Source organism: Erythrolamprus reginae, chromosome 1 (assembly GCF_031021105.1).
Source record: "Erythrolamprus reginae isolate rEryReg1 chromosome 1, rEryReg1.hap1, whole genome shotgun sequence".
Lineage (NCBI taxonomy): Eukaryota > Metazoa > Chordata > Lepidosauria > Squamata > Dipsadidae > Erythrolamprus > Erythrolamprus reginae.
In genome coordinates, this window is record NC_091950.1 from 6,538,681 (window position 1) to 6,610,769 (window position 72,089).

General features: G+C 41.1%; 2 protein-coding genes across 2 annotated transcripts; both read left to right on the plus strand.

Annotated features, from left to right (window-relative positions):
- Positions 1–11,012: 11,012 nt before the first annotated feature.
- Positions 11,013–35,354, plus strand: LOC139160855 (vomeronasal type-2 receptor 26-like). The gene is made up of 5 exons (XM_070739672.1): positions 11,013–11,140; positions 16,253–16,544; positions 18,717–18,877; positions 21,244–21,320; positions 34,450–35,354. The coding sequence occupies exons 1-5, from the start codon at positions 11,013–11,015 to the stop codon at positions 35,352–35,354; spliced, it is 1,563 nt and encodes a 520-aa protein (XP_070595773.1).
- A 20,637-nt stretch (positions 35,355–55,991) lies between these two features.
- Positions 55,992–56,951, plus strand: LOC139161442 (vomeronasal type-2 receptor 26-like). Its single transcript, XM_070741004.1, has one exon. It carries the CDS (start codon positions 55,992–55,994, stop codon positions 56,949–56,951), a length of 960 nt encoding a protein of 319 aa, XP_070597105.1.
- The last annotated feature ends 15,138 nt before the right edge of the window (positions 56,952–72,089 follow it).

A 72,089-nucleotide genomic window follows, 5' to 3' on the forward strand; every position in this document is an offset into this window, starting at 1 on the left:
CTCCGCCGAACTGTGGACGAGTGCCTCTGGAATAACCCCAAGCGCCGTCTGAAAGCCCTCTGGGTCCATCAGGCGCCTGGGGCGGAACATCTTCATTGGTTCCGCCTCCCTGCGGGGGAGGATTGGAGCCAGGAAGTCAAGCCGTAGTAGAAAATTGTCTAGAGGATCCACTTCCTTGCCTATCAAGAGACCCTGGGATACACTTTATTATGTCTTGCTCTTTTCCTCTCTATGATCACATTGGCAGTCCTGGTGATTTTCTTTAAACATAATGAAACACCGATTGTCAAGGCCAACAACCGAGATCTCACCTACATCCTCCTGGTCTCCCTCCTGCTCTGCTTTCTCTGTTCCTTCCTATTCATTGGAAAACCAAGAAGGTTCACCTGTCTCTTCCGACAATCTGCCTTTGCCGTTCTCTTTTCCTTTGTGGTTTCCTCTGTTTTAGCAAAAACTGTCATGGTGGTTCTTGCATTTATGGCCACCAAACCTGGGAACAAGACAAGGAAACTCTTAGGAAAACCACTGACCAACTCCATTGTGTTAGGCTGTCCCCTGATCCAAGCAGTCCTTTGCACCATCTGGCTGACAACCTCTCCCTCATTTCCCAATTTGGATTTCCATTCTTTGGTTGGAGAGGCCATCTTGGAATGTAATGAAGGCTCAGCTTTGATGTTTTATGCCGTCCTTGCCTACCTGGGTTTCCTAGCTCTTATCAGTTTCACAGTGGCCTTTTTGGCTAGGAAATTGCCAGATAGCTTTAACGAAGCCAAGTTCATTACTTTTAGCATGCTGGTCTTTTGTAGTGTTTGGATTACTTTCCTCCCCACCTATCTGAGTACCAAAGGAAAATCCATGGTGGCTGTGGAGATCTTCTCCATTTTGGCCTCTGGAGCTGCTCTCTTGGCTTGTATCTTTTCCCCCAAATGCTACATTATCTTACTTAGACCCAATCTGAATTGTGGGGAAAATATAATGAAGCATAAAAAACTTTAATTTATATGGGATTTGGGAGATTTTATTTTGATTTGGGTACATTTGGTCAATTGTCCCCAGAGAAGCCTCTGTGATATACATGGAAATCAACATTGAGATTAAATATATGCCTAAGAATTTTCAGCAGTACAATGTCTTCATTTATTTTTATCAAATCAGTTTTTAAAAAGGTTGGATTCACTACCAATGTTTTTAAACATGTTTCTTTCTGTAGATCTACAAGGCTTTGCTAAATGCCCTACTAACATTTTCATTCAATTGACTACTAGGGTTTTTTTAATTCTAGAATTTAAATGAGTCATTTTTACTTTATGAATAGATATGAATATTTCTTTAGACTGTTATTCTCACTAGTACGTGTATCACCTGGACTGTTTGTTGGGTTGTGCTATTTCTTAAAGTAAACTTTAACTCAACTTAGTCTGTGTGTGGCTGAATAATTATTCATAACTACTCTCATAAATGTTTCCATGTGCATATCAGTAGTTGGCTCCTACTGGAATGGTAAAGGTCACTGCACCGGTAGCAAAAGTTGAGCTGCACACGCAGCTTCAGGTATCTTGCATGCGTGCATGTGCGTCCCTGCGTGCTTTTTGCTTCTGCGCATGTACAGGAAGCAAAATCTCATGAGAGGTTGTGTACATGCATTAGATTTCAGCCATTATTTTGCTCCTGCACATGTGCTAAAGCAAAAAAAGAATACCAAAATCTCTCGTGCGAGGTTTTCTTTACTGTGCAGGAGCAGAAGTAGAAAGACGCTGGGACATGCGCATATGCATGCAAGGCACCAAAAGCTGCACACAAAGTGCACCAGTAGCGGCAGTAGAAGCAATCCGTCCCTGGTGCATATCTTTGTTATTCAAAGGTTACTTTGCACATACATTAACAGCCTTGATAAGCAATTAATATTTATTTAGCTGAATAAAGATGGGCCTCTCAAAGCAAGAGGGAGCCCTGAACACTGTAACACTCATTTATTTTATTTTGCTTTTGTTTGTTTGTTTGTGTGTTTTATTTATCTGTCTATCTATCTATCTATCTATCTATCTATCTATCTATCTATCTATCATCTATCTATCTATCTAATTTTCTATGCCACCTTTCTCCCAAGACTCAGGGTGGCTTACAGCAAAAATTAATGCAAACATTTTAGAAATTTAAGTTAAAATGCAATCTTACAACTTGGGTATGTTTTGGGTGATCCGTTTGATTCCACACTGCATCCATTCTTGTTACTTCATCCAGTTTATACTGAATGATGGTGTCAATAATAATAATAATTTAATATTAGATTTGTATGCTGCCCCTCTCCGAAGACTGTCCAAAGTCAAGCTTGTTTCATCCTTAGCATTTAAAAAAGAAAAACCATCAACTCCATTTTTTAAATTAAAGGTTTACTTTTACTAAGGTCAAGTGGTGATAGCATAAGCAAAGCTGGCTTTGAATATTGCTAGGGAAGGATTACATTTTCCCCTTTCCCTGGGTCCTTCTCCACTTGACAAGTCCATCACTTCCCAATGATTTCAAATCAGTTATTTGGGGATCAGCTCTGAGGGTTGGCAATACTTTGGTGGATTTATACATTCCAATCTCACAGCTCCATCCTCGATCAGCCGGTCTGTTCCAAATTGACGCCTCTGTTCCTTACATCCTACTATTCCCCCCCTTTATATTCCCCCGTTAACTTCCCCAATCTCCATCCCCCCTTTTTGCTTTATGGCAGGATGTCAGTGAAATGAAAAAAGCTGAGGATTACAGACCTGACATATGATATTTTTAGATAGATGTCTTCAGCTGACCACATGGAGTTTACAGTGAGGTGTTGGGGTTTTTTTCCCCTTCCCCTTGGGTTTTGCTTTCGAGATTCCTGTTCCTGTGCAAAAAGCATGTATCCTATTGCCTTTTGTAGGGATTATGTAGGAGTCATAGCTGGCTCTATGGGTTGTCAGAGCTACATTCGGTTGAAATTTGGAAGATGATGCAATGTTCCCAGGTGATTGTGCAATTTAGTGAGCACTGTGTCTTACTGGGTTAATCCTATTATGTCCTGAAGAATTATACCTTAACACCATCTCCTGGAGCTGAAGAGCTTTTGTTTTGTAGATGGGATGGCCTGGGCACAAAATTGCTCTGCTTGGAGCAAGGAGGTGGAATTCTGAGATTATTTATTTATTTAGTTTATGCTGCCCTTCTCCTTAGACTCAGGGCTAACAATATGTTAGCAATAGCACTTTTTAACAGAGCCAGCATATTGCCCCCACAATCCAGTTCCTCATTTTACCCACTTTGGAAGGATGGAAGGCTAAGTCAACCTTGAGCGGGTGATGAGATTTGAACCACAGACCTGCAGATCTACAGTCAGCTTCAGTGGCCTGCAGTATAGCACTCTACTTGCTGCACCACCCCGGCTCTTTCTTTCTGTCTCCCTTAAGATTTTATTTTTATTTTTAGGGGAAATATTTTATTCTGCCTTTTAAAATATTTCTCAAAATATTTCATTCTTCTAGGAGAGGGGTGACTTTCCCACAGATCATTGGAGAAGTTGGAAACTAACTTTTCATCCCTTGTCATGTGGTTACATAGAAACTACGATTCCAGTTTCCGGGTTGGCAAGGAGGGGCGAAGCAGCTGTGAGGAGGATCTCTCCTCCCCATGACTGCTATTTCCTTCGATTTCTGAGACCTTTCGGGGCACAGTTCGTTTGGAGGGCGATGTGGGTAATGAGGGATCATCCAGGCATCGATTGGTAAAGGCATTTCACAATCGGTGCGAAGGACACCCTCTCTATCGGAGATCAAAGGCGTCTGTCAAGCTGTCACCAGCATGGCGGACCTGAAGCCTCAATGAGCCACCGCAGAGGGAAGCAAGTGAGATAAACAGATTTTCAAATCTTCAGCTTATATTTGTACTGTTGTTGTTAACTTTAAGAAGAACAAGCCTGGCACAATTAAAATTAGACTTACTTTTATTTTGAAAAACACCCACCCCCAATCGGAGATCAGAAGGGGAAAAAAAAAAAACCTCACTTAAATTAGTAAAAGCGGCGAAGGCGAGAGGAGGGAAATGCCTGATATCTGACCAGATTTGGAACTAAAATATCTGAGGATCAGATCTCTGTAGGGGGAAGAGAATATTCCCAAGCATATCAACTTTGTGATTCTTTCATCTTTGCCTAAAAAAAAAAAAAACACTGACGCAGACATCTAATTGACATTCACTTTCGCTGGGATTTACGAACTGGAAATTGCCTGGGTGAGCCGGAGTTCAACGTGGGAACTTTCTCTGTTTGTTGTGGTGATCAAAACCTTGAAGACTTAAACTGCAGCAGATAATTATTATACAACGGGAGAGACGGTGATTTATAACTGAAGTGACGGTGAGGTTTGACAAGCAGCCGATAAGAAAAGTGAGTGGAGAAAGTGAGCGAGAAACCGGAACAGCACAGGGAGAAAAATCTGACAGAGAGAGTGACCCTGAACATAGCTAAACAGAAAGGAAAGATTTGTTTTGGTGAGACTCTTTTTTTAAATTTTTTTATTTATTTATTCTTTGTCCAATATACAATACATATGAGAGAGAATATACATTAGGAATATATATATAAAGATAGGAAGTAAAAAGAAGGGAAGTGGATAGGAAGAGAATATATATAGAGGAGAGAATATATAAGATAAAAGAGGTAAGAAAAGAGAATTGGACAGGGGACGATAGGCACATCAGTGCACTTATATACGCCCCTTACTGGCCTCTGAGGAATCGGGAGAGGTCAATCGTGGAGAGTTTAATGGAGAAGTGTAGGGGATTGGGGGTTGACACTATTGAGTCCGGTAATGAGTTCCACGCTTCGACAACTCGATTGTTAAAGTCGTATTTTTTGCAGTCAAGTTTGGAGTGATTGATATTAAGTTTGAATCTGTTGTGTGCTCTTGTGTTGTTGCTGTTGAAGCTGAAGTAGTCATTGACCGGAAGGACGTTGCAGCGTATGATCTTGTGGGCAATACTTAGATCGTGTTTTAGACGCCGTAGTTCTAGGCTTTCAAGGCCCAGGATGGTTAGTCTATTTTCGTAGGGTATTCTGTTTCGAGTGGAGGAGTGGAGGGCTCTTCTGGTGAAGTATCTTTGGACGTTTTCGAGAGTGTTGATGTCTGAGATGCGGTGTGGGTTCCAGGCAGATGAGCTGTATTCGAGAATGGGTCTGGCATAGGTTTTGTAGGCTCTTGTGAGTAGTGTGAGATTGCCGGAGCAGAAGCTGCGTAGGATCAGGTTAACAACTCTGGAGGCTTTTTTGGCGATATTGTTGCAGTGGGCTTTAGCACTTAGGTCATTTGAAATGAGTATTCCGAGGTCTTTTACTGAGTGTTGGTTGGTAGTGAGGATTTGTTTATTCAGTTCATATATGTGGTTTGGATTCTTTTTGCCGATGTGGAGGGTAGAGCATTTGTTGGTTGATATTTGAAGTTGCCAGGTGTTGGACCAATCTGAAATGAAGTCAAGGTCTTTTTGAAGAGTGAGTGTGTTGGACTCTGCTGTCGGGTTTTGGATTATTTGAACTAGTGAGACTTTACAAGATCTTATCTGGCGGCAGAAAGACTGTGACAGGAGTAAAAGACTTTAGAATAACGGCCAAATTGCAAGAGGCGAAGAGAACAGTAAATGAACTGACATCATATCCGGCTATTAAGTTGCAGTAGAAGATTTGGAACTTGCATATTAGGGGAGTAGGAAACGCTAAGCAGCAAAGAAAGTGTTTTCACAATTTAAAAAGTTAAAAACTTCCTTCTTTCCTTCCTTTTTCTTCCCTTTTTCTCTCCTTTTTTCTATATTCTATGTTACAACCTAGTAGTTCTCTTTTTATTTAAATTAATACATATATATTAAGTGTTTAGATAAATTATAAAATAGAAGTCTGTATTAATAGATTAATAGCATAGATAATACATAAGTATAGATTTAGACATAGCCTTATAGATACAGTGTTACTTTTTTAAATATATATATATCGCATATTCTTAGATATATTTACATAAATTGTTAATAGATTAATTGTTTATAACTACACTGATACTCAGATATACTTATATTTAGATATTTAGATATATTTAATATACTAAAATAGTTATTAAGCCATTAAGTGCTATAGAAATTTTAATTAACTAACTATTATAGAATTTTACATTCAATTAAGATTTGTATCCTTGTAAAAAACGTTAACATTTCTAAGAAAAATAATAGAACTTTTAAAGTGCATAAATATTTCCTATGGTCATATGGAATAGAATATATAATATTTTAGAAAAGCAAAACCAGATTATAAAAGAAATGGCCAATTACCAGCCCAGAAGTGGTAAAAAAACAACCCCAGCCACACCTGCAAATACACTATCTTCAGCTTCTTCAGCATCACAAAGACAAATAGATGATATGTTAAATCCAGAGAAAGAAAAAGAGAAAGAAAGTTCCTCACTAATGCAAAATATGAATAAAACATTGACAGTTATGCAAGAAGCAATGCTGAAACTACAAGAACTTATTACCAATAACCACCTAGAGTTAAAAACTGATATCCTTAGGTTAGAAAACAGACTGGAAAAAGCGCAACTTGCAACACAGAAAAATGAACAAAAAATTACACAGATGGAAGAGAAAATAGAACAGAGTGAGAAAAAAATTGAACAGGTAGATCAAAAACGTAAGGAATCCCATAAGGATCTCGAAAACTCCCTGATTCAGCTGGAGTTGGAACGATCTTCTTATTTTTTAAGATTTCAAAATGTGATAGAGACAGAGAATGAAAACTTAGGGGAGATTATGATAACCATAATTTCAGGAATATTACAAACTAGTCGGGAAGAGGTAATAAGTGAACTGGATGAAATTTACAGAATTAACACTAATTATGCCCGTAGAAACCGACTCCCGAGGGAGATCCACCTGAGATTTGCCAGAAGGATCATGAGAGACAGGGTATATGCAATTTCTAGAGGAAGGAAAATGACATATAAGGGTAAAGAATTAAATATATTAAAGCAAATTCCTAGAAAGGTAAGAGAGAGAAGGAGAGATTATAAGACACTAGCCTCTGTCCTAAACAAAAAAGAAATTACATTTAGATGGATTAATCCCGAAGGGATGATGATAAATATTGAGGGCAGAAGAGTTAAAGTGGACTCCCTTGAAAAAGCACAAGAAATATACGAACAATTGGTTAACACTGAGATAGAGTTAGAGAGCGGGGAGAAATTAGAATCTAGCAAAGAAGAAGAAATTGAAATTGACAAACAAACAGGTGGAAGGACGGGGGAGACGGGGGGAGAAAGAGAAAGGGAAGAAGGGGCTAAGACCAGATCCCAAACAGCAGCAGCAGCAGCAGACAAATAGAAACAAACAAACAAAAGGAACTAAAAACAACCAAGAAGGAAAAGCCCTCTTTCTTTTATTCTTGTTTATATATTCTCTTTCTACCCATTCAAAGCTAAATGCCATTGGGAACTAAACTAATTTCAATAAACATAAATGGTCTCAACAACAATCAGAAAAGAAAAAAGGTTTTCTCCAAACTCCTGAAACAGAAAGCACAGATAATATGTCTACAAGAAGTACATATCAAACTTGCACACAAAAAATATTTAGAATACACCAAATTGGGAGAGCTATACACTTCTCTAGATGAAAAAGAAAAGAAAAGAGGGGTAGCCACATATGTGAAAAAAGAATTAAACCCAAGAGAGATAAAAACTGACCCAAAAGGAAGATATATTATAGTAGAAGTAGAAATCAAAGGAGAGAAAATATTATTAGTAAATATATATGCACCAAATCATGAATTGAAACAATTTTATAAAAAAATACATGAAATATTATTACAATTTAACCAAACAAATATATGTATAATAGGAGACTATAACGGAATAGTGAACCAAAAACTGGACTACAAAATAGAAACCAAGAGTAAAATAAAAAGAGCCACACTACCAACCACATTTGAGAAAATGACGGATGAACTAGATCTGGTAGATATGTGGAGATTAATACATCCAAATGAAAAACAATTTACATTCTACTCTGCCCCACACAACTCTTTCTCTAGGATAGATATGGTATGGCTAAGTAAGAATATGCACAAAAAATTAAAATCTGTTGACATAGAACCAAATACGTGGGCTGACCATAACCCAATAACAATCACTTGGCAGGGGGAAAAGAAAGAATTTAGAAGATGGTCATTAAATACAAACCTACTTCGAGATGAAAAATATACAGAAATGCTAAACAAAGAAATAAAATTATTTCTAGAGGAAAATAAGAAACAACCCACCTCAACTCAAATACTATGGGACACACTGAAAGCATATACTAGGGGAGTTACTATATCATATACAGCTAAAAAACAAAAAGAAGAGAAGGCAGAATATAATCACTACGTAAATAAAATAGCCAACCTGGAAAAAACTCTTCAACAAAACCCAACTAACAAACAGACACAAATATCACTAAGGGAAGCTAAATCCAAAATAAATATATTAGAACAGCAAGAATTTATTAGAAATTTAAAACAAACGAAACAAAAATACTTTGAAACAGCTAACAAACCAGGTAGATGGCTTGCACTGAAAATCAAAAAAATGAGAAGCGAAAAATTAATTTATCAATTAGAGGATAAAGACGGGACAATACAACACATGGAACAACAGAAAAAGGAAATAATACAAGATTATTACAACAACCTATATAAAGAAGAACCAATCGAAATGGTAAAAATTACTAAATACATACAAGAAAATAATACCATACAAATTGAAGAACTTGATAAACAAATTTTAAATGAAAAAATTACTTTACAAGAAATTCAATTAGCATTAAAAAAACAAAAAAACAATAAAACCCCAGGGCCGGATGGGCTCCCGGGGGAATTCTATAAAGGAAATAAAGATCTATTTGAACCCATATTACTGGAGACATACAATGAAATATTAGAACAAGCCAAAATTCCAGAATCCTGGAGAGAATCATACATAACGATGATACCAAAGGAGGGGTTAGACCAGGGGTCCCCAAACTTTTTACATAGGGGGCCAGTTCACTGTCCCTCAAACTGTTGGAGGGCCGGACTATAAAAAAAATGTATGAACAAATCCCCATGCACACTGCACATACCTTATTTAAAGTAAAAAACAAAATGGGAAAAAATTCAATATTTAATATTTATTCTCCCCCCCTCTCTTTGTCCTTCTCTCTTTCTATTTCTCTCTTGCTTGCTTGCTTTCTCTTCTCTCTTTCTCTCACTCACTCTCTTTATATCTCTCCCTCTTTCTCTCTCCCTCTCTCTGTCTCTCCCTCCCTTTCTATCTCTCCTCTCCCTCTCTCCCTCTCTATCTCTCCCTCTTTCTCTCCCTCTCCCCCTTTCTCTCTTTCTTTCTCTTTTCTTTCTCTCTCTTCTCTTTCTCTCACTCACTTACTCTTTGTATCTCTCCCTATTTCTCTCTACCTTTCTTTCTCTTTCTCTCTCTCCCTTTCTCTCTGTCCCTCTCTTGCTTTCTCTCTGTCCCTCTCTTTCTTTCTCTTATCTCTCATTCTCTCACTCACTCTCTTTATATCTCTCTTTGTATCTCTCTATCTCTCCCTCTTTCTCTCTCCCTTTCTATCTCTCCTCTCCCTTTCTCTCTCTCTCTCTTGCTTTTTTCTCTCTTTCTCTCTCCCCTCTTTTTTCTCTCTCTCTCTTTCTCTCTCATACACCACGCCGGCAACAGAGAGAGAAAGAGAGAGGCAGAGGTCGGGCGCGTTACCGGGAGGTGGAGGCGGCGTGGGGACGCTGGGTGCCGGGGACACCGAGGAGGGGGTGGACATGGCCTCTCAGCTGCAGAGCCGAACAAGGGCGGAGGCAGCGGCAGAATCCGGCACTGGGGCCATGCGGAGCTGCTCATCCAGGGGGGCGTGGACCGGCAAGTCGCCCTCCGCTCTCTCTCTTTCTCTCCCTGTTGCCGGCATGGTATATGAGAGAGAAAGATAGAGGCAGAAGTCGAGCGCGTTACCGGGAGGTGGAGGTGGCGTGGGGACGCTGGGTGCCGGGGACACCAAGGAGGGGGTGGACGTGGCCTCTCAGCTGCAGAGCCGAGGCCATGCGGAGCCGCTCATCCAGGGCGGCGTGGACCGGCAAGGTGCCCTTCGCTCTCTCTCTTTCTCTCCCTGTTGCCGGCGTGGTATATGAGAGAGAAAGAGAGAGAACGGAGGGTGACTTGCCAGTCCACGCCCCCCTGGATGAGCAGCCCCGCATGGCCCCAGCGCCGGACTCCGCCGTTGCGTCCGCCCTTGTTCGGCTCTGCAGCTGAGAGGCCACGTCCACCCCCTCCTCGGTGTCCCCGGCACCCAGCGTCCCCACGCCACCTCCACCTCCCGGTAATGCACCCGACCTCTGCCTCTCTCTTTCTCTCTCATATACCACGCTGGCAACAGGGAGAGAAAGACAGAGAGCGGAGGGCGACTTGCCAGTCCACGCCCCCCTGGATGAGCGGCCCCGCATGGCCCCAGCGCCGGGCTCCGCTGTTGCCTCCGCCCCCATTCGGCTCTGCAGCTGAGAGGCAGTAGCTAAGTTCACTCCTTTGTCTTCCCCGACACCTAGTGTCCGGCCCCACGCCGCTTCCAGCTCCCGGTAACACGCCCGACCTCTACTTGCAGGAACGGGTGGTGGGGCGGCGCATAGGGGCAAATGTTTCTGTGCGAGGTGGTCACGCTAGCAGCTTAGAAGGAACAATGACGGCGCGGCTACCTCACCGCTGACACAGCCCTTCCCGGCAGAGCCCTCCCCAACAGCTCCCGCTGCCAGCGCACAGCTCTGCTCGCCCGAAGCCTGGTATTGAGGCTGGAGAGCGGGCTTCAGGCTCTCGGCTTCAGCGGCTGCCATTGGGCCGTTGTTTTCGTGGTGGCTGCCCTGCGCTTTTTAAATGCGCCGCTTTCCTGCGCTGCTTTCTCGGGCAGCTGGCTTTACTGGCCAGTGCAGGGTGGCTGCTATGACAACAACGATGCCATGGCGTCCGCTGATGCCAAGAGCTGTCAAAGAGGCCCTGAAGGGGGACAGGGTGGTCCCCGCCGCCCGTGTCAGCGGCGAGGTGTGCTTGCCTTGTGCCGTGTGGGGGGGGAGGCGATGGAGGTCAGGGATTTTCAAGCAGCCGCCTTCCCCCCCCACACACATTCAGTGGACAGTTTTTCAATTGCCATCGCCTTTTCCTGAATTTCGCGTCCACTCACCGCGGAGGAGGAGGTGGAGAGGCAAGGAGGCGGGGAGGAAAGCGGCCCTGCAATTGGCCAATTTATTTCTCGCCTTTAGGGAGAGGAACTGTTGCTGCTCTGCCATAGGGCAGCAACAGTTTCTCTCCCTAAAGGCGAGAAATAAATTGGCCAATTGCAGGCCCGCTTTCCTCCCCGCCCCCTTGCCTCTCCACCTTCTCCTCGCTCAGCAGCCGACCGCGGTGAGTAGACAGGAGATTCGGGAGCTTATTATATTGATCCAGTAAACTCTTGTGAGCTGCCGCGGGCTGGTTAAAAGACCTCATCGGGCCGCATCCGGCCCGCGGGCCGTAGTTTGGGGACCGCTGGGTTAGACAAACAGAGAATAAAAAACTACAGACCAATTTCTCTGCTCAACGCGGATTATAAGATCTTTATGGTAATCTTAGCAGACAGAATAAAAGAAATATTAAATAAAATCATCAACACAGACCAAAATGGTTTTCTACCCTCCAGACAAATTTTCAACTGCACAGGACAGTTTTAGACGTCTTAGAATATGGTGAAGCCCATCCAGGAAAACAAATAGCTCTTGTCTTCCTGGATGCCCAGAAGGCATTTGATAATGTTAATTGGCAATACTTAAATGAGTTAATTAGAGAATTAAAATTAGGTAACAGATTTGAAAACATTATCAAAAATATATACACCACCCAAAAGGCCAGAGCAATAATAAACGGAGACACTACAAAACCAATTTTGAAAGAAAAAGGAGTCCGCCAAGGCTGCCCAATGTCACCCCTATTATTTATACTGACACAGGAACTACTACTAAATAAAATAAGAAATAATAAAAATATACAAGGAATTAAAATTAAAAAAGAAGAATATAAATTACAGGCATATGCGGACGACATGGTGTTCTTTTTAGAAGAACCAACCAGCTCTGGCCCAGAGCTAATCAAAGAAATTGAAAATTTTGGGGAATTTGCAGGTCTAAAAATAAATAAACAGAAAACAATGTTAATGACAAAAAACATGAGTATACGACAAATTAGGAAATTAGAAGAAACTACTAAACTCCAAACTACAAAAAAATGAAGTACTTAGGATTAATATTAACAAACAAAACAATTACACTTAAAAAAGACAATTATGACAAATTATTGCAAGATACCAAAAATTTTTTAGAGAAATGGAAAGACCTACAAATATCAATGTTAGGCAGAATATCTGTAATAAAAATGGATATTCTTCCCAAATTTTTATATCTTTTTCAGACAGCTCCGATTAACTTGGAACCAAACTTTTTAAAAGAAATCAATAAAATCATCTCCAAATTCATCTGGCAAAACAAAAGGCCAAGAATAAAATATGTGTATCTCCAAGATAATAGAATTAGAGGAGGCCTGGGGCTCCCGGATCTAAAATTATACTACAAAGCGGCAAGCCTAATTTGGATAAAAGAGTGGATTAACTTAAAAAATAAGAGAATACTTGTATTAGAAGGCCATGACTTACAAATAGGCTGGCATGCGCATTTATGGAAAGATAAATTGCAAAAACAAACTATATTTGACAGGCACTTGATCTGTAAATCACTACTAAAAACCTGGTACGAAATTAAAAATAAACACTACGACAAAATTCCAAGATGGCTTTCCACTATGGAAGCCATCATCTACCCAAATTTGATCGACATAGCCAAAACCATCCAGTACAGAGACATATTACACCCAAACGGGGAACTCAAATCTAGACAAGAACTGGAAAGATTAAATCATAAAATGGATTGGTGGACATACGCCCAAATAGAATCCAGATTTAAAAAAGACAATCAAACACCCGGTATTCAAAAATCTATGAACCCATTAGATAAGATTCTGATAGGAAATGAAAACAAACAAATAAGCAGAATATACCAAATACTTTTAGAACAGGAAAGAATAAAAGATACGACCAAAACACCAATGATAGCGTGGGAAAAAAATCTGCAACAAGCCATCCATATTGCCGACTGGGAAAGAACATGGACCACAATATCCAAAATAACCCTTTCGGCAGCATATAAGGAAAACTATTACAAATTATTCTACAGATGGTACCTCCCACCGGCGAGATTAGCAAAGATCCACCCAACATTATCAGACTCGTGTTGGAAGTGTAAAAAGGAAAGAGGTACGTTTTTCCATATGTGGTGGTCCTGCCCCATGATACAAAAAATTTGGACAATAACTCATACTTGGCTCACAGAGATTACGAAAGAGGAAATAGAACTCACACCGGAAGCTATGCTTTTAGGAGTTTGGAGAAAACATTATTCAAAACAAACAATGCTCCTCACAACACATATAAACACCGCCACGAGAATTGCGATAGCACAACTCTGGAAAAGTGATCAGATACCAACGGAAGATTTAATTATAGATAAGATATATGCATGTGTAGAGATGGACGAATTCACGAATTCAATTAAGGGAAATAAATTAATAGAATCAAAAAGAACATGGCAAAAATGGCATGAATGGGTTCAAAAGAGAACATAAAAGCAACATAATATGAAACAACAGTACAATTGAAACGACCTACAGTTACCGTGTATAATTAATGAACGTAATAGATTTTAGAATTTAAAAATATGAAATACAATGTATATAATGAAATGAAACCGGTCAAAACTTACTGTCAGAATGTTAACTGAGAATATGTATAATCTGTAATTCAAAATAATATGTGATGGGAATGATATAAGAAAAATTAATAAAGAGATTTTTTAAAAAAAGAAACTACGATTCCATCCAAACATTTACAAAAGTGCAACTGTGTGTCATGTTCCCCCATGCCCCATTAGCATTCATACTAACTGAACAAACTATGGATCAGGACAAATTCTACCTTGTGAACAGGTGCTCATATTCATGTATTGATTCTCAAGTCCAGCTGCTCTATGGATTGGCAACAAGAGACATAAATGTGTTTTTCCCTTTCTGCACAAACAAAATGGAGTGCTAAGAGGTCGGGACTATTGCTTTCCCTTGCAATTATCAGGAGCACAATAGTTGTTAGTATAGTCCTAGTGGATTTCAAACCACAGCAATCTTCCAAGATAAAATCTACTTTTTAAAAAATGCTTAGAGTTCTCCAGATGGGGGCAGGCAATGCTACATCACCTTGACTTGCCAAGAGCTAATTCTTGGGTTTGAAGAGACTCAAATACCCTTAATTTTCTCTTTGGTCAAAGCCCAAACAAAGGTAAGAGGAAGCATGTTTGAAATATTTTCCCCAAATTCATCCAGGTAGCATGCCCTAGGTTTATCTATCAAAATTTAAAGTGATGCCTGCAATTCAACCTCTGCCTTCATTGATTTCTTGATTTCAAGATTTCGCTACAGAGCACTGCACACAAGACAACTAGAGAGAAGAACAGTTTCTTCCCAAATGCCATCACTCTACTAAACAAATATTTCCCTCAACACTGTCCAACTTTTACTAAGTGTGCACTTCTATTTCTACTAGTTTCTTCTCATCATTCCTATCATCCTTTTCCTCCCACTTAGGACTGTAGGACAGTAACTTGTTGCTTGTATCCTAAGATTTTTATTAATATTGATTGTTTCTTCATTGCTTATTTGACTCCTCTGACAATCTTTAAGTGTTGTACCTCATGATTCTTGACAAATGTATCTTTTTCTTTTATGTACATTGAGAGCATATGCACCAAGACAAATTCCTTGTGTGTCCAATCACACTTGGCCAATAAAGAATTCTATTCTATTCTATTCTGATCTAGGAGGGGAAGTGAAAAGCATGATTTGGCTGCCTCTCCTGCTGTTGCTGCTCTTCTGGCTCCTGCCTCCAATTATTGCCAAGAGGATGCAAACCCTTTGTGTGCTGCCACAACATTACAAGATTCCTGAACACTATTATAGGCCTGGTGATCTCATTATTGGTTGGAATCTGCATTTGGGGAACTATTGGGACCCTTACCTAAACTTTAACAAAGACCCATATCCGTTTTCTCTTCCCTATTTGTAAGTTTTTTCTGGAGCACAAGTATCTAGTGCTCTAGATGTTGTGTTTTCTTAGCAATTCTTTTGTGATATTTGGGCTTCCCAGTGCAGTTTGGAAGGTTTTTAACTTAGTGATGAGGTTGAGGTACAATGGTAATATGGACAGAATGTCATGATGAAAGACTCAAGGAAATGAGTAACACTTTTCTGGAATGGGGTGCTGCAAAGATATCAACAGACAGACAGACAGACAGGCAGAGAGATGCATATACATACGCAAAATTCAATTTTGCTTTAGAATGATGGTCCTCAGCAGACATTATCTGTGTTTCCCACTGGAATCTTGTGTTCAGCAATGGTTGCCAGATGTGAAGAGAACAAAATTAGTTTACTTTATCAAAGAAGAAATTGGATAGAATGGCAAACACTGAAGCAAAATGAAGAAATGGGTAATGATAGAGGGATATAAAATGGTCTATTCAGTGGTTCTCAACCTTTCTTATTCTGCAACTCCTTAATACAGTTCCTCATGTTGTGGTGACCCCCAAACATATGTCTAGTGCCAATTCTCTCAACACCGCTTTAAGTTGATTGGCAGGAAGGTCAGAGGGAAACCTCCACTGTAAACACCTGATTTGTCGGGTTGTAAAAATATATTGCAAGGCACCAGAATAGAAGCTTTAGTTTATTTATTTATTGGATTTGTATGCTGCCCCTCTCCGTAGACTCGGAGTTCCTAACACCATGAGAAATTTGTCTTTTCCCATGATCTTAGGTGACCCCTGTGAAGCAGTTGTTCAATCCCCAAAGGGGTCCCGACCTCCATATTGAGAACCATTGTATTATATGGATAGGCAGCCTTTTCTTCTTTCTCACAAAGTCATCCACATTTAATCATATATTTTTTTTAAAAAAAAACAACCATTAATATTTAGGATTTCCTGCTCCAAAGAAAACCCACAAAGAAAGAAGACATCTCACACAAGCTTAGGTATAAAGTTTCACAATGTTTGTCTTCACTATAGTATAACACCCAACAACTACCTGCAGTTCCTGGCCTTGGTGTTTGCAGTGATGGAGATCAACAAGGATCTGGTTCTCCTCCCCAACATCACTCTGGGATTCAACATGTACGACAATGCCGACTGGAATAAGAGAGTTTCTTTGATCAGCTTCTTTTTGCTCTCTACACGGGACCAAATGGTTCCAGGCTATAAATGTGACCAGCGGGACATTCTAGTTTCTGTGATTGGAGGTGATGACCCCAAATACTCAATGCCGATGGCCTCCATCCTCAGCATCTTCAAGGTCCCACAGGTAAAAGAGCTTCTTTAGATACAATTATGTAGTAGACAAAAATAGAAACATAGAAGACTGACGGCAGAAAAAGACCTCATAGTCCATCTAGTCTGCCCTTATACTATTTTGTGCATTTTATCTTAGGATGGATATATGTTTATCCCAGACATGTTTAAATTAAGTTACTGTGGATTTACCAATTATGTCTGCTGGAAGTTTGTTCCAAGGATCTACTACTCTTTCAGTAAAATAATATTTTCTCACGTTGCTTCTGATCTTTCACCCAACTAACCTCAGATTGTGTCCCCTTGTTCTTGTGTTCACTTTCCTATTAAAAACACTTCCCTCCTGGACCTTATTTAACCCTTTAACATATTTAAATGTTTAGATCATGCCCCCCCCTTTTCCTTCTGTCCTCCAGACTATACAGATTGAGTTAACTAAGTCTTTCCCAGTAAGTTTTATGCTTAAGACCTTCCACCATTTCTGGAGACCTCACCTACAAAAAGATATTGACAAAATTGAACGGGTCCAAAGATGGGCTACAAGAAAGGTGGAAGGTCTTAAGCATAAAACGTATCCCCTGCCTTTTATTCTTTCAGCCACCCCTTATTCAAAACGTTCCAGGATCCCCTGCCTTTTATTCTTTCAGCCACCCCTTATTCAAAACGTTCCACGATCCCCTGCCTTTTATTCTTTCAGTCACCCTTATTCAAAACGTTCCACGATCCCCTGCCTTTTATTCTTTCAGTCATCCTTATTCAAAACGTTCCAGGATCCCCTGCCTTTTATTCTTTCAGCCACCCCTTATTCAAAACGTTCCACGATCCCCTGCCTTTTATTCTTTCAGCCACCCCTTATTCAAAACATTCCACGATCCCTTGCCTTTTATTCTTTCAGACACCCTTATTCAAAACGTTCCACGATCCCCTGCCTTTTATTCTTTCAGTCACCCTTATTCAAAACGTTCCAGGATCCCCTGCCTTTTATTCTTTCAGCCACCCCTTATTCAAAACGTTCCACGATCCCTTGCCTTTTATTCTTTCAGCCACCCCTTATTCAAAACGTTCCACGATCCCTTGCCTTTTATTCTTTCAGCCACCCCTTATTCAAAACGTTCCAGGATCCCCTGCCTTTTATTCTTTCAGCCACCCCTTATTCAAAACGTTCCACGATCCCTTGCCTTTTATTCTTTCAGCCACCCCTTATTCAAAATGTTCCACGATCCCCTGCCTTTTATTCTTTCAGTCACCCCTTATTCAAAACGTTCCAGGATCCCCTGCCTTTTATTCTTTCAGCCACCCCTTATTCAAAACGTTCCAGGATCCCCTGCCTTTTATTCTTTCAGCCACCCCTTATTCAAAACGTTCCAGGATCCCCTGCCTTTTATTCTTTCAGCCACCCCTTATTCAAAACGTTCCAGGATCCCCTGCCTTTTATTCTTTCAGCCACCCCTTATTCAAAACGTTCCAGGATCCCCTGCCTTTTATTCTTTCAGCCACCCCTTATTCAAAACGTTCCACGATCCCCTGCCTTTTATTCTTTCAGCCACCCCTTATTCAAAACGTTCCAGGATCCCCTGCCTTTTTTGCGATGGGGGCAGGTTCGTAAGGCGAAAAAAGTTCGTAAGAAGAGGCAAAAATTTCCGAACCCCGGGTTCGTATCTCGAAAAGTTCGTATCACGAGGGGTTCGTATCATGAGGTACCACTGTAAAAGTATAAACATGATTGTGAATACATGAAATGTATAAACATGATTATGAAAACATGAGATGGTTACAAATAAAAGGGAACATTAGGACAGTGACAGTAGGCACATTGGTGCGCTTATGCACACTGCAGGCTATTTCACCACCAGCTCAAGGCTGACTCAGCCTTCCATCCTTCTGAGGTGGGTCAAATGAGGACCCAGATTGTTGGCGGCAATATGCTGATTCTGTAAACCATTTAGAGAGGCCTGTAGAAGCATTATGAAGCATTGTATAAGTCTAAATGCTATTGCTATTGCTATACAATGGTCACCATTCAATTTTTACTTTTGTCTTTTAAAGATATTCTCACTTTTTCCAGCTCACTGTTGGCTTTGAGTTCATTCAGGGAGGCAGAAGAATTTACCCTTCCTCCTTCCGGATTAATCCCAAGGAATTTCTTCAATTTGTGGGTTTAGTCTGGATGCTCCTGTATTTCCAGTGGAACTGGGTTGGGATTATTGCCTGTGTTCGTGACAATGGAGAACGATTCATTTCAACTCTGAGGCCAATGCTCATGGAGAAGGAGATCTGCCTGGCCTTCACTCATATGGTGAAACATTATGCTTCTCCTTGGGTTATCCTGAAATTATATTCCCAAATGTGGGCTAATGTTGAAGTTATTCTTTCCTTTGGAAACCCTGACATTGTTGGAAGATTTCGTTTGACTGTGAACAAAATAGATAAAAGTCCAAAAGTATGGATCTTCACTTCCTTTTGGAAGCCACAGATACACCATCTTCAAAGTGGTTGGAGTATTTTAAACCACATCCATGGGTCCCTGCATTTGAGGGAACACACTAGCGATATCTCAGAATTCCGCAATTTCCTCCTCTCTTTAAACCCTTTGAATCCACAAGGAGATACGATTCTTCCATTGTGGTGGCAACGGGTCTTTGGTTGTGAGGTGTACAAACCTGGTCACTATTTTAGTACATGGAAAAAATATTGTACAGGAAAAGAGAATTTACAGAATCTGCCCACCTACATGTTTCAAACAAGTATGTCAGGTGAAAGCTACAGCATCTACAATGCCGTTTATGCTCTGGCACATGCATTACATGCAATGGTTGGATCTGGATCAATACTAGCCAGGATGAGGCTTGGAAAGGAGATCTCCAATGTTCAGTCATGGCAGGTAATATCTGTCAGTTTGTATTCTGTTAATCTGTTAAATACTCTATCAATGTACCTCAGAACATATTAAAAGAGCAATTGTTGGGAAAAAATTAAAATAACTATAATCTTTAGGTGAAAGGGGACAGAAGGAAGGGAAGACAAGAAGTGTAAATCAGTTATCTGTAAGATCAATAGAGGAAATATATTCATGTACCCTCCTGAAAGGCCTTCAACGGTTGCCTGAGTTTCAGGAAGGTGGTGTCACCTGAGAACAAGATGCCATGCTGGATGAATTCGTGCAAGAGGGGCGTACATAAGCGCACTTGAGTGCCTTCTGTCCCCTGTCCTATAGTCTCTCCTATATCTTGTATTTCTTCTCTATAACCTTCCTTGTGTATTATTGTGTATTGGACAAAATAATAATTAAAAAAAGATGCTTTAACATGGCAATTGTGGACACATTTCCATAACCTCTTCAGTTGCTCTCACTATGTAGGCTGAATTCAACCTGTTCCGTGTTTAAAATTCATCAGACTTTTCTGAATCCAAACGTAACGTTGGACTTTTTTGGACAGTGATGTGACAACCCAAGGCAGGCTCTTCCACATAGCCCCAGTTAGATAATACAATAACATAGCTGAAAGGGAACGGGGTGGCGCAGCAGGTAGAGTGCTGTACTGCAGGCCACTGAAGCTGAATTGTAGATCTGAAGATCAGCTGTTCAAATCTCATCACCGGCTCAAGGTTGACTCAGCCTTCCATCCTTATGAGGACCCGGATTGTGGGGGCAATAGCCTAGCTCTGTTAAAAAAGTGCTATTGCTAACATGTTGTAAGCCGCCCTGAGTCTAAGGAGAAGGGCGGCATAAAAATTGAATGAATAAATAAATAAATAAATAAATAAATAAATAAATAAATAAATAAATAAATAAATAAATAAATAAATAAATAAATAAATCCCCTGCTTAGGCAGGAAAGTTGGAAACCCTATATCAATGATGGTAAATCTTTTTTCATTTGCGTGCCACAAAGGGCATGTGGTGGGGTACTAGGATGCGTTACATGCTCACACCTTTTCCCTCCCCCCATGCATGCACAGCCACCACCACCCACTGCCACTCGTGCATGCCTCGTAGGTGAAAAAAATCACGCAAAGGACAAACCAGAAGTTCAAAAAAAGCACTTCCTGTTTGCCGTTGTGCTGTTTATTGAACTCCGGAGTAGGCCACAGCACTTTCTACCTTCTCCCACCACCAAGAAGAGACAAAGGGAAAGAAAGAAGATTGGACTGCTACCCGAAGCTGGCAGCTCCGTGGCCAGTCATTTCATAGAATCATAGAATCATAGAGTTGGGAGGGACCTTCAGGGTCATTGGGTCCAACCCCCTGCTCCATGCAGGATTCATCAATTTTGCTTCTTTTCAATCTTCTTTCTTTCTTTCCTTCCTTCCCTCCATCCCTCCTTTCCTCTCTCTCTCTTCTTGGTGGCAGGAGAAGAAAGAAATTAAAGAGAAATTAAATAGAAGCTTTAATTCTGCTTCTCTTCACAGAGAGATGTTTCCCCTCCTTCCTCTCTTGCTCTGTTTTCCAACTGCAGTGGTTATAAAGCTAGCAATCAACCCACCCTCCTACAGGGATTTTTTCCCCACCCTTACAAAACTGCAAAGCAAATATTCCCCGCACCTGCCTTCTGCAACCTGCTCCAAAACGTGTGGCTTGGAACAGTGATTGCTAGGCTAAAGAAAAGGGCACTGTTCAAGGGAGAAGAAGAGGCATCCTTGTAGCACCAAGGATCTCAGAAACATTGTCCTTCTTGCCCAATGTTTCTGTTTCTCTTCCTGCCCTTCTTCAGCCGAAAGGAGGATGGGACGAGGAAGAGGCGATCCCCCAAAAGTTATTTCCAAAAGTTTTTGCAGTTTGAAAAAGCGAGTGGGTGAATGTGTGACTTTAAACACTGTTAAAAAACAGAGATTTGGGGTTTTTTGCCTTGTATTGTGTTTAAAGGAGCTGCCATCCTGCCACCAATCCCAAAGTCAGCACTGGCCATGGTGGGCTTTGGCAGTGGGTCTCCCCACCTCAGGAGGGAGCCTGAGTAGCGAACTCAGCTTTAAAGCTCCCTCCTACTGGGTGGCAGAGGTGCTGGTGGGGTGGGGGGAGAAAGGCAGTAGCAGCAGCACAGCTCTGGCTCTGTTTTCTGGGCTGCCAAGCACTACCTGTGCTTTCTCTCACATCCTGCTTCATCCTGTCACTATGCCCTTAGCCAGGGGTGGGAAAAGGAAGAAAAGGAGCTTGTCCACTTTTTACCCTTTTGAGCATTGGATGCTTTTTGGCCATTAATTAGCAAGCATAGGGGGGAAAACCATTCTGGAGCACCAAAGGAGGACCTGTGTGTATGTGTGTTTGTCTGCCATGGTGGGTTTTGTGCTGAAAATGGGACTCTTTCTTTCCCCTCCTCCCCATTTGTCCCTCTTTCTCTCTTTTGAAAATGGGACTCACTTCTCTACCTACCATCTTCCTCCTTTCTTTCTGTCTGTCCTCCTTCCTTCCTAAGAGCCCCCGCCATACCCCTCTCACTCCACCCCACCTGACCTGTTGCTCCCAAGCTAGTCTCTTTAGGGGGAAATGTTTGCAAAATACAGAGTTTTTAATTGCTCATCTTCACGAGAAGAGCTTCTGTATTTTGCAATCTTTTTTTCCTAAAGAGAACAGCCAACAAACACATGGAGTTGTTAAACTCCAGTAAGACACCCATCTCGTAATGGGATGCAGTTTGGGGGTGACAAGTCAGGTGGAGTAGAGCAGGGCAGGTGTTCTTAGGAAGGAAGGAAGACAGACAGACGGAAAGAAAGATGTTAGGAAGGAAAGGAAGACAGGCAGAAAAAGAAATTTCTAGATATTATGGCCATTAACTCACAAAGGTTGTTGCTCAAGCTTCGAGCATTCATGCACATTACACAAAGAACATTATTATCAATATTTGTTTAGCCCTTATCATCAACGGTTCTGTTTCTTAAATCCCTCTAGTTGTGTATTCCATGCATGGGTTTCATTCCACCAGGTTTATGTTATTGGATTTATCATTCAACTTGTCCCCAATATTTTGGGCATTGTTTTTGAATGTTTTTTTTTAACTGACCCTGTGTTTGTTTTGTACATAACCGGTTTCATGCCTGAGAGTACAAAAATGATAGAAGCTGGGATGCCTTATGTGTGGTTGACAGCCTATGATTCCAATTTCTGAAGGTCTCTTTTGTTTCAGCTTCTTCCTTACTTGATGAATGTCCAGTTCAATAATGGTATTGGAGAGGAAATTTCCTTCTCAGAAACAGGCCTGGGATCTGTTTGTTATGACCTTCTCAATTGGGTTTTCCTCCCCAATCGATCAATTGTCCTTCAGAAAATTGGGCAAATAAATCCCAACGCTCCCCCAGATCAGGTTGTCACCATGCACTCCAATGCAATTATTTGGCCTACAAAGGTGAGATAGAAGATTCTCTTCTAGGGTTGCAGAACTTCCTAACTAAATTATTGAACCAGGATACATGACATCATGACATTTGGTGAAAAACCTGCTTTTCTTTCCTTTATTTCAGAAAAAAAATTATTAAATGTATAAACATTAAAAGGACAGTAATATTATGACAGTCTCATAATAACATGATTCATCTTTATTCCTTAACACATGTGTTAACTTAACCAGTTCTGCACAATTATAATTTTTTAATCATAACTCTCTCTCCAGTTCTAAGCTATACAGATCCTGATTGCCATGATGATGTATTGAATAAGATTTTATTTTATTTATTTTATTTTATTTATTGTTAGAGTTGAAAGGGACCATGCAGGTCATCAAGTCCAACCCCCTGCCTGAGCAGAAATCCTAAAGCACCCCAGCCAAATGGCAGTCCAATCTCCTCTTGAAAGTGTCCAGAGTTGGGGAGTTCACAACCACCGCAGACAGGTTGTTCCACTGGTTGACCGCTCTGACCGTCAGGAAGTTCTTCCTTACTTCTAGGTTGAATCTCTCCTTGGTCAGCTTCCAGCCATTGTTCCTCGTCCGGCCCTCTGGTGCTCTGGAGAATAGAGTGGCCCCCTCCTCTCTGTGGCAACCCCTCATATTCCTATATACAACTATCATGTCCCCTCTGGCCCTCCTTTTCTCTAGGCTATCCATGCCCAGTTCCCGCAATCTCTCTATAATAATAGTATTATTTTTAGATCTATTTTGCCTAGCAGGAAGGTCTCAGGTTTTAATTTAAGTTTTTGTTTTGTAATTTCAAAAATCGATAAATTTATTTTATTCCATGTTTTCTGTATTTCGGGACACGCCCACCACATATGGTGGAATGTTCCATTTCTATTTCCACATCTCCAACAGTTTGTTTTTAATTTAGGATATATTTTTGCTAATCTAACTGGGGCTAGATGCCATCTGTAGAACATCTTTTGAATATTGTCTTTGTATGCTATTGATTTCATCATTTTGTAATTCTTGGTCCAGATTAATTCCCATTGCTCTAAGTAGATATTGTGCCCTATGTTTCTTGCCCAGCTAGGCCAAAGGTTAATATGTGGCCTGACACAGTAGTAAAAAACAACAACACAGGGGAGTGAGAGATTATGCCACGTAGCACACATTCCTTTACGGAGAATCCAAAGCAACTGAACACAGGAAGGAATTAGAAATCCCTGCATCGGATTTGTCCTGATGATTGCCCTTGTGGGTGTGAGAATGGGAGATGAGCTCTTGACCTGGATGTAATCTTAAGGGACCTTAAGTTGGAAAGAAGCATGCTGAATCCAAATTGGCTTTGTTAATAAATGTGACTCTACGCTAAAGAAATATGATGTGGAAGTTGATTTATTCTCTCAGATGCTTTTTGGTTCGCTTGACAGTTTCCCTTGACTATTTCAGTTTCCATTTTATAATCAATCAGAAAATGATATAGTCTAGTTATGAAGTTTTTCCCCTCACCCAATAGTCATTTGTCCAATATTGAGAATCTTTCTTGGATTCTCCAATTTTTTGTTATCTTTTTGCCATCTCACCTGAAGAGCCGGGGTGGGGCAGCAGGTACAGTGCTGTACTGCAGTTCACTGAAGCTGACTGTAGATCTGTAGGTCAGCGGTTCAAATCTCATCACCGGCTCAAGGTTGACTCAGTCTTCTATCCTTCCGAGGTGGGTAAAATGAGGACCCGGATTGTGGGAGCAATATGCTGGCCCTGTTAAAAAGTGCTATTGCTAACATGTTATAAGCCTCCTTGAGTCTAAAGAGAAGGGCAGCATAAAAATTGAATAAATGAATGAATGGATGAATGAATGAATGAATGAATGAATGAATAAATAAATAAATAAATAAATAAATAAATAAATAAATAAATAAATAAATAAATAAATAAATTTGGGCATATGGCCATCACTCAATAATGCCTTGTTCCAGCAAATGTTGCCTTGGTTTTAAATTTCCTTTTTCATCTAGTATTTTATCATTTTATTTAACTGTACTGTATTTGGGTGTGTCATTGCCTCCATACTGGAGAACCATCTTGGTATCTTTGTATAATGTTGCTTTTTAATTTTATTCCAGGTTTCCAATAATGCATCTCTTATTATTTATTTATTTATTGGATTTGTATGCTGCCCCTCTCCATGAACTCAGAGTGGCTCACAACAAACAAAGAATACATAATAAAACAATTTGACCCAATTAATAATAATTAAAAGACTTTAAAAATATCCTAAAAATTAAAACATTCAATTAATATTCACTCAATCAATAAATTATCCAAATACATTTGTTGGTCAGCAGGGGAAAGATCTAATGACTCCAGGGCTGGTGGCAAAGATGAGTCTTCAAACTTTTTTGGAAAGCAAGGAGGGTGGGAGCGGTGGAAATCTCTGGGAGGAGCTGGCTCCAGAGGGCCGGGGCCTCCACAGAGAAGGCTCTTTCCCTAGGCCCTGCCAGCCAACATTGTCTGGTTGACGGGACCCTGAGAAGGCCAACTCTGTGGGATGTCACCGGACGCTGGGATTCATGCAGCCTAAGACGGTCTCGGAGATAATCTGGTCCTATGCCCTGTAGGGCTTTATAGGTCATAACCAACACTTTGAATTGTGTCAGGAAACCAATCGGCAGCCAATGCAGTCTGCGGAATGATCTTGAGATATGAGCATGCCTTGGAAGGCCCAATACCACTCGCGCAGCTGCATTTTGGATGATTTGAAGTTTCGGAACACTTTTCGAAGGCAGCCCCATGTAGAGAGCATTGCAGTAGGTGAACCTCGAGGTGGTAAGGGCATGATTGACTGTGAGCAGAGACGCCCTGTCCAGATAGGGCCGCAACTGGTGCACCAGGCAAACCTGGGCAAATGCTCCCCTCGCATGATGATGCTCTAAGGTCAGCTGTGGATTGAGGAGGACGCCCAAGTTGTGGACTTTCTCTGAGGGGGGCAGTAATTCCCCCCAGGGTAATGGATGGACAGATGGAAATGTCCTTGGGAGGCAGTACCCACAGCCACTCCGTCTTGTCTGGATCTGTCAGGGTCTGGATCTGGTTGGCACCCATCCAGACCCTGACAGCCTCCAGACACTGGCACATCACTTCCACTGCTTCACTGAGTGGACACGAGGTGGAGATGTATAACTGAGTGTGGTCAGCATAATGATGATAACTGCCCTTGGATGATCTCACCCAGCGGTTTCTTTTTTTAAAAAAATATTTAAACTTTTATTGTTAAAAAGAAAATAATTCACATAATTGTTATTACAGATCCAATACAGTTTCATTTTGCATATTGAAGTTACAAATCATATCTCTGTATCTTGTTATGCCTGACCGGCCTCAAGCAATGATTAACGGTCCAGGAAAGAAGGTCAGACACATACGTGCAGAGTTAGTCAGCAAACTTGTATTAAACAGTAAAGAAAAAGTCTAAAGCAAACGGTCCTTACTTTCAGGAGTAACACACAGGAATAGTTGAAAATTCAGTCAGCTACAAAATTCGTGGAAAAGCAAACAAATACAAAAGTCACAGAGCATAAATGTCCCAAGAGGTCTCTGAATTTTCACAGCACGAAAGCAGCAGCTTGTCCCAGAGTTTTCAACTCCCAAAACGCTGAGTTGAAATCCAAGAGCAGAAACTTCAAAGCAGAAACAACAACGCCACACAAACCACCCAGATAAACAGCCACAGTTTGCCTTGGCCCCGTTCCCTTTTTATGCTGTTAGCCCTCATTAAGGGAACCACACCCAGCCCAGGTGTGCTTATCATGCCTCTTAAAGCGATCCCTTCTTTGTAAGGCCCTTTGGTTGCGTAAATTAATGTATTGTCCTGCAGACGAACTGAGAGAGGATAAACTGTCCGACGAATTGCCAGCCCCCTCCCCGAGCTGTCTGCCAATTCTTCCTGGCTCTCTGCCACATCTTCCTGACTGTCTGCTACATCTTCCTGGCTGTCAGCCACATCTTCCTGACTGCCTGCTACATCTTCCTGGCTGTCAGCCAGGCTTTCACAGTCACTGTGTGCCGCGTCTCCCCCATCTGTGGGGGCAACGGCTGGCCCAGGCCCAAACACAACATATCTTAAGCAAACTATATACATTTCAATAAATTAGTAAAACCTATAATATTAGTATATTTAAATTTTAAAATGTACACTTATACTCTATATTAATATATTTAATTTTTATTGCAGATCCATTCATGCCATTTTCTCCATATCTCTTTAGTTTATTTAATTATTACTCCTTTGATTGCATTTGTCATCTCATCCATTTCAGCGCATCTATATACTTTCTCAATAATTAAGTTTTCGGATGGGATTTGTTCCTTTTTCCACATCTGCGCTATTGAAATTCTAACTGTGGTAATTATATGTGTCATAATATAAAAAATTTGCTTGGGGTAATGTTGTTTCCAGATCCCTAAAAGCATACTTTCTGGTGAATATTCTATTTCGTCTTCCACAATTTCAGTAAGTCACTTATGTGTGGTTTTCCATACATTTTGAATTTTAGAACAGGACCACCACATATGAAAAAAGGTTCCCGGGTGTTTCTTACTCTTCCAACAGGTGTCTTTAAGTTTGGGATATATCCTAGCAAGTCTTTTGGGGGGGCAGATACCATCTATACAGGAGTTTATAGAAATTTTCTTTATAAGCTGCCGACAACGTGACTTTACAAATATTATTCCATGATTTCTCCCAATCTGTTAAATGTATATTGTGTTGAATGTTCTTGGCCCATGTGATCATGGGGTCTTTAACAGTCTCCTCTATCCTGTCTATTTCTAACATTGGTATATTTTAGTAATTAATTTATTAGCTTGTCCTGTAAGTATTTTGTCCAAAGCGTGGGTTGAGATATTAATTCTGGGGGTTTCATGGTCTTTATTATACCTTGATTTGATTTGTAAGTATATCCACCAGTCCAAATTATGATTTTGTTGCTCAAGTTCTTGTCTTGTTTTCAATTCACCATTTGGGTGTAAAATGGCTTTGTAGGTTAGGGTTTTCGTGGGGTATATTAAATTTGGATAAACTATTGCTTCCATGGTAGAAAGCCATTTGGGGATTTGTGTGTAATATTTTCTTTTAATTTCCAACCAAGTTTTTAATAGAGAATTCCTAATCAGGTGTTTACTAAAAGTATTTTGTGTTTTATTTCCTTCTTTCCAAAGGTATTCATGCCAGCCTTGTTGTAAATCGTGCCCCTCTAGTGTCAAAATACTTTTATTTGTGTGATTAATCCATTCTCTTATCTGGGTAAACTAGCTGCATTATAATATAGTTTTAGGTCTGGAAGTCCAAAACCTCCTCTTTTTTTACTGTCTTGGAGGTAAGAGTATTTGATTCTGGGTTTTTTTTTGTTCCAAATAAATTTTGAGATAATTTTGTTGATTTCTTTTTTAAAAAAATGATCTATATTGATAGGTGCCATTTGAAAAAGGTATAAAAATTTTGAAAGGATGTTCATTTTAATTACTGCTATTCTACCTAATAGTGACAGTTGTAACTCCCCCCATTTTTCTAATTTCATTTTGGTTTCCTGTAGCATCTTATCATAATTATGTTTCTTAATAGTTGAGGTCTTATTTATTTCAAGATAATTACTGTATATACTCGAGTATAAGTTGAGATTTTCAGTACAAAAATGTGCTGAAAAATCCAACCTCGACTTATACTAGAGTCACTGACTTTCACTGACCTGAAAACTGCCCCAAAGCTCCACAGTTCCGATGTGAAAGGCAGGGAGGAAGGAAACATCATGGCTCTGGCAACACAAGGTTTTTTTTCTTTCTGCTTTTGCTACAGTCCAGCAAGCAACACCCCTCAGCTGCCTGATTGGAAGCAGGCTGAACCAATCACAGTTCCTCCTCTACACCTCTCAAAAATAAAGAGAGGTTTTCCTCTCTTTATTTTTCTTTTTGGCTGTTCTAAAATCTTTTTTGATATCATGAACTGCATTAAAATCTCCAATGATACAAATGTTTTCCCCGCCTATTTGTCTTACATGTTCTTCTGATTTGTATTCGGGGCATATATAACTATCAGTACCATTTCTTTGTATCCTATCTTGATTTTTATACTCAGTATTCTACCTTCACTATCCACATAAAGTCTCTTTGGTTGTCATCTTCCCTGATATATACCGTGATTCCCCCCTTTTTTTTACTCTGATAGTGCAGTGAATAATTTACCCAATTTTTATTTTCTAATAATTTAATGTCTTATTTTCTAATATGGACCTCCTGTAGGCATAATATATCTGCATTTTGTTTCTGTAATTTGATCATTGTCTGTCTTTTTATAACCAAATTCAAACTGTTAATGTTAACTGCAAAGATTTTTAGTGATTTCATATTTTTTCTGTTTTTTTGTCGCTGCTCTCGTCACAATCCTTTCTTCTCTCTTTGTCCCTTTCCTTTCTCTTTTGTCCTCAGATTCTTTCTCCTCTATTTCTTCTTCCCGGCTTTGAAGGTCTACGACTGAGCTGCTTCCTCCTTCTTTTTCTAAGTATTGTGCAATAAAGTGGTCTGCCTTTTCAAATGAGTCGATTTTTATTTTTTTCCCTTTCCATGTTATTAAAAGTTCCTCAGGAATTAACCATCTAAATGGTATTTCCTATCTCATCAATTTAGCTGTTAAGTAATGAAAATCTCTTCTTCTTTCTCTGATTCTCTTAGGTATCTGTTTTAAAATAATTATTTATTTTCCCTTGTACATTATTTGTTCATTTCTCATGCTTTTGTAAATTTCATCTCTGACCGATTTCTTTGTAAATGGATTTCTCTTGGAAGTCTGTGCTTCTTCGTGTAATTGATCTGGATCCTATAAACTTCATCTATATGATTCTTCACTCCTTCTTCACCTATTTGGAGATTTTCTATTAACAATTCGACCATCTTGTTAAATAAGTCTTCCTCCATCATTTCTGACATGTTCTGGAAACATAAAAAGCCGATTTCCAAAATTGAAATTGTGCACTCCAATTCCTTGTTGGCTTCTCTAAGCCTCCCTTCTGTTTCTTCTATTTTATCTTCTGTCTTTCCCATATTGTCTTTGCACAGTGAAATTTAGAAAAACCTGCTTTTCATGTAAAACATTTGAGGTCTGATTTGTGTCAGGATTAGAAAGGACTTCTTCTAATTGAATTGGCCATTAGTCAACAGTGATTTCTAAGGATCATTCCCATTGTAGAATCACACTTCAAATCAATAAAAGAGGCTCACTGTAGTGAGGGGTGGCATGAAAATCTAATTATTTATTTATTTATTTATTTATTTATTCATTCATTCATTCATTCATTCAATTTTTATGCCACCCTTCTCCTTAGACTCAGGGCAGTTTACAACATGTTAGCAATAGCACTTTTTAACAGAGCCAGCATATTGCCCCCCAAATCTGGGTCCTCATTATTATTATTATTTAACATGTTAACAGATTTCAAAAGGATCTTGCAGGTCATCTAATCCAACTCCCTGCCCAAGCAGGAGACCCTACACTTGCCTCTACCAAAGATAGAACTCACAACCTCCTGATTGTGAGGCAAGAGCTCCAATTGTAGGATACATCAGCTGGGTGGTTATTTAATTATTTAATTATTTAATTATTTAATTATTTAATTATTTAATTATTTAATTATTTAATTATTTAATTATTTAATTATTTAATTATTTAATTATTTAATTATTTAATTATTTAATTATTTAATTATTTAATTATTTAATTATTTAATTATTTAATTATTTAATTATTTAATTATTTAATTATTTAATTATTTAATTATTTAATTATTTAATTATTTAATTATTTAATTATTTAATTATTTAATTATTTAATTATTTAATTATTTAATTATTTAATTATTTAATTATTTAATTATTTAATTATTTAATTATTTAATTATTTAATTATTTAATTATTTAATTATTTAATTATTTAATTATTTAATTATTTAATTATTTAATTATTTAATTATTTAATTATTTAATTATTTAATTATTTAATTATTTAATTATTTAATTGTTTAATCGTTTAATCGTTTAATCGTTTAATCGTTTAATCGTTTAATCGTTTAATCGTTCAATCGTTCAATCGTTCAATCATTCAATCATTCAATCATTTAATCATTTAATTATTTAATCATTTAATTATTTAATTATTTAATTATTTAATTATTTAATTATTTAATTATTTAATTATTTAATTATTTAATTATTTAATTATTTAATTATTTAATTATTTAATTATTTAATTATTTAATTATTTAATTATTTAATTATTTAATTATTTAATTATTTAATTATTTAATTATTTAATTATTTAATTATTTAATTATTTAATTATTTAATTATTTAATTATTCAATTATTCAATTATTCAATTATTCAATTATTCAATTATTCAATTATTCAATTATTCAATTATTCAATTATTCAATTATTCAATTATTCAATTATTCAATTATTCAATTATTCAATTATTCAATTATTTCATTTATTAGTAGGCATTGTTAGGAATATCTCAGAAATTTGTTCTATGTTTCTATTTTGCCAAAACATTCCAATTCTTCCTGCCCTGATTAACCCATGAGCCAAATTTATCAGTCATCCAGGTCATGGTTGTCCCAAAGGTGCTTTTTCAAAAGGCAACTGGACTTTTTGCTTTTTCTTTGAAGACATTTCACTTCTTATCTAAGAAGCTTCTTCAGATGAGAAGTAAAAGAAATGTCTTCAAAGAGAACCCAGAAAGTCCAGTTGCTTCTTGGAGAAGCACCTTTGAATCATGGAATCATAGAATCACAGAGTTGGAAGGGACCTCCAGGGTCATTGGGTCCAATCTCCTGCTTTGGATTTCCAAGAACTTGGTTTCTTCACACCATTCACTTGGATCCTTGTGTGTCATTTTTTCATAGCAATCCAGTGTCATTCGTTTTCACTTCCATGCCAATGTCCTAGTTTCAATCTCCAGCATCCACTGGTGGGTCAGGAATGCCACTGAACTGAATCTCCCAGGAACTGTTCTTAGATTCTGATAGACCATGGTGGACCATGTCTGGTCACCAAATGTGGAAATGGATAAAAGAATCATTTTCAATGTTTCATCTGTCTACAGTATTTCTCTTTTCTAATTTAGAAGACACCCTTTGGCAGGTGTGTCATGAAGAGATGCCATGGAGGAAAGATGAGGAGTGTCCCAGAGGGCAAGCAACTTTGCTGCTACCGATGCACCCCTTGTTCAGATGGGAGCATTTCTGATCAGACAGGTAGGGCATACTTCAAATATTGTTGAGAGAATGTGGAGTGAATGGAATGATTGTTTTCTATGGTTTCTGTGGTTTTTTTTTAGATTATTAATTAGTTAATTGGATTTAGAATATTGTGTACTGTATATTTTGTATGTTGTGAGCCACTCCGTGTCCCTGGAGAGGGGCAGCATAGAAATCCAATAAATGAATGAATGAATGAATGAATAAATAAATGAAGTCTGTGGAGGGGGGCGGCATACAAATCTAATTATTATTAATAATAATAATAATAATAATAATAATAATAATAATAATAATAATAATAATAATAATAATAATTTACTTTCCATGTAGATCCCTTTTTTCCCTTTTCAGAATACTTGGTGCATTATTTTATTTATTTATTCATTCATTTATTGGATTTGTATGCCACCCCTCTCCAAGGACTTGCGGCGGCTCACAATATATCAAAAAGTACATAACAGTATGTAACTCAAAAATCCAAGTAGTATGACTAAAAAATAAATTTAAAACTCCAATATAGTTTAAAAAAAACATAAATAATTGCTTAAAAAATAAATCACCTGCAATCAGTGACTACTAGTTTGCTGAAAAACAGGATTAAGAGCAGGAACACAGGTCTGGTATCAGAAAAGGACAAACCTGATCTTGTTGGATAATGAGCTGTGATGCATTAAAAGTTGCTACCACACTTTTGAGTACTTCATTGACAATGGAAGGAAGAACACGTTCTTCATAGTCTAGTCCAAGTTGCTGATGTAAGATGGGCAGTTCTGCAGCATTAGGTCTTGATAGAACACGGAAGGAGATATTCACCATCTGCAGATCTTTGGATCCTGTTGGTGAGGAACTTTTGCAGGGCAAGGCTCAAATATTATGGGATATTGGAACCAAGGAATTCTGAAATGAAGTTCCTCTGAAAGAGGAAGTATTCTGTGGAACTCCACCAATGTGGTTGAAGAATGTTGCTCTTTGACCTCCTTCCACTGTAAAGACTGACTCCTGGATTCCATTGGCTGCAGACCCAGCCCCCAACAGCAACTTTAAAGCTGTGATCATCCCACGCAGGCCAGTAGGCAAGTGGCCAGCAAAGTCCTTCAGGCAAATCTATTAATTAGATTTGTATACTACTCTTCTCTGAGGACTCGGGGTGGCTCACAGCATATAATATGACAATACAATACAATGGCAAATCTAATTAAATTTAAAATTTCAGTCTAAAAATTTCAATATTTAAAAACAGTCATACCAGTTAAATCATACAACATACATCTCATTTTGTTGGCCAGGCGGCTGAAACCTAATTGCCCCAAGCCTGGCAACATAGGTGAGTCTTAAGACTCTTGTGGAAGGCAGGGAGGGTGGGGGAGTGCAAATCTCTGGGGGGAGCTGATTCCAGAGGGCCGCCCCCCCCCAGAGAAAAGTGACATTGTCTGCCTGATGAGACCTGGAGAAGGCCGACTCTGTGGGACCTAATTGGTTGCTGGGACTCATATGGCAGAAGGCAGTCCTGGATAATTGTATATCCGTCTCCCTGTAACCAATTCTTTATAAATCACTTTGGATCATGGAAAGATCGTTTCTTTTTAAATATTTTTATTAATTTTCCACTTTAAAAAAAACAATGTCAGTACAGAAGAAAATAAAAGAAAATTAAATTAATAATAGTATATACAGATATTAGCATTATATTAATATTAAAGTCACTATATTTATATTATATTAATTCTACACTAGACTATAATATAAATTAGTACATGCTTTTTTCCCCATTAACAAAATAATTTCATATATACTTCAATGATGGTATTCCTTCTCATGACATTCAGTGCATCTTTTTATGCTTTCCTCTGTTGTATTTTGGACATTCTCAGGACACATTAAAAGATAATGTATGAATGCCTAAAAAGCAACTTTTCTGGCTGATAGATATAGCAGTCTTTTTGTAGTTCTAGTATAAAGTGGGGAAGACCATCACTCTGTCATTGAAAGCCACAGTAGCCATGGAAATTCCCAGTGAATGGAAAATACCTTTTTTCCATAGCAAACTGGCCAGGCCAGCTTGAGAGGAACAGATGCATGTTGTTGGTAAATGTATCACTGGATCATTAATAATGAAGAAGGGTTGGTCTCTTTTGATCCACCATGAAATGCACAGTGGTTCATTCCATTATTTCCATTGGAAGCTGGCCATAGGATAAAGGGTACAGTAAAGTCACCTCTGAAGGTGAAATAACATTCATGGTGGATCTCTTAAATACTTACATAAAAACTCTTTATTCCAGATGCAGCTGAATGTGATCCTTGCCCACAAGACCAATATCCCAACAAGGATAAGGTCCATTGCATTGCCAAGAAGCCCCACTTCCTTGCTTATGAAGGCCCCCTGGGATATGCTTTATCCTCTTTAGCTCTTTTCTGTTCTCTGATCACAGTAGCTGTCCTCATGATTTTCCAAAAACATCACAACACACCGATTGTCAAGGCCAACAACCAAGATCTCAGCTACATCCTCCTCGTCTCTCTCCTGCTCTGCTTCCTCTGCTCCTTCCTCTTCATTGGTCGACCCGGGAAGCTCACATGTCTCTTTCGACAAACTGCCTTTGCCATGGTCTTTTCCATTGCAGTTTCTTCTGTGTTGGCAAAAACTGTCATGGTGGTTCTGGCCTTCATGGCCACCAAGCCAGGGAACAAGACAAGGAACCTCTTAGGAAAACCACTGACCATCTCCATTGTCTTAGGCTGTCCTCTGATCCAAGCGGTTTTGTGTGCCACCTGGCTGGGAACTTCTCCCCCATTTCTCAACATGGATTTCCACTCCTTTGTCAGAGAGACCATCATAGAATGTAAGGAAGGTTCGATTTTAATGTTTTATGCTATCCTTGCCTACCTTGGTTTTCTGGCTCTTATGAGTTTCACAGTGGCTTTTATGACCAGGAAGTTGCCTGACAGCTTTAATGAAGCCAAGTTCATTACTTTTAGCATGCTGGTCTTCTGCAGTGTTTGGATCACCTTCCTCCCCACCTACCTGAGCACTAAAGGGAAGTCAATGGTGGCTGTGGAGATCTTCTCCATCTTGGCCTCTGGAACTGGTCTCTTGGTTTGCATCTTTTCCCCCAAATGCTTCATTATCCTATTGAGGCCCAATCTGAATCGGAAAGAGAATATAATGAGGCAGAAGAGTTGCTGATTTATTGTGCACTGCAATTTTGGGATATTTTTGAATTTGATCTGATCTCTAAAATAAATCATGACATGCAAGAGAATGTTGTCCATTAAATAATTGTAAATAATGTGATTTGGTTAATAACAAAATATCTGTTAATAAGCAACAATGGTACCTTGCTCAACAGTAGTAACTGTGATAGGGATCTTGGAGTCCTAGTGGACAACCACTTAAATATAAGCCAGCAGTGTTCAGCAGCTGCAAAAAACCCCAACACAATCACTGTTCACTTTAAGGTGTGCGGCCACGCAGCCGTGTACCCCAAAATAACCCCCGCGCACTGTTTTCCAATGCCGTGCAAGGAGTTGGAGGTGGGGAGCGACGAAAGTGCGGAGACGCCGTGTGCGCTCCCCATCCCCCTGCCAGCCCACATGGGGGGCGGGGGTGGGTAGGCGCTGGCAGTAGACATAGGTTGAAGGAACGGGAGCTGCGGCCACCCCTGCCACCCCATGGTGCCTCCGGCCCCTCGTGCCCCTGGCCTCTCGCTGCTGCCTCCTGCCCACCCAATCCGTCCCCTCTCCGGCTTTCTCCTCCTCCACTTCCTGCCTTGGGGCATGACTTCTCCTGCGATGGTGGCTGCAGTGGCAGTAGCCACTGCGGCTTCTCCTTCTCCTCATCTGCGCTCCCAGCCAGCACGCTTCGGGAATGCCTGCCCCGCCCTTCTCACAGCCCTTTTGCTGGGAGCACTTTCGTCCCAGGCTGCCAGCAAGGGGGCTGCAGTAGAGGCAGGGCAGGCATTCCTGAAGCACTCGGAGAAAGCGCTCTTGCAGCCCTCTCGCTGACAGAGAGAGAGAGAAAGAGAGAGCAACAGACAGAGTGAGATAGAAAGAAAGAGAGAGGAAGAGAGAAAGTAAGTGAGAAAAAGAGAGAGAGAGAAATAGGGGGGAGAGAAATAGAGATAGCAAGAGAGAGAGAACAAGAGAGAGAAAGAAAGCAAGAGAGAGAGAAAGAAAACAAGAGAGAGAGAGAGAAAGAAAGAGAGAGAAAGAGTGAGTGAGAGAGAAAGCAATAGAGAGAGAAAAAAACAAGAGAGAGAAAGAGTGAGTGAGAGAGAGAGAGAGAAAGAGAACGAGAGAGAGAGAACAAGAGAGAGAGAGAAAGAGAGAGAGCAACAGACAGAGCGAGATAGAGAGGGAGAGAGAAAGTGAGAAAAAGAAAGCAAGAGAGAGAGAGAAAGAGAGAGAGAAGGGGAAGGGAGAGAGAGAGGAAGAAAGCAAGAGAGAGGGAGAGAGAAGAGAGGAAGGAAGGAAGAGAGAGAGAAATGATAGAAAAAAGGGGAGAAAAAAGAGAAATGAGAAAGTGATTGAGGCAGAGAGTGAAAGGAAAGAGAGAGAAACAGAGAGAGAAATGTCTCTTGATTTAAAGCATATGGTAAAAAGCACACAAGTAAAAAAAACCCAGCCCTCATGTGTTATTGGAAATGGACCAATTTTGTTAAATCTCAGACATTTTCCATTGGTTGATGGTTGATTCACTACCAGACTCTGTAGTATCATCCCCTAACCCCCAACACTTTACCCTTAGACTATCCACGGCTGACCTCATCAAGTTCCTAAAAGGTCAGTAAGGGGCGTATCGTGCAGAATGCAGCTGCGAGAGCAGTCATGGGCTTTCCCCAAAATGCCCATGTTACACCACACTCCGTAGTCTGCATTGGTTGCCAATCAATTTCTGGTCACAATTCAAAGTGTTGGTTATGACCTATAAAGCCCTTCATGGCATCGGACCAGAATATCTCCGAGACCGCTTTCTGCTGCATGAATCCCAGCGACCGATTAGGTCCCACAGAGTCAGCCTTCTCCGGATCCCGTCAACTAAACAATGTCGGTTGGCAGGCCCCAGGGGAAGAGCCTTCTCTGTGGCGGCCCTGACTCTCTGGAACCAGCTCCCCCCAGAGATTAGAACTGCCCCTACCCTCCTTGCCTTTCGTAAACTCCTCAAAACCCACCTTTGTCATCAGGCATGGGGGAATTGAGATATCTCCCCTAGGCCTATATAATTTATGTATGGTATGTTTGTAGGTATGTCTGCTTAAAATGGGGTTTTCTTAACTACTTTAAATTTTAAATTGTAGATTATTAGATTTGTTATGAATTGTTTTATTATGTTGTGAGCCGCCCCGTGTCTACGGAAAGGGGCGGCATAAAAATCAAATAAATAAATAAATAAATAAATACAAGTGCACCAGAGTGCCTACCATCCCCTGTCCTATTGTCTCTCCTATATCTCATATCTCTTCTATACCTATATCTCTTTCTGCTATTCTCTCATAGTTATATTTCACTCCTTTATTTTCTCCTCTATTCCTTTGATACGGTTCCACATAAAGAGCTGATAGATAAATTAGTGAAGATTGGACTTAATCCCTGGATAGTTCAATGGATTTGCAGCTGGCTGAAGCGTAGACATCAAAGAGTTATTGTTAAGGCGAGTATTCTTAGCAGAGTCAGGTTACAAACGGTGTGCCACAAGGGTCTGTTCTGGGTCCTATTCTTTTTAATATGTTTGTGAGTGACATAGGGGAAGGTTTGGTAGGGAAGGTTTGCCTATTTGCCGATGACTCTAAAGTGTGCAATAGGGTTGATATTCCTGGAGGCATCTGTAATATGGTAAATGATTTAGCTTTACTAGATAAATGGTCAAAGCAATGGAAACTGCAGTTTAATGTTTCCAAATGTAAAATAATGCACTTGGGGAAAAGGAATCCTCAATCTGAGTATTGTATTGGCAGTTCTGTGTTAGCAAATACTTCAAAAGAAAAGGATTTAGGGGCAGTGATTTCTGACAGTCACAAAATGGGTGAACAGTGCAGTCAGGCAGTAGGGAAAGCAAGTAGGATGCTTGGCTGCATAGCTAGAGGTATAACAAGCAGGAAGAGGGAGATTATGATCCCGCTATATAGAATGCTGGTGAGACCACATTTGGAATACTGTGTTCAGTTCTGGAGACCTCACCTACAAAAAGATATTGACAAAATTGAACGGATCCAAAGACGGGCTACAAGAATGGTGGAAGGTCTTAAGCATAAAACGTATCAGGAAAGACTTAATGAACTCAATCTGTATAGTCTGGAGGACAGAAGGAAAAGGGGGGACATGATCAAAACATTTAAATATATTAAAGGGTTAAATAAGGTCCAGGAGGGAAGTGTTTTTAATAGGAAAGTGAACACAAGAACAAGGGGACACAATCTGAAGTTAGTTGGGGGAAAGATCAAAAGCAACATGAGAAAATATTATTTTACTGAAAGAGTAGTAGATCCTTGGAACAAACTTCCAGCAGACGTGGTGGATAAATCCACAGTAACTGAATTTAAACATGCCTGGGATAAACATAGATCCATCCTAAGATAAAATACAGGAAATAGTATAAGGGCAGACTAGATGGACCATGAGGTCTTTTTCGGCCGTCAGACTTCTATGTTTCTATGTTTCCTCATTTAATACATTCTACCTGATTATATCCTCTATAACAGCGTTTCCCAACCGGTGTGCCGCGGCACACTGGTGTGCCGCGAGACACCGTCAGGTGTGCCGCGGCGAGAGGCGGCGGAGGAGAGTGGGCGGATCGGGCGGGCAATGGGGCAGGGCGGAGAAGCCAGGGGCGCGTTTGGCCAGAGGCACCGTGGGGAGGCAGGGGCAGCCGCGGCTCCCTTTACTCCTACTGCCGCACCACCCTGCCCCTGCTCCCCACGGTGCCTCCGGCCAAACGCGCCCCTGGCTTCTCCGTCCTGCCCCATTGCCCGCCCGATCCGCCCACTCTTCTCCGCCACCGCCTCCTGCCTTGGGGCGAGGAATCCGAGAGTCCGGGACTGTGTGGCTTTGCGCCATGAAGAGAAAACGGCCGACTTTTCCCTGCTGCCGTTTTCTCTTCATAGCGCAAAGCCACACAGTCCCGGACTCCCGGATTCCTCGCCCCAAGGCAGGAGGCGGTGGCGGAGAAGAGTGGGCGGATCAGGCAGGCAATGGGGCAGGACGGAGAAGCCAGGGGCGCGTTTGGCTGGAGGCACCGTGGGGAGGCAGGGGCAGCCGCGGCTCCCTTTACTCCTACTGCCGCACCTCCCTGCCCCTGCCTCCCCACGGTGCCTCCGGCCAAACGCGCCCCTGGCTTCTCCGTCCTGCCCCATTGCCCGCCCGATCCACCCACTCTTCTCCGCCACCGCCTCCTGCCTTGGGGCGAGGAATCCGGGAGTCCGGGACTGTGTGGCTTTGCGCCATGAAGAGAAAACGGCCGATTTTTCCCTGCTGCCGTTTTCTTTTCATGGCGCAAAGCCACACAGTCCCGGACTCCCGGATCGCTCGTTTCTCCGGTCAGCAAAGCCATCTGCCCAGGAAAGCGCCGCGCTGGCCGGAGAAGCGAGCAATCCGGGAGTCCAGGACTGTGTGGCTTTCGGCCGGGCTAACGGGAGGCGGCGCGAGGCCGGGCGCTGGGGACGTCTGGGAGGGCGAGGAGGCTGATGGCTGCTGCGCACTCCACTCTCTCTCCGGCTCTCTCTCGCTCTTTCTTTTTCTCTCTGTTGCTGGCGTGGTGAACGAGAGAGAAAGAGAGAGAGAGAAAAAGGAGGGGAGAGAGAATGAGAGAAAGAAAGCAAGAGAAAGAGAGGGAAAGAAAGCAAGAGAGAGAGAGAAAGAAAGGGGGGAAGGAGGGAGAGGGAAAGACATAGAGGGAGGGAAGGAGGGAGAGAGAAAGAGAGCAAAAAAGAGAGGAAGAAAGAAAGAAAGAGGGATGGAGAGAAAGAAGGGAAGGAAGGAAGAGAGAGAAAGAGGGAGGGAGAAATAGAGTGAAATGGAGGAAGAGATATTTTTTTTGTCCAAACTTTTCTTTAGCCCCCCCGCCCCCCCCCTTCAGTGTTCCCCAGAATTTTGAAAACATGAATAATGTGCCGCAGCTCAAAAAAGGTTGGGAAACACTGCTCTATAACCCTCATTGTGTATTATTGTGTATTGGACAAAACAAACAAACAAATAAATAAATAAATAATTGTTCTCACTGCCAGAAAATTTCTTCTTATTTCCAGGTTGAATCTCTCCTTTATCAACTTCCATCCATTATTCCTTCTCTGGCCTTCAAGTGCTATCGAAAATAGCTTGATACCCTCCTCGCTGTGGCATCCCCTCAAATATTGGAACACTGCTATTATGTCTTCCCTGGTCCTTGTCTTCACTAAACTATCTAAGCCCATTTCCTGTAACCATTCTTCGTATGTTTTAGTTTCCAGCCCCTAATCATCTTGGTTGCTCCTTTCTGCACTTTTTCTAGTGTCTCAACACTTTTTTTCATAGTGGTGTGACCAAAACTGGATGGAGTGCTCTAGGTGTGGTCTAACAAAGGTTTTATAGAGTGGCATTAGCACTTCACTGGATCTAGATTGTATCCCTCTGTTAATGCAGTTTAGGATTGTATTGACTTTTTTGATTGCCGTGTCACACTGCTGGTGACTGACTTTTGTACTACTTACAAACACACACACACACACACAAAGTATGTACAGCATCATGCCAAACCAATCTCATATCCTTTTTCAACACCATAACCAAATAAGTAGACCAGCGCAACACGGTGGACCTCATATACTTAAACTTCAGGAAAGCTTTCGACAAAGTCGACCACCATCTCATAATCAACAAATTAGAAAAAAGTGGAGTAGACTACAACACATGCAGATGGATCAATAGCTGGCTGACCAACCGCACCCGAGTTGTCCTCAGCGGTTCCAAATCCACATGAAAGAACGTAGGCAGTGGGGTACCACAGGGTTCAGTCTTGGGCCCTGTGCTCTTCAACATTTTCATCAACGACTTGGACGAGGGAATAGAAGGGCAACTGATCAAATTCACAGACGACACCAAGCTGGCGGGGGTAGCCAATACCCTAGAAGACAGGCTCAAATTACAGAAAGACCTAGAAAGACTAACAGAGTGGGCCCATACCAACAAAATCATGTTTAACATCGACAAGAGCAAAGTCCTTCACCTAGGCAGGAAAAACCCTGGACACACATACAACCTGGGGGAAACTCCTCTTAGCAGTAGCAACTGTGAAAGAGACCTCGGAGTCTTGGTGGACAATCAACTAAACATGAGCCAACAATGTGCAGCAGCAGCTAAAAAAGCCAACACAATCCTAAGCTGCATCAACAGGGGAATACACTCCAAGACCAGGGAAGTCTTAATACCACTCTACTACGCCCTGGTTCGACCACACCTGGAGTACTGTATTCAGTTCTGGTCACCACACTTCAAAAGAGACATTGAAACTCTGGAGAAGGTGCAAAAAAGAGCAACCAAGATGATTAAGGGATTGGAAAGCAAGACTTACGAAGAGAGACTGAGGGAACTGGGCATGGATAGCCTAGAGAAAAGGAGGGGCAGAGCGGACATGATAGCAGTCTACAAGTCTACGAGGGGATGTTACAGACAGGAGGGGATCACTTTATTCTTCAGGGCACCAGAGAGCCGGATGAGGAACAATGGCCGGAAGCTGACCAAGGAGAGATTCAACATGGAGATAAGGAGGAACTTCCTGACGGTCAGAGCGATCAACCAATGGAACAACCTACCAGCGGACGTTGTGAACTCCAACACTCTGGACATTTTTAAGAGAAGATTGAACTGCCACTTGACTGGTGTACTATAGGGTTCCTGCTTGGGCAGGGGGTTGAACTCAATGGCCTTCATGGTCCCTTTCAATTCTAGCAATAAATAAATAAATTCCTTGTTTCTATTCTTTTGATTCGTTTCCCTTTCTATGAGAATTTATTTTCCTTATAAGGTTTTAAATTTCAATTCAACATGTACAAGTGTCATTCTCAGAACTTTATGTGATCTCCTCAGGAGGTTAACAAGGCAACCTCCTATTACATTATCAGCTCATGTGACACAGCAGGATATCTTTATCAAAATAATCAAGGCAGGATATAAAGAAAGTAATAAATAAATTTGAACAACAGTTTTTTGTCAGTCCTCAGCTCCCTGAAGATGCTGATTTGGGGTCAGGGGTCTCTCTGCTCATGAAAATGTAGCACATGTTTGGTGTCTCCATCCAGATTTGGTCTGCCTGGCTCACAGTTCCCAGGCGAACTGGTAGTGTACCCCAATTTTATGATGTGGGATGGGTGACAGACACATATTGGGACTCTTTTTCTGTGGTTTCCTCCTCCCGGAAACTCACAACCTTCACATTATTTGATTTTTGCAAGTTAAAGCCTGAAGTATTTTTCAAAGGACTTTAAAGTATTTGAAATCTCATCATCAATTGGCTTGGTTCTCCAATTGTACATTAACTTAGAACTCCTGATTTTAGTTTTTAGACAATATTCCTGTGGAATTTAAAGGAGCCTAATATCTTGAAAAACATTCCTACCTATTGTTAAGAACCACTGGAAAAGTTGGGAAGTTGGGAAATAACTTTTTTATCGCCTGCCATGTGGGGATAAATAAACAAGGTATTCAAACATGGGGTTGAGCTATTCACACTTGATGGGTATAAATTACTGACTCTCATATGCCACCAGGTTAGCACTTATTCTATCTGAACAAACCAATGCCAAACTCCACCTTGTGTGTTTCACTTAAGTGAATTCCTCACCTCATTTTGTCTCTGAAGTTCAGCTGCTCTGTGGAACAGCAACAAGAGACACACAAGTGTTTTTCCCTTTCTGGTGCACATACAAAATGGAATGATACGCAGGTGGAGCAATTGCTTTTCCTTGTAATTACCAGAAAAATTGTAGTTATTAATATATTCATAGAGGAATTCAAGCTACAACAATCATCCAAGATAAAACTTACTTTAAAAAAATATGCTTGGGGTTCTCCAGGTGGGGGCTAACAATGCCACCTCACCTTGTCTTGCAAAGAGCTAATTCCTGGATTTGAACAGACACAACCACCCTTTGTCTTCTCTCTGGTCACAGCCCAAGCACAGGTGAGAGGAAGCATATTTGATATATTTGCCCTTAAGCCATCCAGGTGGCATTTCCTGTGTTTATCCTGTTAAAGCTTTGGTAAACTTTAAAGTGATGCTTGCAGTTCAGCTCCTGCACAATTTTGATTTCTGATCTAGAAAGAAAAATGACTGGGCTGCATCTTCTCTTGTGGTTGCTGCTCTTCTGGCTCCTGCTTCCAATTTTTGCTAAGAGGATGCAAACCCTTTGTGTGTTGCCTCAACGGTACAAGATTCCTGAACACTATTACAGGCCTGGTGATTTCATTATTGGTGGGAGTCTGCATTTGGGGAACTATTGGAACCCTTACTTAGACTTTAACAAAGACCCATACCCGTTTTCTCTCCCATATTAGTAAGTTTTACCTTGATACAAATATATATGTGATTGTTTGCTCTGTTCCTTCAGAATATCTGTTTGTATGATGTTTCAATTTCCTAATGTAGCTTTACTCAATAAAAAGCAAATAGATTAAATTGGCTAGATTTTTCCATCTTTCCAGAACTCTTTATCAGGAACATGATAAACCACATAACGAATGTGGAGGGGCAATACCTTAAAGAATTTTAATAAGAAAGTGAAGCAGTTGAATTTAAATGTTAATTTGGATAGAAAGTCATGATGGGTGACTTAATGAAAACAAAAACACTTTTCCAGTTTGGAGGTACTATAAAAAACACAGATTCAGCAGCGTTCAGAATAATGGTCCTCATTAAATATTTTCTGTATTTCTCCCTGGATTTTTGAACTCATCAATGGTTGCTCTGAGAGAGACCCAAATTGATTTGGTTACTAGAAGAGAAATTGGGTAGGAATTACAGCCACTGAAGCAAAGGGAAGAAGTGGGGGATTACAGATGGATATGAAATGATCCATGATGTGATAGATGAACTTTTCTTTTTTCTCAAAAAGTTATCCAAGTTTAATCAAAATCATTTTCAAAATTAAAAACCCCATTAACATTTGGAATTTCCAGCTCCAAAAATAACCCACAAAGAAAAAGGACGAGGACACACAAGGTTTAGGGTAATATTTTACAATGTTTCTCTCACTGTAGCCTCACACCTAACAATTACCAGCAATTCATGGCCCTGGTGTTTGCAGTAATGGAGATCAACAAAGATCAGGTTCTCCTACCTAACATCACTCTTGGCTTCAACATGTATGACAATGCCAATTGGAACAAGAGAGTTTATTTGATCAGCCTCTTTCTGCTCTCCACACGTGGTCAAATGGTTCCAGGTTATAAATGTGACCGGCTGGACACTCTAATCTCTGTGATTGGAGGTGATGACTCCATATTCTCAATGTATATCGACTCCATCTTCAGCATCTTCAAGGTCCCACAGGTAAGGGGGTTCCTTTAGAAACAGTTTGGGAGGAAACCCACTACAGAAGCAAACAGAAAAAAGATGAGAGCAAATGGATTGCACACCAATAGTATGTGGCTTAGATAATTAATGCTATAGTTGGCTCCATTGTTATATTTTCTGTTTCAAGATATGTTTTATAAAATACCTAACTGATATATAATGTAATGTTTCAAGAGGAATTTCTTCCTAAAATATTATTGACACAGCACAGTGTAGGTGCTCTTTCATTGCAGTTCTGTATCAGATTTATGGTTTGTTTCCCTGGAATTTGATATGTCACAAGTAGGGAAAATATATTTACTGGTGGCTCTTCCTAAGGAAGGAAGACATTTGTCGCTCAATATCATTCAGCTGGACTGATGGATTCAATAAACTATACAATGGGGACCCCTAATCTTTACTTTTCTCTTTTAAAGCTACTCTCACTTTTTCCAGCTCAGTATTGGCTTTGAGATCATTCGGGGAGACCGAAGAGTTTATCCCTCCTCTTTCCGGATAAATCCCATTGAGTTGCCTCAATTTGTGGGTTTAGTCCAACTGCTCCTTTATTTCCAGTGGAACTGGGTTGGGTTTATTGCCTCTGAAAGTGACAATGGAGAACGATTCATCTCAACTCTGAGGCCAATGCTCATGGAGAATGAGATCTGCCTTGCCTTCACTCAAATGCTGAAACATAATTTTTCTCCTTCGGAAGTGACCAAATTCACATCACATTCAGAAATATGGGCTAATGTTGAAGTCATTATTTCCTTTGCCGAACCTGACATTGTTGATGCATTTCTTTCGACTCTGATTTTTAAGTCATTTGGTAAAAGGCTTTGTCGAAAAGTTTGGATCTTAACTTCATATTGGAAACCATATATAACCAATCCTCTTTATAAATTGTTACTCTTAGAGCCATTATGTGGATCTTTGCATATTAGGGATCACACTGGTGATATCTCACTATTCAGCCATTTCCTTCTGTCTCTAGATCCTTTGAACCCACAAGGGGATATGATTCTCCGATTGTGGTGGGAAAAGGTCTTTTTCTGTGAGTTCCACAAACCAGGCCACTCTTTTATAAAATGGAAGAAATATTGTACAGGAAAAGAGAATTTACAGAATCTACCCATCTACATGTTTCAAACAAGCATGTCAGGCGAAAGTTACAATATCTACAATGCCGTTTATGCTCTGGTACACGCATTACATGCAGTGCTTGGATCTGGATCAACACTAGGCAGGATGAGGCTTGGAAAGGAGATCTACAATGTTCACTCATGGCAGGTAATCTCTGTCACTTTGTATTCAGCCCAAAGATGTTATGGGGGAAGCTTCCTATATGTATTAAATACAGTTTCGGTATGCTATCATATCTACATATTAAAACAGAAATTATTGAAAAAAGTAAGCTGAATTTAGTATATGTGACAGCCATGGACCTGACTCAAGTAGTTCAGGGTCCGACTCACGAGGGTGGGCATGCACCCGATATGATATTCCTCTCTGAGCAACTGAGTAATGATCTGAGATTAAGGGGCTTAGAAGTGTTGCCTTTGTCGTGGTCAGATCATTTCCTACTGCGGCTTAACTTCCTGGCTCCAATCCTTCCCCGCAGGGAGGCGGAACCAATTAGGAGGTTCCGCCCCAGACGCCTGATGGATCCAGAAGGCTTCCAGATGGCGCTTGGGGTTATTCCAGATACACTTGTCCACAGTTCGGCAGAGTCTCTTGCTGAGGCCTGGAACAAGGCTGCAGGGGAGGCTCTTGACCGGATTGCGCCGTTGCGACCTCTCCGCGGCACTAGACCCCGTAGAGCTCCATGGTTCAACGAGGAGCTCCGGGTGTTGAAGCACCAGAAGAGACATCTGGAGAAGCGATGGAGGAAGAGTAAGTCCGAATCCGATCGAACACTTGTAAGAGCTCATATTAAGACTTACAAAGTGGCGCTCAAGGCGGCAAGATGCGCGTATCATGCCGCCTTGATTGCATCAGCGGAATCCCGCCCGGCCACTCTGTTTAGGGTAACCCGCTCCCTTCTTAATCAGAGGGGAGTTGGGGAGCCCTTGCAGAGTAGTGCCGAGGATTTTAACACGTTTTTCGCTGATAAAATCGCCCGGATCCGAGCGGACCTCGACTCCAATTGTGAAACAGAGTCGACTGACAATGAGTCAGTCGAGGTGACTGGGGCTAAACGTCTTTGTCCATCTGTCTGGGGGGAGTTTGACTTGGTGACACCTGATGAAGTGGACAAGGCCATTGGAGCTGTGAGTTCCGCCACCTGTTTACTGGATCCGTGTCCGTCTTGGCTGGTTTCAGCCAGTCAAAGGGTGACATGGAGCTGGGTCCAGGAGATTGTCAACGCCTCCTTGGGGAGGGGGTCCTTTCCGCCCCTTTATAAGGAGGCGGTTGTGCGTCCCCTCCTCAAGAAGCCTTCCCTGGACCCAGCTGTGCTTAATAACTACCGTCCAGTCTCCAACCTTCCCTTCATGGGGAAGGTTGTCGAGAAGGTGGTGGCACTTCAACTCCAGCGGTCCTTGGATGAAGCCGATTATCTAGGTCCTCAGCAGTCTGGATTCAGGCCCAGCTACAGCACGGAAACTGCTTTGGTCGCGTTGATGGATGATCTCTGGCGGGCCCGGGACAGGGGCTTGTCCTCTGTCCTGGTGCTCCTTGACCTCTCAGCGGCTTTCGATACCATCGACCATGGTATCCTTCTGCGCCGGCTGGAGGGGTTGGGAGTGGGAGGCACTGTTCTTCAGTGGTTCTCCTCCTACCTCTCCGGTCGGTCACAGTCGGTGTTAGTGGGGGGTCAGAGGTCGACCCCAAGGTTTCTCCCTTGTGGGGTGCCTCAGGGGTCGGTCCTCTCCCCCCTGCTATTTAATATCTACATGAAACCGCTGGGTGAGATCATCCAAGGGCATGGGGTGAGGTATCATCAATATGCCGATGATATCCAGTTGTACATCTCCACCCCATGTCCAGTCAACGAAGCAGTGAAAGTGATGTGCCGGTGCCTGGAGGCTGTTGGGGCCTGGATGGGTGTCAACAAACTCAAACTCAACCCAGACAAGACGGAGTGGCTGTGGGTTTTGCCTCCCAAGGACAATTCTATCTGTCCGTCCATTACCTGGGGGGGGAATTATTGACCCCCTCAGAGAGGGTCCGCAACTTGGGCGTCCTCCTCGATCCACAGCTCACATTAGAAAAACACCTTTCAGCTGTGGCGAGGGGGGGGGGGCGTTTGCCCAGGTTCGCCTGGTGCGCCAGTTGCGGCCCTATTTGGACCGGGAGTCATTGCTCACAGTCACTCATGCCCTCATCACCTCGAGGCTCGACTACTGTAACGCTCTCTACATGGGGCTACCTTTGAAAAGTGTTCGGAAACTTCAGATCGTGCAGAATGCAGCTGCGAGAGCAATTATGGACTTCTCCAAGTATGCCCATATCACTCCAACACTCCGCAGTCTGCATTGGCTGCCGATCAGTTTCCGGTCACAATTCAAAGTGTTGGTTATGACCTATAAAGCCCTTCATGGCACCGGACCAGAATATCTTCGGGACCGCCTCCTGCCGCACGAATCCCAGCGACCTGTTAGGTCCCACAGAGTTGGCCTTCTCCGGGTCCCGTCGACTAAACAATGTCGTCTGGCGGGACCCAGGGGAAGAGCCTTCTCTGTGGGGGCCCTGACCCTCTGGAACCAGCTCCCCCCTGAGATTAGGATTGCCCCCACCCTCCCTGCCTTTCGTAAACTCCTTAAGACCCACCTTTGCCGTCAGGCATGGGGGAACTAAAACACCTCCCCCTTGCCCATGTTGTTTTGTTGATAGATTGACTGTGTGCCTGTTTTTTATATATACTGTTTTTATGAGATTATTAATTTAAATTGTAACTAGATGGGTGGGCATTGGATTTGGTATTATGTACTGTACTGTTTTTTATTATTGTTGTGAGCCGCCCCGAGTTTGCGGAGAGGGGCGGCATATAAATCCAATAAACCTAACCTAACCTAACCTATATATGTGGTTTAAAAGGGGAAGAGAGGGAAAAAAGAACTGCAAAACAGTTATCTGTAAGATCTATAGAGAAAATATCGTCATATAAGACCCTGAAAAAGTCTTAAAATTTGCCTGTGCTGTCCACTTGTCTTCTGGGTTTATTAGGAATCTGTTTGATCTTCCACTTGCTGCAGAGTTTGTCTCCCAGTTGACGTCACAGTAGTTAACGTTACTATAGTGGTGTGCTTCCAACATCCTTATTTAACTATCTAGAAAACTGCTTCAGTCAAACTGCTTGGTTCCAGAGGGCCAGAGCCGCCACAGAGAAGGCTCTTCCCCTGGGGCCCGCCAAACGACATTGTTTAGTCGATGGCACCCGGAGAAGGATGTTACTTGGAACCCTGACATTTGTTCTGCTGTATTTCTGTTGTTAGATAGATCAACCCCACCTAATCATTTTCTGTTCAGATTGTTTTAACAATTTAAAACCTCCTAGTTGAACATTCCATTCATGGGTTTTTCCCCACCATGTTTCTGAAATGGCAACAATATCATACATGCCCATATGTGCTAGGGTTTTTAGATCACCATGTATATTCTTCATATACATGGCGATGTTTTTGACTGACCCTCTATTTGGTTCCTGCATAATCTGTTTTGTGTCTGAGAAACCACAAAATGATAGAAGCCAGGATGCCTCGTGTGATTTTCAGTCAATTACTCCAATGTTTGAAGATCTGTCAAGTCTTATGGGATCGGGTGGCATAGAAATCAAATTCAAATAAATATATAAATAAACAAGTCAATAAATCAATAAATCTCTTTTGTTTCAGCTGCTTCCTTATTTGAGGAATGTGAAGTTCAATAACAGTGCTGGAGAAAAAGTCTCCTTCTCAGAAAATGGTCTGGGATCTGCTTGTAATGATCTTCTCAATTGGGCTTGTTTCCCCAATCGATCAACTGGCCTTCTGAAAGTTGGGCAAATAAATCCTGGGGCTCCCCCAGGCCAGGATTTCATTATTCACTCTGATGCAATTGTCTGGCCTTCAAAGGTGAGCTGGAAGATTCATTCTCTCCTGTGTATGCAGAACATCCTGTGATAAAATATTTCCAACAAAAAAAGGAACACAGACAAACCACAAACAATACATCTTACTTTGAGATTCAGAGATTTATTTATCAGAGCTTGCATTTGCGGAATTTAGCCTGTTTGTGCCCAAGCAGCAAACCAGTACAGTCAGCCTACCAACCCAACCAGTCAGCCAGCCACAGTCAGCCACCAATTAACAGATTTTGCATCTTTATGCTCCATGCATGATAGTTTGTTTCATTTAATCTTTGAAATGGCAAATTTGCTGCTGAAAATGCCATTCTTAAACAACACACAGGCCCCTTCCTACTAGAAGCAGTTCACTTAAAACAATTCTACAGCAATCCACCAAGCTCTGTCTCTTACAGAAACCTGGCTTACCAAACTTTAACTTTTACTTGCTTGTAGCAATTCTCACCAGCACTGGCCACCAATCCTGGCTTCCACCAATCCTGGTCTTCTTGCTTCTTCTCCCACACAGGAACACAGGAACACTGTGTCTTCAGCCTGGGTTAGCCTGGTATGGGCTTTAACTTAGTTACTCTGGGCTTAATCTTTGCCTACTCTGAACCTAATCCTGACCTACTTTGGGCTACTCTGGGGTAATAACCTATCAAACCCTGGCCCCCAGACTCTGGGCCCATAACCTAACTAGCCTGTTTGTGCCCAAGCAGCAAACCAGTCCAGTCAGCCTACCAACCCAACCAGTCAGCCAGCCACAGACCAGTAGAAATGGAGTTGAAGTTTTCAATGAAACATAGCAGCAGTATGAAGTTGTGGAAAAATATATTTACTTCTTTATACTACTACTACTACTACTATCTATACTATACATACGATGAACTAGTATCTTGCTACAACTATCTTGGTTCAATAACTCACAGGAACCAACTTTTACAGCATTACAGCTTCTTCAAAACATACTTCCAAGAACAGCAACACAGCTAACAGTGAACAGACACAGAGAAAGAGCAGGGAGTTCTTGCCTTGTTAAATACATTTTACGTAATCGCTAGGTTGCTGTACGCTCAACTGACTCTGAATGACTCAGCATTCTTAACTGAGGCCTACTTTCTGCATTATGATATTACCTAGGCATTTTTAATTCTTGACACCCCTTCTAATATCTTAATGCAGCACTATACAACTTGTTTTTCAATATGTTACGTTTGCATACATTTACATTGTTTCATTTAGCTTCTTCATATACATATATATACATCACTTTTAATCCGCCCCGAGTCTTGTTTTATTTTGCTCATAAAAGCCCCCCCACCCTTTTTGTAATTTTTATTTCAATTTATAGATAGTTTTGCCCGCAGACAACGTACAATTTTACTAAATTTGGTGTGGAATTACTAGTTTGAACATTTCTGAACATAATGATATGAAAATTGAACTGAAAAAATGATTCTTATTTGTTTATTTTGCTCATAAAATCCCCCCTTTCTTCAAGCATGTCACTTTATAAATTTTTCTAGGCCCCTAATTCCAAATATTTTCAATAACATTGGCATTGAATTACCAGTTTGAACATTTCTGAACATAATGAAATGAAAATTATTATTCTTATTTTTCATTACATACAAATCATCTTACAATTCCTCTTCAGCATAGACCAGGTTATTTTTCATAATACAACATTTGTTTTCAGAAAAGTTAATTATATAACCTTCAGCAGCCAGTTTCCCTACAATTAGCAGACAACATTTAACCATAGGTACCCAAATTACATTGTCAATTTTCTTATCTAAACCTGAAACATATGCTGATCCAGATGCTTATACTTTTGATTCAGTTCCATCTGCCAAACTAACATGGCTTATCTGTGAAGACTTGAAACCACCATGTAAAAAGTTTTTATTATTAACAATATGTTTAGAACATGCAGAATCCAGAATCCATTTCGCTTCATCCAGGCAATTTCTTCCAGATACCAGCATTGCTGACCTCTCCATGGCTGCGTTGACACACCTCTTCTTGGTTGTAAACTGCTGCTTTCTTTTCTTGCTGAAGCAATTCCTATCTACATGGCCTTTTTTTACCACGTGTGAAGCATTTTATTACATTAACGTGCTCATAACTGTTTTTAACAGTCCCTTCTTGACTCTCGGCCATAAATTGTCTCTGTTTATCATAATGTAACAACTTGGAAGTCACAAAGTCCAAATTCAATGAACTTTTGGAAACACTCTGCATACTTAACACAAACTGCTCCCAAGTCTTATCTAATGAGGATAGCGAGATATATGCTTTGTGCCCCTCTGGATAATTCAAACCGTGAGAACATAATTCTGCAAACAACATCTTCATTCTTGTTAAATGTTCATTTATACTTTGGCTTGGCTGCAGCTTCATATTATACAAACATCGAGACAAAAATTACCTTGGCACCAGCTGTGTCTCTCTGATACAGCTCCTTAAATCTTTGCCAAACTTCAAAAGCAATATGTTCACTTTTCACGTTAACAAGTTGGCTGTCATCCAAAGACAGAATAATAGTTGCCTTTGCTTTTTGAACTAACCTCTGTTTCTCCTCTTTATTTTCATCATCTTCCTCAGGAGGAGCCTCTATCACTTCCCAAAGTCCTTCCCTAATTAACAGACTTTGCATCTTTATGCTCCTTGCATGATAGTTTGTTTCATTTAATCTTTCAAATGGCAAATTTGCTGCTGAAAACGCCATTCTTAAACAGCACACAGGCCCCTTCCTACTAAGAAACAGTTCACTTCAAACAATTCTACAGCAATCCACCAAGCTCTGTCTCTTACAGAAACCTGGCTTACCAAACTTTAACTTTTACTTGCTTGTAACAATTCTCACCAGCACTGGCCACCAATCCTGGCTTCCACCAATCCTGGTCATCTTGCTTCTTCTCCCACACAAGAACACAGGAACATTGTGTCTTCCGCCTGGGCTAGCCTGGTATGGGCTTTAACTTAGCTACTCTGGGCTTAATCTTTGCCTACTCTGAACCTAATCCTGGCCTACTTTGGGCTACTTTGGGCTAATAACCTATCAAACCCTGGCCCCCAGACTCTGTGCCCATAACCTAACAGAGCTTGCATTTACAGAAACTAGCCTGTTTGTGCCCAAGCAGCAAACCAGTCCAGAGAGCCCACCAACCCAACCAGCCAGCCAGTCACAGATGAGTAGAAATGGAGTTGAAGTCTTCAATGAAACAAAGCAGCAGTAGGAAGTTGTGGAAAAATAAATTTAGTTCTTTATACTACTACTACTGTCTATACAATGAACTAGTATCTTACTAGTACCTTGCTATAACTATCTTAGTTCAATAATTCACAGGAACCAACTTTTACAGCGTTACAGCTTCTTCAAAGTCAAGCCAGTCCACCAACCCAAACAGCCTGCCAGCCACAGACCAGTAGAAATGGAATTGGAGTCTTCAATGAAACACAGCAGCAGTAGGAAGTTGTGGAAAAATATATTTAATTCTTTATACTACTATTACCACTACTACTACTGTCTAAACTGTACATACAAAGAAAAAGTATCTTACTAGTACCTTGCTGCAACTATCTTAGTTCAATAACTCACAGGAACCAACTTTTACAGTGTAACAGCTTCTTCAAAACATAAATCCAAATCCCTCTACTGATACTTACCTCAAAAAAGGTATTAATTTAAAAATCAATTACATGGAAACAAAAATTGATAAATCATACTGAGAATCAAGTTCTTCATGATTTCCTCAATTTAAACAAATTTCCTTTCTTTCTATTTTGCTAACAAACACGACTCCTCAAAGAATTTCTTTTCTTCATGCTGTTTATTTGGATGCCAAAACCTGTGTTTCAATTTTCCAGCATTGATAGGTGGATCTGTAGTGTCACTGAACTGAATTCCCGAGTAGCTGTTCCAGATTTCTGATCAATCCTGGTGAACCATATCTGAAGATGGACACAGAATGTGGAATTGGATAAATGAGGCATATCTATTGCTTTGGTCATCTCAAGCATTTCCCTTTTCTCTTTTAGAAGGTGCCATTTGCCAGGTGTGGCATGAAAAGGTGCCAGGCAGGAGAGAGGAAAAATGTCCCAGAGGGTGAACAGGTTTGCTGCTATGGATGTACCTGTTGTTCAGATGGGAGCATTTCTGATCAGACAGGTAGAGCATATAGACCAGTGATGGCTCACCTTTCCTGGAGTGAGTGCCCAAAGCGTGGGTGTGCCCAACCCTCCCCCACCCAATGCAATGCATGTACAGTCCCTGTGAATGCACTCCACCCCTGAGCATGTGTGGGTTCCCTGCATGCGTCACCCACATGTGCCCAATCCCATTCACATGCATGCTCCCCTGCATGCTCCCCTGCATGCACCCCCACACCTGTCCTGCTCCCTGCACATATGTTTGTGATCCCCCTGCATGCCCCCCAAACATGCATGGCAATGACCTGACAACCAGCTCTCCGGTGGGAACTGCACCCAGTGGAGCTGAACTAGGGTGAAGGTACACTTGCCAACAGAGAGGGCACTGTGGGCCATAGGTGGCATATATACCAGACGTTTGCCCTCATGGATATAGACCTTCATATATAGGCCTTTCTGAATCAGTGAACCATACCATGAATCAAAATATTTATTTCTTTTTATCCTTATTCACAGTATTGATAGCCCTCAAAGTTTAAGGGTTCAGGGATTCTCCCTGTAAATAACTCCTTTCCCTTTACAGAATACTTGGTGCACAATTCTGTATCCTTCTCCTTGTAACTAATTTCTCTATAAATCACTTTGGATGAATAAAAGAGACCATTCCCTTCCATGATATTCAGTGCACCTTTTTTATGTCTTCCTCTGTTGCATTGCATGACAGCATAATGGACACACAAAAAACACAAAAGAGCTAGATTTCTGTCAGATATATAACAGTCTTGTTGTAGTTCCAGTATGAAATGGCTGGCAATAGTCATGCGACTATATAATAATAATAATAATAATAATAATAATAATAATAATAATAATAATAATAATGTTGATGATGATGATGATGATGATGATGTATTAGATTTGGATGCCGCCCCTCTCTGAGGATTCGGAGTGGTTCAAAACAAGCAAAGCATCATATACAAATCCAATATTAAAACATTTTAAAAAACCCTTATTAAAAAAACAACCATACAACCCAAGCAAACCATGCATAAACCGAAACACCAAAGGTATATTAATTTCCCCATGCCTGGCGACATAGGTTGGTTTTCAAGAGTTTACAAAAGGCAAGGAGGGTGGGGGCTATTCCAATCTCTGGAGGGAGTTGATTCCAGAGGGGCAGGGCCACCACAGAAAAGGCTCTTCCCATTGGTCCCGCCAGACAATATTGTTTTGTCGAAGGGACCCAGAGAAGGCCAACTCTGTGGGACCTAATCGGTCGCTGGGATTAGTGCAGCAGAGGGTGGTCCCGGAGGTCTTCTGGTCCGATGCTATGAAGGGCTTTATAGGACATAACCAACACTTTGAATTGTGATGGGAAACTGATTGGCAGCCAGTGCAGGCTGCAGAATGTTGACAAAACATGGGCATACCTGGGAAAGCCCGTGATTGCTCTCGCAGCTGCATTCTGCATGATCTGAAGTTTCCGAACACTTTTCAAAGGTTGGCCATGTAGAGAGCATTGCAGTAGTTGAACCTCGAGGTGGTGAGGGCATGAGTGACTGTGAGTAGTGACTCCCATTCCAAATAGGGCCGCAACTGGTGCACCACGTGAACCTGGGCAAATGCCCCCCCCTTCCCACAGCTGAAAGATGTTTCTCTAATGTAAGGTGTGGATCGAGGAGGACGCCCAAATTGTGCACCCTCTCTAAGGGGTGTGTGTGTCAGAAATTCTCCTGCCCCCATGGTGATGAAATTGTCCTTGGGACGCAGAACCCACACCCACTCCGTCTTATCAGGGTTGAGTTTGAGCCGTTGACACCCATCAAGACCCTAACAGCCTCCAGGCATCGTCATATCACTTCCACTGCTTCTCTGACTGGACTAGTGAATAGTCAAGGCATTTTTTCCACAGCAAATTTTCCAGGCCAACTAGAGATGAATAGATCCATGTCTCTGACTAAATTAACCTAGGATCATTAACAAAGACGGAGGATTGGCCCCATTTTTAAAATCCAGCATGAAATGCAATGAATCATTCCATCTCTTACTTTGGGGGCTGGCCATAGCATAAAGGGGACAGTCATGTGACCCCAAAGGGTAAGATGAAGCTCATGGCAGAGGACTCTCAAATCCTTACATTAAGACTCTTGATTTCAGATGCAGCTGTATGTGATTCTTGCCCGGAAGACCAATACCCCAACAAGGATAAAGTCCACTGCATTGCCAAGAAGATCCACTTCCTTGCCTATCAAGAGACCCTGGGATATGCTTTATCCTCTTTAGCTCTTTTCTTTTCCATGATCACAATTGCTGTCCTGGTGATATTCCTTAAACATCATGACACACCAATTGTCAAGGCCAACAACCGAGATCTCAGCTACATCCTCCTGGTCTCCCTCCTGCTCTGCTTCCTCTGCTCCTTCCTCTTCATTGGTCGACCTGGGAAGATCACCTGTTTCTTCCAACAATCTGCCTTTGCCATTTTCTTCTCCCTTGCAGTTTCCTCTGTTTTGGCAAAAACTGTCATGGTGGTTTTGGCCTTCATGGCCACCAAGCCAGGGAACAAGACAAGGAAACTCTTAGGAAAACCAATGACCATCTCCATTGTCTTAGGCTGTCCCCTGATCCAAGCAATTCTTTGTGCCACCTGGCTGGGAACTACTCCCCCATTTCTCAACATGGATTTCCACTCCTTGGTCAGAGAGACCATCATAGAATGTAAGGAAGGTTCGATTTTAATGTTTTATGCTATCCTTGCCTACCTTGGTCTCCTAGCTCTTATGAGTTTCACAGTGGCTTTTATGGCCAGGAAGTTGCCTGACAGCTTTAATGAAGCCAAGTTCATTACTTTTAGCATGCTGGTCTTCTGCAGTGTTTGGATCACCTTCCTCCCCACCTACCTGAGCACTAAAGGGAAGTCCATGGTGGCTGTGGAGATCTTTTCCATCTTGGCCTCTGGGACTGGTCTCTTGGTTTGCATCTTTTTTCCCAAATGCTTCATTATCCTTCTCAGGCCCAATCTGAATTGTAAAGAGAATATAATGAGGCAGAAGAATTGCTGACTTATGTGAAGATTGGGCACTGTGATCTTGGGATATTTTTGTATTTGATCTAGTTTCCAAAATAAATCATGAAATGCAAGAAAATATTGTCCATTAAATAATTGGAAATAAACATGGTATGACTAATCATAAAGTATTTTAACTGAAGGTTAGCAAGCAAGACAGATGTTGCCCATTTCAGCAAAACAAAATCAAAATTATTTTATTTTCTATTTTATTTTCTCATATACAGAGTATATCAAAAATCACTCCCCTTAAAGCCTCCACCGCCCCCATATTCCTGGCAGCCGCAAAAGACTTTGTTGAACTGTGTCCAAGCAAGTCCGATAAAACACTAAGCACCTTCTGAAAGCCTTCTGGGTCCATCAGGCACCTGGGATGGAATCTCCTAATCGGTTCCGCCTCCATGCTGGGGAGGATTGGAGCCTTAAAATCCAGCCGTAGCAGAAAATGATCTTACCATGACAAAGGCAAGGTATCTAAGCCCCTTAATTTCAGGTCATTGCTCAACTGCTCTGAGGTGGACCCTAAACTACTTGGGTCAGTTCAATGGTTGCCATGATGGCCACAAACTCCTGTGCCAACCCACAGGATTCGCCAAGCGATGGCAGATTGAAGTCCCAGAAGAAAATAAGTCTGAGGAATTCTACTGTCAGCCTGGCTACCTCTTTAAGTAGCACAGGCAGGGCTGTTGACACACAGCTGGGGGGCAGGTATGTGAGCAGCTAAAGCATATAAAAAATAAATCAATATACGGTACAATCCATTGAATTTCTAAAATCCCCAATTTTGTTAAAAATCAGAAATTTTCACTCAAACAGCAACCAAACAAGCATTCATTGGCGAGGGGGCTAGAGTTTAATAGCCCCAGACCTTTTGGCATAGAAGAGCCTTCAGACTCTTACGGAAGGCGAGGAGGATGGGTTCAGTATGAATCTCTGGGGGGAGCTGATTCCAGAGGGCAGGAGCCCCCACAGAGAAGGCTCTTCCTCTAGGCCCTGCCAAGCTACATTATCTAATTGACAGAACCTGGAGAAGTCCAACTGTGGGGGATCTAACTGGTCTCTGGGAATCATGCGGCAGAAGCGGTCCCATAGGTAATCTGGTCCAATGCCATGTAGGGCTTTATAGGTCATAACCAACACTTTGAATTGTGTCCAGAAACCAATCAGCCACCAGTGCAGTCCGTGGAATGTTGGAGAAGCATGAGCATGCCTAGGAAGGCTCATGACCGCTCGCATGGCTGAGTTTTGCACGATTTGCAGTTTCCAAACACATTTCAAAGGTAGCCCCAGTAGTTGAACCTCGAAGTGATAAAGGCATGAGTATTGAAGTTCTCAAAACTTCCGAAGGCAACTTCTGTTCCATTGGTTGATTGTTCTCACTGTCAGAAAATTTCTTCTTATTTCCATGTTGAATCTCTCCTTGATCAGTTTCCATCTATTATTCATTGCCTGGCCTTCAAGTGCTATGGGAAATAGCTTGATCCCCTCCTCTCTGTGGCAGCCTCTCAAATATTGGAACACTGCTATTATGTCTTCCCTGGTCCTTCTAGACTATCTAAGCTCACTTCCTGTAACCATTCTTCATATGTTTTAGTTTCTAGTCCACTAATCATCTTGGTTGCTCATCTCTTTACTTTTTCTAGAGTCTCAATACCTTTTTTCATAGTGGGGTAACCAAAACTGGATGCAGTACTCTAGGAGTAGTCTAACTAAGGCTTTATAGAGTGGTATTAGCACTTCACTGGATCTAGATTGTGTCTCTCTGTTAATGCAGTTTAGATTGCATTGACTTTTTGGGTTGTTGTGGTACACTGCTGGCTCATTTTAGATGGTTCTCCACTAGGACGCCAAGATCCCTCTCACAGACACTGCTATTAAGTCTGGATTCACCCAGTTTATAGTTTGAAAAGAGAGTCATTTATATAAAATGACAAATTTGTGTAGTGTCTCTAACTTCATTTGGACACTGGCTATGCAATTCCCTGACATATAACTAAAATGCCTTCCATTATATATTGTATAATGTAGTTTATATAATATATTACCTATGGTGACTGACTTTTGTATTACATACAAACACACACACAAAGTATATACAGCATTCCTTTTTTCTATTTTCTTGATATGTTTCCCTTTTTATGAGTCTTTGGAGAGGGGCGGCATACAAATCTAATAAATTGAATTGAATTGAATTTTCCTTATAAAGTTTTAAATTTTAATTCAACATGCACAATTGTCATTCTCAGAGCTTAATGTTAGGAGGTTATCAAAGCTACCTCCTATTACATTATCAGCTCATGTGATATGGCATGATATCTTTATCAAAATAATCAAGGCAGGATATAAAGAAAGTAATAAATGAATTTGAACAACAGTTCTTTTGTCAGTGCTCAGCTGATTTTGGGTCAGGTGTCTCTCTGCTCATGAAAATGTAGCAAGTGCTTGGTGTCTCCATCTAGATTCGATCTTCCTGGCTCACAGTTCCAAGGTGAACTGGTAGTGTGCCCTAATTTCATGATGTGGGATAGGTGACAGACATATACTGGGACTCTTTTTCTATGGTTTCCTCCTCCTGGAAACTCACAACCTTCACATTATTTGATTTCTGCAAATTAAAGCCAGAAGTATTGTTCAAAGGACTTTGGTGTATTTGAAATCTCGTCATCAGTTGGCTTGGTTCTCCAATTGTACATTAACTTAGAACTCCTGATTTTAGTTTTTAGACCATATTTCTGTGGAATTTAAAGTACCCTAATATCTTGAAAAACATTCCTACCTATTGTTAAGAACCACTGGAAAAATTGGGAAGTTGGGAAATAACTTTTTTATCCCCTGCCATGTGGGGATAAATAAACAAGGTATTCAAACATGGTTTTGAGTTATTCACACTTGCTAGGGTATAAATTACAGACTGTCATATGACACCAGGTCCCATTAGCACTTATTCTATCTGAAAAAACAAATGCCAAACTCCACCTTGTGTGTTTCACTTAAGTGAATTCCTCACCTCATTGTGTCTCTGAAATTCAGCTGCTCTGTGGAACAGCAACAAGAGACACACAAGTGTTTTTCCCTTTCTGGTGCACATACAAAATGAAATGCTAAGCAGGTGGGACAATTGCTTTTCCTTGTAATTACCAGAAAAAATTGTAGTTATTAATATATTCATAGAGGAATTCAAGCTACAACAATCATCCAAGATATAACTTACTTTAAAAAAAATATGCTTGGGGTTCTCCAGGTGGGGGCCGGCAATACCACCTCACCTTGTCTTGCAAAGAGCTAATTCCTGGATTTGAAGAGACTTAACCACCCTTCATCTTCTCTTTGGTCACAGCCCAAACAAAGGTGAGAGGAAGCCTGTTTGATATATTTGCCCTCAAGCCATCCAGGTGGCATGTCCTGGGTTTATCCTGTTAAAGCTTTGGTAAACTTTAAAGTGACGCTTCCAGTTCAGCTCCTGCCCAATTTTGATTTCTGATCTAGAAAGAAGAATGACTGGGCTGCATCTTCTCTTGCTGTTGCTGCTCTTCTGGCTCCTGCTTCCAATTATTGCTCAGAAGATGCAAACCCTTTGTGTGTTGCCACAACGGTACAAGATTCCTGAACACTATTACAGGCCTGGTGATTTCATTATTGGTGGGAATCTGCATTTGGGGAACTATTGGAACCCTTACTTAGACTTTAACAAAGACCCATATCCATTTTCCCTCCCATATTTGTAAGTTTTACTTAGAGTACAAATATATATGTGATTGTTTTCTCTTTTCCTTCAGAATATCTGTTTCTTTGATGTTTCAATTTCCTAATGTAGCTTTACTGAATAAAAAGCCAAATGGATTAAATTGGCTAGATTTTTCAATCTTTCCAGAACTCTTTATCAGGAACATGAGAAACCACATAAAGAATGAGGAGGGACAATACCTTAAGAAATTTTACTAACCAAGTGAAGAAGTTGACTTAAAATGTTAATTTTGGCAGAAAGTCATGATGGGAGACTTAAAGAAACAACAACACTTTTCCAATGTGGGGGTACTGCAAAAAACCCAAAACTCAATTTTAGATTCAGCATTGCTTCAGAATAATGGTCCTCATTAAACATTTTCTGTGTTTCTCACTGGATTCTTGAACTCATCACTGGTTGCCAGATGTGAAGAAGATGCTCCGAGAGAGACCCAAATTTATTGGGTTGCTAGAGTAGAAATAGGGTAGGAATTAAAGCCACTGAAGCAAAGGGGAAAAGTGAGTGATGATAGATATGAAATGGTCCATGATATGTATAGACAGATTTGTTTGTTTGTTTGTTTATTTTTGTCCAATACACAATAATACACGATGAAGATTATAGAGGATGCACTCGAATAAAATATATTAGAGAAAGAATAGAAGAGAAAATATAGGAATATAATATATCAATGAGCGAATAGAAGAAAAGATGTAGGGATAGAAGAGAAGATATAGGAGATATAGGAGAAACAGTGGGACGGGATGGAAGGCATGCTAGTGCACTTATGCACACCCCTTACTGACCTGTTAGGAATCTGGAGAGGTCAACCGTAGATAGTCTAAGGGTAAAATGAAGGGGTTAGGGGGTGATACTCCGGAGTCTGGTAATGAGTTCCATGCTTTGACAACTCTATTACTTCTCACAAAACTATCCAAGTTTAATCAAAATCATTTTCAAAAATAAAAACCCCATTAATATTTGGAATTTCCTGCTACAAAAATAACCCACAAAGAAAGAGGACAAGTCAAACTTCTCCTGGACACACATTCTTTATGGTAATATTTCATGATGTTTCACTGTAGGCCCACTCCCAACAACTACCAGCAATTCATGGCCCTGGTTTTTGCAGTAATGGAGATCAACACAGATCAGGTTCTCCTACCTAACATCACTCTAGGCTTCGACATGTATGACAATGCCAATTGGAACAAGAGAGTTTATTTGATCAGCCTCTTTCTGCTCTCCACACGTGGTCAAATAGTTCCAGGTTATAAATGTGACCGGCAGGACACTCTAGTCTCTGTGATTGGAGGTGATGACCCCACATTCTCAATGCAGATTGATTCCATCTTCAGCATCTTCAAGGTCCCACAGGTAAGGGGGTTCTTTTACAAACAGTTATGGAGGAAACACACTACAGAAGCAAACAAAAACTCAAATACGTGATTGCACACTTATAGTATATGCTTAGATAATTAATGTTATAGTTGGCTCCATTCAGTGATGGGCTCCACTTACCTTTACCCACTGGTACCGGGTTCTTGAGACTGACATGGGTGCATGCACCCCCACGCAAGATTTCACAACTCCACATGCGCCCGAAGTGAAATAAGAACAAAAGAACCCAAGAAGAGCCATGCTGAATCAGGCCAAAGCCCATCAAGTCCAGCATTCTGTGTCCCACAATGGCCCACTAATTGTACATGGGGATCTTGAGCAGAAAGAGGAGGCCAGACTCTCCCTTTTCCTTGACTTCTAACAAATGGGATCCCAGGGAACCCTGTTTGCCTCAACCAACATAGAGGTGGCACTTGGACCTCCATTTAAATAACCATCAAAACACTTGGCATCCATGAATCTGTCTAATCCTGCCTTGAAGCTTTCAAGGCTGACAGCTGTCACGACCTCTTCTGGAAGAGAATTCCATAAACCAACTACCCTCTGGGTGAAGAAATATTTCCCTTAATTTGGCCTCACTTTCTTACCTATGAGATTTAGGGAGTACCCTCTGATCCTAGTATTGCATGATAGAGAAAAGAATTCTTCTCTATCCACCTTTTCTATCCCATGCAGGATTTTATACACTTCAATCAAGTCCCCCTTAAACGCCGTCTTTCAAGGCTGAAGAGACCCAGGCGTTGCAACCTGGTTTCATAAGGGAGGGGCTCCATTTCCTTGATAATACTTGTTGTCCTTTTTTGCACCTTTTGCACAAGGATGCTCGCGTGGACGAGATTTCAGGAATTTTTTACTTTTTTTGCTGCTGTGCATGCGGAGAAGCCAATTCTAACACGGGCGCATGCACACATGTGTTGGCTGCGCGCCTGCCCACACTGGACTCCGTAGCCCACTAAAATGTCCTAACAGATTGCCAATCCCATTCGTACCAGGTGAGGCCCATCACTGGCTCCAATGTTATATTTTCTGTTTCAAGATATGTTTTATAAAACACCTAAGTGATATATAATGTAATATTTCAAGACAAATTTCTTCCTAAAGTGTTATTCACAGAAGTATAGGTGCTCTTTCATTGCAGTTCTGTATCAGATTTATGGTTGGTTTCCTTGGAATCCAATATGTCACAACTAGGGAAAATATGTTTACTGGAGGCTCTTCCTAAGAAAGGAAGACATTGATCACTCAAAATCACTCAGCTTGACTGATTGGTTCAATAAACTACACAAAGGGGACTCCTGAAGTAACCATCAATTTTTACTTTTTCTTTTAAAGATATTCTCACTTTTTCCAGCTCAGTATTGGCTTTCAGATGACTCAGGAAGACCAAAGAGTTTATCCCTCCTCGTTCAGGATAAATACCGAAGAATTGCCCCAATTTGTGGGTTTAGTCCAGCTGCTCCTGTATTTCCAGTGGAACTGGGTTGGGTTTATTGCCTCTGAAAGTGACAATGGAGAACGATTCATCTCAACTCTGAGGCCAATGCTCATGGAGAAGGAGATTTGCCTGGCCTTCACTCAAATGTTGAAACATAATTTTTCCCCTTTGGATGTGATCAAATTCACATCACCTTCGGAAATATGGGCTAATGCTGAAGTTATTCTTTCCTTTGCAGAACCTGACATTGTTCAAGCATTTCTTTTGGCTCAAAATTTTAAGTCATTTGGTAAAATTCCATGTCCAAAAGTTTGGATCTTAACTTCATATTGGAAACCACATATAAGCCATCTTCTTTATAAAAGGAAAGTCTTAGAGCACTTACATGGATCTCTGCATATTAGGGATCACACTGATGATATCTCCCTATTCAGCCATTTCCTTCTGTCTCTAGATCCTTTGAACCCACAAGGGGATAGGATTCTCCGATTGTGGTGGGAAAAGGTCTTTCTCTGTGAGTTCCACAAACTAGGTCACTCTTTTATAAAACGGAATAAATACTGTACAGGAAAAGAGAATTTACAGAATCTGCCCACTTACATGTTCCAAACAAGCATGTCAGGTGAAAGTTACAATATCTACAATGCCATTTATGCTCTGGCACATGCGTTACATGCAATGCTTGGATCTGGATCAATCCTAGCCAGGATGAAGCTTGGAAAGGAGATCTCCAATGTTCAGTCATGGCAGGTAATCTCTGTCACTTTGTACTCAGTCTACAGATTTTAGGGAGGAAGCTTCCTATATGCATTATTTGAAATATTCATTAATACAGTTTCAGTATGCTATCATATTGATGTACTTCACAACATATTAAAACAGGACTTATTGAAAAAATAATCTGAATTTAGTATATATGTGGTTGAAAAGGGGAAGCGAGGGAAAAGAGTTAAGAGTAAAAACAGTTAAGAAAATATCTTCATATAAGATCCTGAAAAGTCTTCAAAATTTGCCTGTGTTACCCACGTCTACCAGGTGTACTAGGAATCCGTTTCATCTTACACTTGGAGCAAATGCATTCAGGATGGTTTTTATCATTGTTGTTAACCTTGGAGGCCATCTTCTGGGCTGCCACACTTGGTGGATAGGCATGCAGTGGGCACTGATAGGACGTTTGGATGGTGATGAGATGTATATCCATAACAACATTCTTTCACAGGGAGTCAAGGTTGTTCAGCCTGGTCCCATTTGGATGGTGTCTAGATTGGACCATGTAATGGACATGTGGGTGTAGGGGAAGGGACTTTGGTTTTCCTTTGGGTGGGGACTCCCAGGAGACTTCAGATTCAGGTTTTCCCAGATGTGCCCATATGACATCTCTAAAAATAAAATGGAACTTTGAGGAATTACTGGCCTCAGAGTCTTACTTGGATGGGGGTGTTACTTGGAACCCTGACATTTGTTCTGCTGTATTTCCTTAGGGAGGTAGTTATAGCTCAACCCCACCTAACAATTTTTAGGTCAGATTGTTTTAACAATTTAAAACCTTCTAGTTGTCCATTCCATTCATGGGTTTCTCTCCACCAAGTTTCTGAAATGGCAACAATAGCATACATGCACATATGTACTAGAAATTCTAGATCACCATGTATATTGTTCATATACATGGTGATGTTTTTGACTGACCCTCTATTTGGTTCCCACATAATCTGTTTTGTGTCTGAGAAACCACAAAATGATAGAAGCCAGGATACTTCATGTGTGATTTTCAGTCAATTACTCCAATGTTTGAAGATCTGTAAGCCGCCCTGAGTTCTATGGGATTGGGTGGCATAGAAGTCAAATTCAAATAAATATATAAATAAACAATTCAATCAAACAAACAAACCTTGGTATACTAACAACAAAAGATTTAAGTGCCAAAGCCCACTGCAACAACATAGCCAAGAAGGCTTCAAGAGTTGTAAACCTAATCCTAGGAAGCTTCTGCTCTGGCAATCTCACACTACTCACCAGACCTTACAAAACTTTTGCCAGACCCATCCTCGAATACAGCTCATCTGTTTGAAACCCATATCGCATCTCAGACATTAACACCCTTGAAAATGTCCAAAGATACTTCTCCAGAAGAGCCCTTCACTCCTCCACTAGAAATAGAATGCCCTATGAGACTAGACTTTGAATCCTGGGCCTAGAAAGCTTAGAACTAAGATGCCATAAACAAGATCTAAGTATTGCCCACAAGATCATATGCTGCAACATCCTGCCTATCAGCGACCAGCTTCAACCACAACTGCACAAGAGCACACAACAGATTTAAACTTAATATTAACCGCTCCAAACTTGACTGTAAAAAATATGACTTCAGTAACCGTGTTGTTGAAGCGTGGAACTCATTACCAGACTCCATAGTGTCATCCCCAAAACCCCAACAATTTACCCTTAGATTATCTACGGTTGACCTATCCAGATTCCTAAGAGGTCAGTAAGGGGCGAGTACAAGTGCACTAGATTGCCTTCTGTCCCCTGTCCTATTGCCCTCCTATATCTGCTATATTTTTCTTCTATTCCTATATCTCTTCTTCTATTCTTTCATTGATATGTTCTATTACTATATCTTCTTTTCTATTCTTTCATAGATATATGAGTATCTCCTCTATAACCTTCATCATGTATTTAACTATTTCTCTCTCTCTCTCTCTCTCTCTCTCTCTCTCTCTCTCTCTCTCTCTCTAATCTATCTATCTATCTACCTACCTACCTACCTACCTACCTACTTACCTATCTATCTATCTATCTATCTATCTATCTATCTATCTATCTATCTATCTATCTATCTATCTATCTATAAAATAAAGTCAATCAATCTCTTTTGTTTCAGCTCCTTCCTTATTTGAGGAATGTGAAATTTAATAACAGTGCTGGAGAAAAAGTCTCCTTCTCAGAACACGGTCTGGGATCTGCTCGTAATGATCTTCTCAATTGGGTTCATTTCCCTAATCGATCACCTGTTCTTCTGAAAGTTGGGCAAATAAATCCCAGGGCTCCCCCAGACCAGGATCTCATCATTCACTCTGATGCAATTGTCTGGCCTACAAAGGTGAGCTGGAAGATTCATTCTCTCCTGTTTATGCAGAATGTCCTGTGATAAAAATATCACAAACAAACCACAAACAATAAATTTTACTTTGAGATTCAGAGGCTTATGAGCAATCGAGAACATGAGGTTACTGTTACTAACCTCAAAGAATGAGAACATGAGGAAAAACCATCATTAAAAATACAAGTTACATCAACAACTCATTGCAACGAGGTCCACTGTCACAACTAAATCCAACAAGGATTAGCCAGAGGCCATGAACTCATCCCAAGACCTTTTTATTTATTTGTTTATTTATTTATTTATTAGATTTGTATGCCACCCCTCTCCGTAGACTCGGGGCGGCTCACAACAACAATAAAACAATTCATGACAAATCTAAAAATTTAAAAAACATTTTAAAAAAACCCATTATTAAAGCAGACATACACACAAACATACCATACATAAATTGTATAGGCCTGGGGGAGATGTCTCAATTCCCCCATGCCTGAGAGTAGAGTAGAGGTTGGTTTTAAGGAGTTTACGAAAGGCAAGGAGGGTGGGGGCAGTTCTAATCTCTGGGGGGAGCTGGTTCCAGAGAGTCGGGGCCGCCACAGAGAAGGCCCCTGGGACCCGCCAAATGACATTGTTAAGTCAATGGGACCTGGAGAAGGCCAACTCTGTGGGACCTAATCGGTCACTGGGATTTGTGTGTCAGAAGGTGGTCCTGGAGATATTCTGGTCCGATGCCATGAAGGGCTTTATAGGTCATAACCAACACTTTGAATTGTGACCAGAAATTGATCGGCAACCAATGCAGACTGTGGAGTGTTGGTGTAACATGGGCATACCTAGGGAAGCCCATGATTGCTCTCGCAGCTGCATTCTGCACAATCTGAAGTTTCCGAACACTTTTCAAAGGTAGCCCCATGTAGAGAGCACTACAGTAGTCAAATCTCGAGGTAACGAGGGAATGAGTGACTGTGAGCAGTGAGTCCCGGTCCAGATAGAAAGATGGTTCTCTAATATGACCTGTGGATCGAGGAGGATGCCCATGTTGTGGACTCTCTCTGAGGGGGTCAATAATTCCCCCCCAGGGTTATGGATGGACAGATGGAATAGTGGCTGTTGGAGACAGATCCCACAGCCACTCCTTCTTATCCGGGTTGAGTTTGAGTCTGTTGACACCCATCCATACCCCAACAGCCTCTAGACACCGGGACATCACTTCCACTTTTTATACTTTTCTGCACACATTTCACAACTTACTTTTTTGTTCTGTCTTGCTGACGGACAGCCACCACATATTTGCATGGTCAGCCAGCTTGGCATCTGGTAGAATATTGCGCCGGGGCAAGGAGAACACACTCCAGTGTTTCCGGCCAGCTCGGGCTTTGCAATCTCGTGAAATATTGTGATGTCGCGGCAGCCAGAGGTGGGACTGGAGAGCCCTATAAATAGGTCTGTGCTCCAGGCCTTCCTTCTTTTGCCCCCCGGCTGCAGAGAAGCGAACACCCTCCCGCCCTCCTCATCTTATAATGTACCTAGTGGGAGTTGCCCTCGGGGGCTGCGGCTGTTTTTTCGCCTATTCCACACTGACAAACTCCCATGCTGAAGGGCTCCCCTCTCCTCTTACTCACTTTGTAGCCAGCAAATATATAATTCCAAACCCTTCTACTGTTACTAACCTAAAAAATATTGTATTAATTTTAAAAGATCAGTTACATGGAAACAAAAATTGATAAACCATACTGAGAATCAAGTTCTTCATGGTTACCTCAATTTCTGCAAATTTCCTTTTTTTTCCTGTTTTGCTAACAAACACAACTCCTCAAAGAATTTGTTTTTCTTCATGCTGTTCAGTTGAAACATAGAAACATAGAAGTCTGACGGCAGAAAAAGACCCCATGGTCCATCTAGTCTGCCCTTATACTATTTTCTGTATTTTATCTTAGGATGGATATATGTTTATCCCAGGCATGTTTAAATTCAGTTACTGTGCATTTATCTACCACGTCTGCTGGAAGTTTGTTCCAAGGATCTACTACTCTTTCAGTAAAATAATATTTTCTCATGTTGCTTTTGATCTTACCCCCAACTAAGTTCAGATTGTGTCCCCTTGTTCTTGTGTTCACTTTCCTATTAAAAACACTTCCCTCCTGGACCTTATTTAACCCTTTAATATATTTAAATGTTTCGATCATGTCCCCCCTTTTCCTTCTGTCCTCCAGACTATACAGATTGAGTTCATTAAGTCTTTCCTGATACGTTTTATACTTAAGACCTTCCACCATTCTTGTAGCCCATCTTTGGACCCGTTCAATTTTGTCAATATCTTTTTGTAGGTGAGGTCTCCAGAACTGAACACAGTATTCCAAATGTGGTCTCACCAGCATTCTATATAGCGGGATCATAATCTCCCTCTTCCTGCTTGTTATACCTCTAGCTATGCAGCCAAGCATCCTACTTGCTTTCCCTACCACCTGACTGCACTGTTCACCCATTTTGAGACTGTCAGAAATCACTACCCCTAAATCCTTTTCTTTTGAAGTATTTGCTAACACAGAACTGCCAATACAATAGTCAGATTGAGGATTCCTTTTCCCCAAGTGCATTATTTTACATTTGGAAACATTAAACTGCAGTTTCCATTGCTTTGACCATTTATCTAGTAAAGCTAAATCATTTACCATATTACAGACGCCTCCAGGAATATCAACCCTATTGCACACTTTAGAGTCATCAGCAAATAGGCAAACCTTCCCTACCAAACCTTCCCCTATGTCACTCACAAACATATTAAAAAGAATAGGACCCAGAACAGACCCTTGTGGCACACCGCTTGTAACCTGACTCTGCTCAGAATACTCTCCATTAACAATAACTCTCTGATGTCTACGCTTCAGCCAGCTGCAAATCCATTGAACTATCCAGGGATTAAGTCCAATCTTCACTAATTTATCTATCAGCTCTTTATGTGGAACCGTATCAAAGTTGGATGCCAAAATCTGTGTTCCAATTTCCAGCATCGACAGGTGGATCTGTAGTGTCACTGAACTGAATCTCCCAGGAGCTATTCCAGATTTCTGATCATTCATGGTGAACCATATCTGAAGATGGACACAGAATGTGGAAGTGGATAAATGAAGCATACCTATTGCTTTGGTCATCTCAAGCATTTTCCTTTTCTCTTTTAGAAGGTGCCATTTGCCAGGTGTGGCATGAAAAGGTGCCAGGCAGGAGAGAGGAAAAGTGTCCCAGAGGGTGAACAAGTTTGCTGCTATGGATGTACCTCTTGTGCAGATGGGAGCATTTCTCATCAGACAGGTAGAGCATATAGACCAGTGATGGCTCACCTTTCCTGGAGTGAGTGCCCAAAGTGTGTGTGCGCCAACCCCCCCCAAAATGTACAGTGTACATTCCCTATGAATGCACTCCACCCCTGTGCATGTATGGGTTCCCTGCATGCACCACCTGCATGTGCCCAACCCCATGCACATTTGTGCTCTCCTGCATGCACCCCCGGCCCCAGCATGTGTGCATGCCCCCCGCACCTGTCCTGCTCCCTGCACATGTGTGTGTTGTCCCCCTGCATGTCCGGTGGGAGGTGCACCAGTGGAGCTGAACTAGGGTTAAGGTACATGTGCCAACAGAGAGGGCACTGTTGGCCACAGGTGGCACTTGTGCCATAAATTTGCCATCACGGATATAGACCTTCACATAAATCAAGATCACGTGAAGTGTTAATGCCACTTTATAAGGCCTCGGTAAGGCCACACTTGGAATCCTGCATTCAGTTTTGGTCGCCATGATGCAAAAAGGATACAGAGACTCTAGAAAAAGTGCAGAGAAGAGCAACAAAGAGCATTAGGGGACTGGAGGCTAAAGCATATGAAGAACGGTTGCAGGAACTGGGCATGGGTAGTTTAATGAATAGAAGGACCACGGGAGACATGATAGCAGTCTTCCAGTATCTCAGGGGTTTCTACAAAGAAGAAGGAGTCAAGCTGTTCTCCAAAGCACCTGGAGAAGAACAAGAAGCAATGGGTGTAAACTAAACAAGGAGAGAAGTAACTTAGAACTAGGGAGAAATTTCCTGACAGTCAGAATGGTTGATCAGTGGAACAGCTAGCCTCCAGAAGTTGTGAATGCCCGAGCATTGGAAGTTTTTAAGCAGATGGTTTCCTGCCTAACATGGGGTTGTTGTTGTTGTTGTTGTTGTTGTCGTTATTATTATTATTATTATTATTATTATTATTATTATTATTATTAAAAACCTTTTTGAATCAGTGAACCATTCCATGAATGAAAATATTTATTTCTTTATTTTTATTCACAGTATTAATACCCTTCAAAACTTCAGGGTTCAGGGATTTTCCCTGTAAATAACCACTTTATAAAGCAACACTGCATTCAATTTTGGTCACCACGATGCGAAAAGGATGTTGAGACTCTAGAAAAAGTGCAGAGAAGAGCAACAAAGAGGATTAGGAGACTGGAGCCTAAAACATGTGAAGAACGGTTGCAGGAACTGGGCATGGCTAGTTTAATGAAAAGAAGGACCAGGGGAGACAGGGTAGCAGTCTTCCAGTATCTCAGGGGTTTCCACAAAGAAGAAGGAGTCAAGCTATTCTCCAAAGCACCTGGAGAAAAACAAGAAGCAATGGAGGGAAACTAAACAAGGAGAGAAACAACTTAGAACTAAGGAGAAATTTCCTGACAGTCAGAATTGTTGATCAGTGGAACAGCTTGCCTCCAGAAGTTGTGAATGCACGGACACTGGATGTTTTTAAGCAGATGTTGGATAACCATCTGTCTGAAGTAGTGCAGAGTTTCCTGCCTAAGCAGGGGGCTGGAATAGAAGACCTTCAATGTCCCTTCCATCTCTGTTGTTGTTATTGTTCTTGCTGCTGTTGCTGTTCTTGCTGCTGCTACTGCTGCTGCTGTTGTTGTTGTTATTATCATCATCATCATCATCATTATTTAGACCTTTTTGAATCAGTGAACCATTCCATGAATGAAAATATTTATTTCTTTTTATCCTTATTCACAGTATTAATACCCTTCAAAACTTCAGGGTTCAGGGATTTTTCCTGTAAATAACCCCTTTCCCTTTTCAGAATACATGATGGACAAATCTATGTTTCTCCTTATAACTAATTTCTCTATAAATCACTTTGGATGAATTAAAGAGACCATTCCCTCCCATGATATTCAATGCACTTTTTAATGTCTTCCTCTCTTGCATTGCATGACAACATAATGGACACACAAAAAACACAAAAGACCAAGATTTCTGTCTGATATACAACAGTCTTGTTGTAGTTCCAGTATGAAATGGCTTACAATAGTCGTGCAACTATCTAGTGAATAGTCAGGGCCTGTTTTCCACACCAAATTGTCCAGGCCAACAAGAGATGAATAGATCCATGTCTCTGACTAAATTAACCTAAGATCATTAACAAAGAGGGAGGATTGGCCCCCTTTTTAA

Coding starts and splice junctions, on each gene's coding strand:
- LOC139160855 (XM_070739672.1), top strand. CDS start 11,013: ATGCCATGGCGTCCGCTGATGCCAAGAGCTGTCAAAGAGGCCCTGAAG. Junction 11,141..16,252: donor TGGGGGGGGAGGCGATGGAG/GTCAGGGATTTT, acceptor TCTTCACTATAG/TATAACACCCAACAACTACC. Junction 21,321..34,449: donor TTTGCAGTTTGAAAAAGCGA/GTGGGTGAATGT, acceptor TCTTTATTCCAG/ATGCAGCTGAATGTGATCCT.
- LOC139161442 (XM_070741004.1), top strand. CDS start 55,992: ATGAAGCTCATGGCAGAGGACTCTCAAATCCTTACATTAAGACTCTTG.